This window comes from Miniopterus natalensis, chromosome 3 (genome assembly GCF_054644295.1).
Source record: "Miniopterus natalensis isolate mMinNat1 chromosome 3, mMinNat1.hap1, whole genome shotgun sequence".
In the NCBI taxonomy this organism is placed as follows: domain Eukaryota; kingdom Metazoa; phylum Chordata; class Mammalia; order Chiroptera; family Miniopteridae; genus Miniopterus; species Miniopterus natalensis.
The window spans coordinates 91,258,880-91,317,277 of record NC_142083.1 but is presented as its reverse complement, the minus strand read 5'-3'; the positions used below and the strand labels follow the sequence as shown (position 1 = coordinate 91,317,277).

General features: G+C 49.7%; 1 protein-coding gene across 1 annotated transcript; it reads left to right on the top strand.

Moving 5' to 3' along the window:
- The first annotated feature begins 15,079 nt into the window (after window positions 1-15,079).
- Window positions 15,080-58,173, top strand: SEC14L5 (SEC14 like lipid binding 5). Its single transcript, XM_087815125.1, has 15 exons — window positions 15,080-15,142; window positions 28,573-28,722; window positions 29,082-29,213; window positions 31,565-31,693; window positions 32,344-32,536; window positions 37,430-37,542; window positions 39,002-39,191; window positions 41,320-41,408; window positions 41,497-41,567; window positions 43,243-43,414; window positions 46,119-46,253; window positions 47,207-47,341; window positions 47,727-47,954; window positions 49,000-49,160; window positions 58,068-58,173. Exons 1-15 carry the CDS (start codon window positions 15,080-15,082, stop codon window positions 58,171-58,173), a joined length of 2,067 nt encoding a protein of 688 aa, XP_087671251.1.
- The last annotated feature ends 225 nt before the right edge of the window (window positions 58,174-58,398 follow it).

Here is a 58,398-nt window from a genome sequence, read left to right as displayed (position 1 = left end):
AAAAGGGGGATCTGGAGCGCGCCTGCGGGAGTTCAGATCCTGCGGCCGGCTCCTTGGCAAGGCTTCTTAGCGCTCCCAGCCTCAATTTCCTTAGATGTCAAACAGTGATAACCACCCCCATCCCGAAGGGTTATGAAAAGATTCTTGTAGATAATTCACACAAAGCACTTGGCACAGCGTCTGGCGCAAACGCGCAGGAAGCTTTGCCATCATGATCATCCTGCCATCGAGGGTGGACAAAAACTCCTTTGAAACTCGATAACTCCAGGCCCTGGCAGGACAGACTACTTCATGGCTGGTTATAAAAGCGGCTGGATTCTGGTTCAGAATAGCCACATTGCACAATTCTGCCAGCATGCGCCCGGCTACACTGGGTGCAGGGAAGGCTGCGGCTGGACAGACAGTTAACCCAGTCCAGCGGTGAGCCTGAAGGAGGCTGGACAGCTGGGAGGGTTCAGTCTCACTCTGGAGGGCACTGGGGGCTCTGACCCCAGCTAGGAAGGAGGAGCACACGACCTCCAGAGGAGATTCCAGAAGGCAGCAAGGTAATCATAGCCAAAGGGCTATTAGGGCTTCAAAATGAGGTAGGCAGGGGAGGGAGGCAGGAACCCACACTGGGCATCCAGGGTCCTCAGACCAGTCCCTTCCCCACCGGTTTTTTATTGATAAAATAAGGAGGGTGGTGGGGAAGTGGATTCCCAAGGGCTTACCCTGCCCCAGGCCCAGCAGCCTTTGAGAACACTTAGTGTCCTTTGGGCCTTCTCTTGTTTCTGCCGCCAAAGCACTGAGGTTTCAGTTACAGAGGCTCTAGGAAACCTTATTCTTTTTATTTAATTTAATTTATTGATTTTAGAAAGAGGAAGGGGGGGGAGAAAGAAATACTGATTTGTTGTTCCACTTATTTATGCATTCATTAGTTGATTGTTGTATGCGCCCTGACCTGGGACTGAACCCCCAAACCTCAGCACTGGGGGTGACACTCTAACCAACTGAATTACCCAGCCAGGGCCAGAAAGCTTATTCTAAGGGGGCATCTGTGGGTGGGCTTAAGGGGGCCTGTGAATCCCCCTACACTTGCTTTCAAAATGTGTGTCCACATGTATATTTTTCTGGGGGAGGGTCTATCACTCTCAATAGGTTCATTTATTCACTCATTCAACAGACTAACACTCTCCCCGCCTTGGCTGCCTGGCTCTGCTACATTGATGAGACAGGGGAGAAACAAGCAAAAAATAAACCAGCAAAGGGCCTTTCTCTTGGGGTAGGAGAGAAGATATATACATAGTAATAATTTTTTTTTAGTTGACGGACCTTAAATTAACTTTTCAGAGGGCCTGGGAATCTTAAAATGATAAAGGGCTCTGCAAGATGCAATGGCTCTGAAGGTGTACATCAGGATCCTGAGGGCCGTCAGATGCAGATTTCAGGGCTTTGATCCCCTAAGCTCCTGACAGGGGAGCGTGGGGAGGGGCCCAGGAATCTGAACTTTTGGCAAGTCCCCCTGTGTGAACATAGGAACCAGGGATCTTTCCTGCAGCCCCCATCTGTTCAGGTGGGGAGCCCTTCACAGAACTTCCCCCCAAATCTAATCCTGTCATTTCCCCTGTGAACTCGGCTCTGCCTGGCTGCAATCTCAGGCACCCCCGCCCCCCAAGATGGGGAGTTCCCCACTGGGCAGCTAAGGGCTTGAGCAATTCCTTCCGTCCTGCAGTGAACTCCTTCCAGGGTCTGAGGTTAGTACAGGGTCTGGAGGGCACCAAAAAACTCGCCTCCAGCCAGCCGATGGTGTGATGGTGTGGAGCAGGTGTCAGGGAGGAGTCGAAGCTTCAGAATACAGATGGGGGCCCACCTGAGACCTGCAGAAGCCTCAGCTCGGCACAGAGCTTGGTCATCCAAGACCCCTTCCCCACACCCCAAGTGGGCCACAGACAGGAGCTCAGGAGGGAATCTTGTTAGTCCCCCTGTTTTTGCCCATGTCACAACTCTGCCTAGAAACTCTTTCCTTACTCACTCTCCCATTACCTTTCCCTACAGGGGGCTCTCACGTGGGGGTCTCCAGATGTTCAGGGCAGCACTGTTGCTGGGGAGGAAGCCAACAGATGGCCATTGGGAGGGGGTGGCTAAGTAACCCAGGATGCATCCACGCCAGGAAAGACCCTGGCCCTGGAGGAGGGGAGAAGCCATTCGGAGTACTGCTGAGACAGGCATAGAATCAGGTACCAGAAGCAAAGTGCAAGGGAGAGGGAGGGAGGGAATGAATATACATGTGTATGTACGTGCACAGAAAACTTCTGGAAGGATCCATAGAAACTTAGCCATGAGTTGCCACAAGAGGGACAAGAGAGAAATCTAGCTTTTCGATTATTTTTTAATTTTTTTGATTTTTTTTTTAATCCTTACCTGAGGATATTTTTTCCATTGCTTTTCAGAGAGAGAGGAAGAGAGAGAGAGAGAGAGAGAGAGAGAAACATTGATGTGAGAGAGAGAGACATTGACTGGTTGCTTCCCACACATGCCCTGACCAGGGCCAGGGATCGAGTCTGCAATCGAGGTATGTGCCCTTGGCTGGAATCAAACCCAGGACCCTTCAGTCTGAGGGCTGACTCTCTAACCACTGAGCCAAACTGGCCATGGCTTTTTTATTATTAATTTTTTTTTTAGGTATGTGTTTGCATTGCTTTTTCAATGTCTTTTTCCAGTTACTTTTTAAAAACTTGTTTAAAAATTACCAAAGTCTGTCATTCCCTCTTCCCGGAGTCTTCCCTCTACCCCCTCCGCTGCCCCTCAACTTCTTGCCCCACCACACTCTATGGTTCCAACCTCCTTCCTTGCTGGAAGAGGTCTGGGAGATACTGGTGGATGAAGATTATGGAAGATACAAAATTTAGGGAAAGAGAACCCATGCTGAGGAAGGCAGCCACTCTATTCCTGCTCAGTTGCTGAGTGTAAGGGCCAAGACAAAGACACAAACAAGTACCAAGCCCACCAGGATGAGTCTGGAAAGAAGAGCCCTGTCAGGGCTCCAGAGACGGGGAGGAGGGGGAGCAGCCTGGGGAGACCGGGGTGGAGTCCTTGCTCGGTCCCTTTCAGCTGTGTGAACATGGGCAAGTCATTTTCCCTCTCTGAGCCTCTGTCTTCCTCATCTGTGAAATGAGCACAACTGTAGCAACCCCCTCATAGGGTGAGCTCCCCTATATTAAGTGCTTAGCATGCCCCCGGGCAGTTAGCGAGGGATCCCCAAATGGAGGGGTGGTTATATCTTTAGCTGGAGGCTCGATGCTTGTGGGGCTGAGGGGTACAAGCAATTATAAGAACTCCAAACTGTGTCCAAACTCTGGACTTCTCCCAACTTCCAAATCTCCTTTCCCACAGCTCCTAGTAAAGTAAAAGCCCACTTAGGGGAGGGAACCAGACTAGGGACCTCCAGTTGAGCAGGCTTGTAGCTCAGCTGCTGAGTAACAGCCATGACACTGATGATATTAATGCTATTTCTCATTTATTGAAGGTGATTCTGTGCCCAAGCAACAGGGCGTGTGCCTGACATCCCTAAGGACCACCCCCCGTTACCCTGGGGCCAAGCAGACCAGCTCTCCCCAGCTGGGAGGAAGCTCTTCTCTTATGTCCCAGTGAAGGGAACTGAGGTGCTGAGAGGTCTGTGCCTGATGCGCTGGTCCCCAGGTCAGCCTGCTCAAGTGCTGGAGCTCCTGGACCCCCTACCCCCTCCACCCCCCAGGCTCCTGCTGACTCAGCTGGCCCCGGCCCAGGAGCTTCAGGAGAATTAGCAGGTTTAGGGAGAAATTTGAGCCCTGCCTCACCATCGCTCCTCCCTCATTCTCTAAAAGCTGGTCTCTGAGCTGGTGCAGCTGTTTGTGTGTGCACATGTGTACACACGTGTGCACCCCACCAGTCTCGGGCAGGCGGATGGGGTGGGAGCTGCATTCTGGCCTCCTCTGGGCAGATGGGATTTGTTTGGTTTTCTCTTATGCCAAGTGACTCATCCCTCTGCCATGTGGGATGGGGGTTCGGGGAGGGTGTTTGCTTTCCTGGCATTTGTTTGATGGTTAACCCCACAGAGATGGCAACCTGCAGGGCCATCGGGTTCCCTGGCAACCAGGCCATCCTCTGCCCCCGAGCCCTGTCCCCTCTCTGTAGCTGGGCCAGGCTGCTGGCTCCCAGGAGGCCACCACTTTCCTGGAAGGTCAGGAAACACTGTCCTTGTTTGCTGTCGTTTCCCCAGCAGCTAGAGAGCTGCTTGCTCACTCACTGGCTGGCTTGAGGTGTTTCTGTGAACCAGTTTGAAACAAGAAGGGCAGCATTCCCCCAGCCCCAGAGAGAGGGGAGTGTGTAGTACCAAGCAGCCTGCTCCTCCCAGGCAGGGCCCGGCCCACCCTCCTGTGGAAAGCCAGTTTCCCATCTCCAACTGTACAGCCTCCCCCCCCAGGAGCATCTACAAATGCAGATTCCAGGGTCCCCCCCCCTTGAGGTCCCCCCCCCCTGAGGTGGGTCTAGGTAGGGACCAGGAATCTGAGTATTAGCAAACACCTACCCCACCCCCACGCTAAAGCAGGTGGTTTCTGGGCCACGCTGAGAAGCGCAGCTGTGAACACAGAGAGATGCCGCACAAGCTCAGGCCTGATCTACACCCCTCAGGGAAGAGCCCACAGGCTGTAGCTTGAAGCCAACCTGGGTTTGGATCCTGGCTCCCTATGCATCAAGCTGTGTTGACCTGGGATAGGTGACTTAACCTCTCTGAACCTTGGTTTCCCTATCTGTAAAATGGCATTGAGCCTCCTCTCTTCCCCTCTCTTCTCCACCTACCAAAGGGACAGGAGGGGGCTGGCTTAGCTTCACCCTGTGTTTTGTAACACATATTTACTTTTCTAGCAGAACAATGCAAGGGATGGAAAATCATGCTGGCCCTCTAGCCAACATGGGCTGACTCACACTCAGTCCTGGGGGCCTGGTGAGCTCCCTGCAGCCCAGGCTGGGGCCAGAGGAAAGGCTGGGCCCTGGCAACAGGGGCAGGAGAGGGTCTGTGATGAGTCACCCTTCTGCCTGACCCTGAGTCATTTCCCAAGAATGTACCTAGGGCCCACCCTCTGGGGGGCCCCTGCCAGGCAACCACACCCTGCTGCCCCCCCAGAGAGTCACTGTCCCTATGACTTCCTGCCAGCCCTCCCCAGATGCAGGTGTGCACCTGTTGGCTGTGTCCATGATCAAAATATTGAAACAGCTCCCCACTAGTGGTTAAATAGCAGCCGCTTTGAGCCTTGGGTGCCCCCGGCCACCCTGGCCCTTCCTGCAGGACCCAGGTCCTGATTAATCAGCTCAGCAGGGGGCCTCTCCAACCCTGCCTCACCCACAGGCTGGCACCCACTCCGACCCATCAGGCCATCTTGCAGATCCAAGCCTCATCATGAACCCTGGACCACTTTCCAGCACAACCCGTCCCACATCTCTGGACACCTCATTTCAAGCCTCACCCTGGGCCTCTCAGACCACTCTGGGAGGGCCTCCCAGCAAGAGGTCACGCTGTCAGGGCAAAGAGTGGATGGAGCTGGGTGGGGCCAGACTGGCTCTGCCAGGCCTGGGATCCCCGCAGGACAGGCTGCCCAACCCAACTCCAAAACTCCCATCCTCCCTCAACACCTAAGCCTACTTCCTCCCCGAGCCTACTTCCTCCCACCCCGCCTGCCTCACAGGGCCCTGCCAGGATTCAAGTCTGCCAGACCGGTAGGGCTGCATTTCTGGGAAGAGTGTCCTGGATGCGACAGCCCCTGGGGATGGCCCAGGTCAGGAGGTTAGGATCCCATTCCTTTGTGAGGTCGGGGGGCCTGAGTGATGGACAGACCAAGTCACAAGGGGCAAAACACAAAATCAAATCAGGTTTTAACTTTAAGCCAGCCTGGGTTTGAATCCTGGCTCTGCCATGCATCCAACTCTATGAGCTTAGGCAGGTGGCTTACCCTCTCTAAAACTCAGTTTCTCCTTCTGTAACATGAAGAGCCGAGGAGCGTAGATGTCAGGCCCCAGCTCCTGTTTCCCAGCTGTGTCACCCCGGGGAAACATCTCCATCTCTCTGAACCTCGGTTTCTCCATCTGCAAAATGGGGATACTGGTACCAGCTCCAATAGGGTCTTGAAAGGACTCAGTGAAGTCAGACACGCAATAATGACTTCAACCACTTTTGTTGAACATTTACTATGTGCCAGGCCCTGTGCTAAGTGCTTGTCTTGGGGGTTGGTACTGTTTCCCAGCTGTATTGAGGTCTGAAGGACATACAACAACGTGCCCTTAATTAAAGTGTAACATCTGGTAAGTTTTCACGTAGCACCCAACAGTGAAACTATCACCACAGTGGAGATGAAGAACTGGCCCTCTTCCTCTCCCCATTTTTCAGACATGGAAAGAAACCAAAGCTCCAAGACATTACATGCCTGCTCAAGGTGGTCAGGAGAAGACTCCGGATTTAAACCCTATAGTCTGAGCCAGCCCTTGTCCCTACCGTCACCGCCATTCAGCAGGGTGCTTAGCACAGAGAGTAAATGAAGGAACAAGAGGGTCAGTGTACGGTGGTGGTTGCAGGGAAGGTCCCCAGAGGAGAACCAACCAAGGGTTAGTAGCTCCTGAGTCAGCACCCTGGCAGAAGAGAAAGGGTTCGTTCATTCATTCATTAAATATTTATTGAGCACCTGCTATGTGGCAAGTCAAGCTCAATAGACACAGGTTCCTGTCCCCGGAGAGTGTGCTGCAGAGGACCAGGACTGGTGTAAGGATGGGGGGATAGTATTAGTTTGAGGTCACCTGCGGATAGAAGATGGCACCTGTCCTGTGTCCCCAAGGACAGGGCATACCAGGCAGACAAAGTCATGGAGCAGGGTCCCAGGGACGCTGTGGGGGAAACCTCAGGTCACAGGCTGAGGGTGGTCAGAGCTCTGGCGAGGAAGGAGGGACCCTCGTCCTCCTCCCTCCTGCACATCGCTGACATTTCCACGGGAGTCAGGGGAGGCTCTCCGCCTCTTGTCCTCACAGTGCCTCCCACACATGTACTTACCCGTTTATGAAGCACCTACTGTATGCCTAGCCCTGGGGATACAGCAGCTAACAAGATACAGCCCATATACTCCCAGTCTGGGAAGGGAGAGGGAGAAAAATGCAAGCAGACAACCACATTTTTAAGAAATGAAATAACCTAAGTGTCCATCAATGGGGGAGTGGCTGATACATGATGAAACCGCCACAGTCTGGAGGGTAGACAGGGGTCAGGAATGTGATGGGCGTACAGGCCTCACAAGGAAGGACGCCTGGGTATAGCAAGGGAAAAAAGGAAGCGGGCCACCACTGGGTTTTGTATTTTTGCCATTGGTAATTTAAAATAGAGCTGCCCCCATATCTCAGTGACTTTGCCCTCCTGCTGCCAGCCTCGGGCTGGGTCTGCCTGGGCCCTCTGTCCACTCTATCTGCTGAGGTCAAACATTCCTGCCCAGAACCCGGGTAGCCAACCCCCATGGGCTGACTTCCCAGGCCACTCTCTGGTCACAGGCTCAGGTTTAATCCCTCTCTGGGGCCCATGCCTTCACAACTGATGAGTCAACACAAGCCAGTTCTCAATACACACCCCCTCTTCCTGGTCTGGGGTCCCTCCTCCACTCCTGCCCAGCCCAGTCTATCCTGTTCCCCAGAAAGCACCCAACTCTACTGGTCTGGGCGACTCCTATCCAAGGGAACTTCCTGCAGTGATGGAAATAATCCACATATATCTGGGAGGCATTAGCTATATACAGCTATTGAGCACTTGAAATGTGGCTAGTGCAACTGAATTTTTAATTTTACTGTTTATATTATATTTGCTATTATTTATATAAATATATGATATGTTCATATTCATTTAATTAATTTAAACAACCACATGTGGCTGGTTGCTATGGCACTGGGAGGATGCAGAGAGTGAGCCTGGGTCCAGGCATGAAGAAATGGACATCCTGGGACCCTGGCCTCAGCCCCAGGTAGAGTCAGCTTAGGGGGTTGTTTGGACAGCTGGGGCGTCAGGGGCTGACTGGGGGAAGGGGGTTCCTTGGGGTCTGCTCTATTGATGGGGCTGAGCTTAGCTTTGGGTGCCCGTGGCCACCCCTCCACCTGCCTAGCCCTTGGTCTGACCCCAGCTTGATGGGCAGCGTCATGATCTGAGCTGACCTCTTACTGTTAGAGTGCCCAGCCCCAGCACTATGTCTAACCCCCTTCATTCTCTCCCTCTCCTTCTGGTGGGTCCCACCTCTGTTCCCCACTCCAAGCAGCTTCCAGAGAGCCTGACCTAGGATGGGGGGGTTGGTGTCACATCTAATCTGCTAAAAGGCAACGATAACACATCCCCTTCCGACCAGGTAGACTCAGGGCCTACAGCTGCCCTGGCCCAGTTCCCCAATGAACTTGGGTACGAAGACTTTGCTTTTGAAATAACCCCAGGACATGAAGAAGAGCTTTGGGGGGGGGGGGCGTGAGGGGGGGTAGGAGGCTAATCAGCTCAGGGTGCAGTGGCAGCTAGGCCCCCAGTGGGTTGATGGTGGCCTCCAAAAGATAAATGCAAGTCCTAACGCCCTGCAGCCTGGGAATGTGACCATATTTGGGAAAAAGGCCTCTGCAGATGTAATTAAGTTAAGGATCTCAAGATGAGAAAATCCTGGATTTAGGGTGGGCCCTGCATCCAATGGCAGGTGTCCTTATAAGAGGAAGGGCAGAGGGAGATTTGAGACAGAGACACTTGGGGCAGAGGGTAAGGCCGGGCGACCCCTGCCTGAAGCAGAGGTTGGAGGGATGCAAACTGAGGATGGAGGAAGAGGCCACTGCCAGGGAACGACTGCAGCGCCCGTGGTCATGCTGAACCCTGGATTGTACCCTGTAAACGAGTGGGCTGCCTGGTGTAAGAATTACGTTTCAATAAAGCAGAGCTGTCGCTTTCCTGCACTGCACCATCTCCAATGCCAGCCCCTCGACAAAGTCCCGCGGGACACGGTCCCTCCCTCCAAGCTGGCACTACTTACCCTCCCTTCTTTTAAAAACGTTTCCAATGTGAATTTTTTAATTGATTGGTTTTTGAGAAAGAGAGAGAGGGAAAGAGAGAGGCTGAGACAGAGAAACATGAACTTGTTCCCTTATTTATGCATCATGGGGTGATTCCTGTATGTGCCCTGACCGGGGATTGGATCTGCAAACTTGGCGCGTCGGGATGACGCCCTAACCACCTGAGCTACCCGGCCAGGGCTGATTTTTTAAAATATTATTGTGGTAAGACATACAACGTAAACCTTACCGCTTTAAGTGCACAGTTTAGTGGCGTTTAGCACTTCACATAGTTGTGAAACCATCACCATCAGCCACCTCCACAACTCTCTTATCTTGCAAAACTGAAACTCTGTGTCCATTAAATATTAACTCCCCGTTTCCCCTTTCTTCCTGCTCCTGGCAACCACCATTCTACTTTCTGTCTCTATGAATTTGACAGCTCCAGGAACCTCATATAAACGAAACCATACAATAATTGCCCTTTTGTGTTTGGCTTCTTTCACTTAGCATAATGCCCTCAAGGCTCATCTGTGTTGTAGCATCTGTCAGAATTTCCTTCCTTTTTAAGGCTGAATAATTTCCACGTTACCCTCATTTTAGAGGAGGAGACATCGTGGCCACATACACTGCAGAGAGACCCTGGAAGGTGGCAGGGTCAGAACGCACACCCAGGCCAGCCTGACTCCAGCACCCCCCACTCACCACCCTGCAACGCAGCCCCTTCCCAAGCACCACAGGACTCCCCTGGGCCACCCTACCCTTGTTCCTGCCCCCTTCCTTCCTCATGGGGAGCACCTAGGGCCTAGAGGGCCTTTTATTCACCTTTGGACCCTGATGACACAAGCGGCTCCAGGTGGAGTCCAGAGCAGTGAAGCAGCATTTGTGGAAGTGACTGGGCTTGGAGGTGGGTTGGGGGTCAAAATGGGTGGGGCCTGGCTGTGCAGCACCCTGGGTCAGGCTCCCCCAGGCCCTGCCTCTTGCTCAGTCAAAGCCACCTAATGACCAGGACCTCTGCACTGAGTGACCTGGGCTACGGCCTGCACAGCTGCACACAGCTGCCCTGCCAATGACCCTTAAGATCCTCCAGGTTCCCAAATCCGAGAGGCCCCTGAGCTGCACTCTGAGAAGGGGAAGAAGGAATGTAGGGGCAGTCACGGGACAAATGAGATTGGCGCAGGAAGCAGGCTGGGGGTTCCCGGGGGCTGGGGGAGGGAGGAAGGAATGACTGCTTAATGGAACCCAGTTTTCTTCTGGGGCCATGAAAGTGTTCTGGAAGTAGATAGTGGTGCTGGTTGCACAGCCTTGTAAATGTATTAAAAGCCACTTAATTGTGGCTTTTAACTCAAAAATGGTTAAATGGTAACTTTTATGTTATGTGTATTTTACCACAATAAAAAAAAAGCGCGCAACTCTCTTCAGCTTCGGCACTATCCCAGGGCCCTTATGTATTCTAGTGGCCCAGATCTAGGACCACTTGTGCCTCACAAGGGTCTGGACTCTGGACCCTCTCACTCCATTCCCCACACACCCCTTCATCCGCCTACTCTTGGTGTCACAGTGAGCTACACAACCGAGAACATTTCCCTGCAGGACACCTTCCAGGGACTTCTATGTTAGGATTGGGCCCAGTGTTTATTCAAATAAATGCATCACTGCCCTGGCCAGGTGGCTCAGTTGGTTGGGCATCATCACGTACACCAAAAGGTTGTGGGTTCGATTCCCAGTCAGGGCACATACCTAGGTTGTAGGTTTGATCCCTGGTTGGGGTGCGTATGGGAGGCAACCGACAGGTGTTTCTCTCTCTTATCAATGTTCTCTCTCTCTCTCTCTCCCTCCCTCCCTCCTTCTAAGGATGTCCTCAGGATTGAAAAATAAAAAAATAAAAGTAATAGATTTAACGGTATATAAAAATGCATCCCAATTGGTTGACTTTTCTGCAGCAGTGGCCTATCAGCAGGGGAGGTATTCAAAGACATAGGGTGGTTCCTGGACTCTTCAAAACACAGCTCACCAAAAGGCAGCCTTGGCTAGGTCATTCCCAGAGGGCAACTGGGAAGCAGCAAGTAGGAAGAAGCTGGAGGTCCTGCCCCTGGGACTGACTTCATGCCATCCTCTGGCACCTCTGCAGTCAAGGCCAGGATGCCTGGCTATCTTTTCAGCCCGGGCTGGGAAGTCACATCTTCTGTACTTCAGCTCCAGCCCTCAGGGAAGAAGGCTTTGCACAACCAGAGTCCTCGGTTTGAGTTCTTTACTAGCTGTTTGACCTTCAGCACATTACTCAACCTCTCTGTACCTTCATTTCCTTGTCTTTAAAATGAAGATTAAAATAGTTGTGACCTGAAAAAAGTTTACAAAAAAATTTAGGCGATAGTCATATAACATAAAATTAAACATTTTGATGTGTACAGTTTGGTGACGTTTAGTGCATTCACAGTGCTGTGCAAACAGCACCTCTGTGAAGTTCCAAAACATTTTCAATGTGTGAATGTAAAGCCTTAGAATAATGCCTGGTACAGCAAGTGCCAATGAGTGCTCAATAAATGGCAGAAATGATTAGCAGAGCAATGGTCAGAACATGTAACAAGTGGCAGGTAGTGGGATTAAGTTGCTTCTCTTGGGCTGCAGGAGGGGGAGTCGGTTCTCACTCTCCTCTAGGCCCCATTTTCCACGTTGAGCTCTCTGTACCCACCCACTGTCGAACCCCTTCTCCCACCCAGGGTCTTGCCCTCACTGTTTGGGTGGCAGGCGCTGATGGAGCCAGGAAACCTGGAGCCTCTACCACAGTCTCAGGGCCTCTCCTCTGCTCTTTTTGGCCCACTCCCTGCATCTCCCACATCCGCTGCTGCTCCCCCAAGCTGTCACCTTCTGTGGTAAGGGAGACACGTGTGGGTTGGGGCGGCTGGGAAAATTCAGCCTGGGTGGAAGAGAATGAATGGGAGTGGAAGCATCCCCACATCTGGGAGGCGCTCTCATGAGCAGACCGCCCTCACTCAAGAGAGCACCAGCTCCTTCCCCAGGGCAGGCATTTACTCTGAACATCCTGGGATCTCCCGCATCCAGCAGATCCCCAGGAACCTGCAGATTAACGTGCACCCTGCTGAAGGGGGCCTTAGGAGCTGCAAAGTTTGGGACAAACTACTGTCGCATCATCTTTCTAGATGTAAACATCCCGTTCTGTGGTTACTTTGTGCCAATTTAAAGCCTTTCGGGCTGTAACAATAGCTAAGTGTTAATCTCACTATGCACATGCACTGACTCCCAGGCAAAGCGTGCCGAGTGTCCTTGATGAGCCCAGGGTACAGCAAAACCTCCCTGGACCCATCTCCCCCAATTCCCCAGCACGCGGAGCCGCAGGAGCCATGGACTGTCCTTTGCTGCCACCTTGTGGCAAGCATGGGAACTTTGCGCTTCATTTCCTTCCTTGATCACCTTAATCAAGAAAACACTGAATATCTACTGTGTGCCAGGTTCCCCGTAAGATCCTGCGGACCTAAGTCAGACAGAGAAAGACAAGTACCATATAATTCCACTTACGTGTGGAATCTAAAGAACAAATTAAATGAACAAACAAAACAGAAACAAACTCATAAAGAGAACAAACTGAAGGTTGCGAGGTAGGAGAGGGGTTCCCCGGGCTGGGTGAAAACGGTGAAAGGATTAAGAAGTACAAATTAGTAGTCACGGGAACATAAAGTACAGCATAGGGAATATAGTGAATAATATTGTAATAACTATGTATGGTGCCAGGTGGGTACTAGAATTATCAGGGGAATCAATTAGTAAATTATATAATTGTCTAACCACTATGCTGTACACCTGAAACTAATACAAAATAATATTGAATGTCAACTGTAATCATCATAATAATAATAAAGTTTCTACGGACCTCGGGGGCAGATAACAAGACAGACATGGTGGCCGATTTTGCGAAGCTCACAGCTTCCCAGAAGGGACGGTCAGTAACCCACAAATAAATAAAACTGAGTAAATAAGATGATTACAGAGTGTGATACAAGGTAGGAGGAAAACAGGGGCTGAGTATCACAGGCTGAAAAGACACGTTTGATAAACCGAGTGTTTGCCTCCCTGCACACCCCCTCCCTGCCCAGGACTGTGGGCCATGCAAGGGCATGTGCATCTGTCTGACTCCCCCTCGTGAATGGGTGAAGTCACCCAGGGCTGGCACATAGTAGGTGCTCAGTAAATGTCTAATGAATACACAATGACAAGCCTGTCCAGAGCCAGCTTCTTGGCTCCTCCAGGCCAAACAGGTGAGAGAAAAGAGGGGCGTATGGAAGAGAGGCTGGGTCCCCAGGGGCCCTGGAATGGCTGTAAGGGTTTGGGTGAAGATGTTGGACAACTGTCACCCTTCCACGGAGGCCCCAGTCCGGCCTGTTTTAAATTGTACCCTCACTCCGCTTGCTTCTCGAAGCCCTTCCTTGCTTATTTTTTTCTCTTTGGCACTTTTTCACCGTATCACATGCTATATATTTGCCTTATTTGTTTAATGTCTGTCTCCCGAAATGTAAACTCCACAAGGGCAAGGGTTTTTGTCTATATTGTTCACTGATGGCTCCCTAGGGCCTGGAAGTGCCCGACACTTAGTAGGTGCTCTGCGAACGAATGATGCATGGGCAGGACTTGGGGGCACGGCCTTGAAGGCTCTGGGGCGAGGCCAGTACGAGGGGCGGGGCTCAGAGCCCCGGGGGCAGGTTGAAGGAGTTCCAGAGGAGGCCAAGTGTGCATGGTGCCGGGGACGGAAGCCTCGGCGGGTGAGGGTCCGCCTAGCGGCAGAGCTGGACCGGGGCGGGGCCTTGGGGCGGGGTCTTCCTGGGGCTGCGCCGTCCCCGAGGTCGCTTGCTTTAGGGAGGGACCAGTAGGCGGGGGTTGGGGGGCCTTGGCCAATCTGGAGGAAGAGCCGGATTGGGGGCGTGGTCAAGCAAGAAACATAAAACGAAAGGCGTGGCTAAGACGGGGGAGGGGCCAGGCAGCGGCGGGACCAATCAGGGAGCCCGGCGCTTTGGGGCGGGGCGGTGGGCGGAGCCATCCCTGGGTGGGGCCAGTGCGGAGGCGGGGCCGGGCCGGGATCTCGCTGTCCCGGGTCCTGGAGCGCTCCGGCTCCGCAGGTCTCACTCCCGGACCCGCGGGCGCCTCCCCGGCCGGCCAGGCCCCAGGGTGCGCAGAGCCGGACGCTCCAGGCTCCGCGACGGTGGTCGGGCTTCGCCCCAGGCACTGCGCTCGGGCCGGGCGGCTTCGGGATCCCTGGCGGGCTGAGCTCCGCGCTGCCCCGGGGCTGCGTCCCCGGAGACTCCAGGACAAGGGTAAGCCGGCCCGTGCGTGCATGCGTGTGTGCATGCTCGTGTGTAAGTGTGCATGTGCTCATCCGTGCGTGTGTGTGTGTGTGTGTGTACACACATCTGTGTGCATGAGAGGAATTGTGTGTTTGTGGGAAAGTTACGAGCGTGTGCAAAGGTGGTCCCGTGTGGGAGGAGAGTCGTGTGTGTGTGTGTGTGTGTGTGACACAGTGCGTGTGAAATTTGGTAAAGACTGTGTGTGTGTCAAGGTATCTTGGAGGAAATGGGAGGGAAGGTACAGTGACTCTTGTGGCGAGCTCTGGGGTGTGTGGGTGTTGAATTGTGGGAGTGTAAGAATTGCGAATGTGTGTGTTTCCATGTGAGTGGCGGTGAGGGGTGCTACTGGGGGCCTCCATGTGAAGCAGTAGGGACCAAGGAAAGTTTGGGGGTACTGATTGCTCTTGGAGGGTGAGTGTGGTCTGGGGCAGTGGGTAATGGACCAGGAAGGTGTTGGGGCCTGGCCAAGAGTAACTGGGTCCTTTGCTTTGAGGGCTGGGGAGATTTGTGAGTGGGACCAGAGGGGGTGGCCCTGCCCCTTGCATGGGGGAGCAGTGGGTAGGGCTCTTGCTTCATGTGGAGGGAGCCACTACCTTACCTGCCGCCTGTCTCCTAGGCCCCGTGCTCATTCCTACCCGAGTGGCTTCTGTTGGTGCTTCCCCGAGAACATGGTGCAGAAGTACCAGTCTCCTGTCCGCATCTACAAGTACCCATTTGAGCTGGTCATGGCGGTGAGTGACTCCTGATTCTCCGGACCCTCTATGACGGCTGGGGGGATACAGGAGGTCAGCTATGATGGGAAGGAAAGGGAACCCCTCAGTCTCTGGATCAGAAGGAATTATTGAGCTACTCGGTTAACCTGCTGGGTCCAGCTTCTAGCCAGTGACCCCTCAGCCTGGCCGTCCTACCTTTCACGATGACTTCTGGAATCCGTGCCCACTGACAAGACATAAGGTCTTCTTTCTTTTCCGTGCCGAAGCTTACATGCTCTCTTGTCTCAGGATCCTCTGACAGAAAACAAGGCCATCAGGGGCTAAGCGGCTGCTGTCATTTTATGTAATGATAACAATAGTAATAATATTACTATTACACTAATGATGATGATGATGGCAGCCCTTCACTGAGGGTGTACAGGAAGTGCAAAGGATATATGTACCGACTTACATTTAATTCCCAATAGCTCTCGTTAGTCTCATTTTACCTCCACTAACCAAGCTTGGACAGGTGACAGGATGGCTCCAAGTTCTGTGGCTAGGGAGAGGTAAAGCTGGGGCTCAGATCTACCCAGGGAGGACTCCAGAGCCATGATTTTAACCACAACACGGCCCAGGGTCCTCCTTCTGTCCGCACACCCTCTGTGTGTGTCCTGCCTGATTTTATTCTATGTGTTTATAGTCACTTAAAGGATTGGAAAACACCCCCCGAGTTTCCATACATATTGTGCTGTTACGTGTAGATGGTTCTAGGTCAGGAAAGAAGCAGGGGGCGTACTGACTAGCTGGGTGACCTTGGGCAAGTTACTTAGCCTCTCTGAGCCTCCACTCCCCATCTCTAAAATGCGAATTACATAGTTTCTAAATCTGGGCATCCTGCTGAGGATGCAATGAGTCAATATATGTAAAGATTCCCTGCAATGTCTGGCATAGATCAAAAGCTATTATTGTTTTTTGTTAGTGTTATTGTTGTCTGTGGCTGTGTGACTTTTCTTCATTTGTAATGGGGGTGGGACACCAGCAGGTGAGGAAGAGGCCTGGGGATGTGCAGCCAGAAGCCCTGGGTCCCTGTGGCTGCTCCTCAGTGCTCTGGCTGTGTGTCTTCGGGAAGCCATTGAATTTCTCTGGGCCTTGGTTTCTTCCTTTGTGAAATGGGGATGGTTATGTGCACCTCATGAGGTTGTCATGAGGGTTAAAGGTGTTTAGTGTGTGTGTGTGTGTGTCCGACCCAGTGCAGGGCCTGGTCCATACTAGCAGACAATAGATGGCAGCTAAATATAAACAATTGCCCTCTAAGTCTCCAGGCAGCTCACATATTCTAAGACCCTAGGACTCATTTGTTCATTCATTCATTTACTCAATAGAAAAGAGACACTGTCCCCACCCTTCTGGGACAATGCAGGGGCCCATGGTTCTCTGCCATAAAGTGGAGACAAATAACAATAGGATGGAAAACTAATAATTTTTTTTATTGCGTGGACTTAATAAATGTAAAGTTAATTTAGCATGTTTAGGATTCTCAAAAATATTTACATGTCTCTAGCACTAAAGACTGTATTAGCAGGACTAGTGTCACCTTTTCTGGACTATGTTAAGCATATTTTGCAGGCTTCATGGCCCATAAATGAAGGCAGGTCTCAGTTTACTCCCTAGCTGTTAACAGTCTCTAGGTGTCGACGTATAGATGCTTGTACAGTAGGAAACAAAGGTTTTCAGGTATTTGTTATCTATATCTGCTTTAATTTAATTTATGTGTATTTTTAAATACCATGTGGCCTTATCTTCCATACAGTCTTTGTCAGTGGAAGGGCTCCAAACCGCTGTAACATCCCTGACAAAGCCACTTTGCCGACTGTTTACAAAACATCATTGTCCCCAAAATAGCTGCATAACTCAACATAACTTGCTCGCTGTGTGGGCACAGAAGGGGTTTTCTGCACTTAATGTCCGTCTTTGTTTCTCAGCTAAACACTTGCCCTCAGTTTGGGTCAGATGCCAGGGAAGTTTTGGATGAACTCAGCTGTTTCTACCACATCCGAGTGACCACATGAACTAGCCTTTTGGTTTTTCTGTTTAACAAAAGTGACTTGAGAATCAAAGCCTCCCTCCCTTCTTCCAAAGGCCCCCAGTGATGACACAAAAGACTAAAATTGGGCTTGTGGAACTGGTTATAAAATAGCACTGAGGTAGCCCTGGCCTGTGTGGCTCAGTTGGTTGGAGTGACCTAGGTTGTGGGTTTGATCCCAGGTCCAGGAAGGCAACCAACCGAACGATGTTTCTCTCTCTGAATCTCTCTCTCTCTCTCTCTCTCTCTCCCTTTTTCTAAAATCAATAAATGTGTCTTCGGGAGAGGATTTAAAAAAATAGCACTGAGGCAACCTGCCAAGACCCAGCTTAAATTTTTAAAATTTTAATTTAATTAAGTTAATTTTTTGAAGTCTATGAATATATAGTTTACTATTTTATTAAATTTATTGGGGTCACAATGGTTAATACGAACATATAGGTTTCAGGTGTGGGTTTCTGTGTTACAAGATCTGTATATTGCTCTGTGTGCTCACCACCCAAAGTCTTCCCCCGTCACCATATTAAAAAAAAGTAAAAAAATATATTTTTCTCTTTGATTTCAAAAATTTAACTAACTGAGCGAACAGGTGTTTCTTTCCTTGGGCCAAATCCCTTGCCATGAATTCTGTTTCTGAGGGGTGGGATTCCAGGGGAATTTTATTTTCTTTTTTCTTGACAGCACTCTGTATTGTTAGGTTCAAAACAATAAGCTTGGATTCTATTGGAAAGCAGAGGAAGGTAATTATGACAACAAAGGCAACTGTCTTATCCAAGGTTGGAGAGGGCCCTTGCTCCCTTTGAATGTGGGTACCAGAAGTGTGGGTCTTTGTGGAGATCCCTGTGTATAGGACACAAAGGCCTTGTCTTGGACTGTGGATTGTGGTCACATAAGTCCTGAAGGCCACTCTGGTCAGCCTGCAGCCTGTCGTGAATGGATTCTGGGTTACCTGGGCTCTCTGCCCAAATGGCTCTCCACCAGCTGGGTCCCTGCTCCAGTTTCTCACCTGGAGAATGGAGATGATAAAGGCCTAGCTCCTCAGAGAGTTGAAGTGACGATTCAGTGAAGAAATGTGGGTGCCCGGACAAGGCCTGGCACATTGTTAATGCTCATGAAATATTATTTAGATTTATTATTATTATTATTTGTTTGAGCTATAGCTTTAGTGAGCTATAACTCACATGCCATACCATTCACCTACCTAAAGGGTAAAAGCCCGTGGCTTTTAGTATATTCATGGGGTAGTGCAATCATCACCACTGTCAGTTTTAGAACATTGTCATCACCCCAAAAAGAAACCTGTACTTTTTAGTCACTGTCCCCTAATCTCCCCCATTCTGCCCAGCCCTAGATAACCACAAATCTACCTTCTGTCTCTATAAATTTGCCTATTTTGGACATTTTATATAAATGGAATCATAAAATGGGTGGCCTTTTGTGTCTGGCATGATATTTTCAAGGTTCATCCACATTGTGGCATGATTCAGAACTTGATTCCTTTTTATGGCTGAGTAATATTCCATTGTATGGATGGACACATTTGTTCATTCATCAGCTGAGGGACTTTAGATTGTTTCCAGTTTGGGGCTTGCTATGAACATTTATGTTCAAGTTTTTGTGTGGACCGATTTCCTCCAAAGAAATCCCTGGTGTGAATGGTGGTGGCTACTTGGTGGGTTTAGGAAAATTCTATTTTAAATTTTATTTAACAGACACATACACAGTACTTCCTAGGTCCCAGGCACTCTTCTGAGCCCCTTCAAATATTAATTCATGTACTTCTCATAACCACCCTATGAGATCAGTTCGGTGGGTAGTCCCATGCTACAGAGGAAACTGAGGCACAGAAAGGATGAATGAATTACCCAAAGCCACAAAGGGAACACCGGGCAGGTGGGGATTTAACTGCAGGCAGTCAGCTCCAGAATTTATATTCCCATGAGCTCTGCTATTTCTGAGGGGTCTGAAGTTATGGGGGTGCTGTCTGGGCCAAGTAAGTGTCCAAATTTCCCCTTCTATAAGGATATCAGTCATATTGGATTTATAAGGAATGACCTCATTTTATCTTGATTACCTCTGTTAAAGACTCTATTTCCAAGTAAGGTCACATTCTGAGGTTCTTGGGGGACCTCTTTTGTGGGGATACAATTCAGCCCATAACTCTCAGTAAATGGCATCATCGGTAAATGGCAGAGGTTTGAACTTAGGGAATCTGACCCCGGAGCCTGAGCTCACAGCAATACATTCTGGACTCTGACTTGATGTTCAGTCAGCATCTGTGCACCAGCGACCTCTGCGGCTTCAGGAATGACCTGGCCGCCTTCTTCCCTGCCCAGGGGTCCCTGTGGGGCTCCAAACCCCTATGGCTTCAAGTCATCTCAGAGTCTGCAAACCTGAAGATGGAAGGTGGCATGGAGTAGAGTTTCCTAAGCAATAAGCTTTTCATTCGGAGGAAGGGTTATGGGGGTGAGGGCTGTTGTCAGCAATTAAGTGTTAAAATATTTAAAGACCTGGCTTTTTGTATTGATAAGCTGCTTGTAATTTAGCAAATGGGATATTAATAAGGAGCAGCCTCTGAAGGTAAACCCTTGCAGTCCAGGCCAAGGGCAGGCACAGTTGAAACTGTTGTTATGGACGTAGTTTTAATAAAGCAGCAGGGTCCTTATTTAAATGAGTTTAAATTAGTTCCCCAGAGCCTGTCATCTGATCCGTTGCTAACAGATTAAGAGAAGCAATATTTTCCACACTGGTTTGCTTACAGGGCTCTGAGGTGCTCTGATTTGGGCTGGGAGAACAGAGGCAATCCACTGCCCAGAAAGGTGATCTTTTGATATCAGGGGGCCCTGAAATAAACTAGGGTCTCATTTATTAGTTTACATATGCATTAGATTATGTGCATATGCATGTATACATCCCACAAATACTGAGTTTCCACGGTATGCCAAGCACTGGGCTAGATGCAGGGGCTATGAAAGAGTTGGTTCCTTGTACTTTTTGGAGTGCATCATTATGATGTTAATTTTATGTGGAGTTTGCTTGTTTACTTGTTTATATGGGCCTTTTTTATTACAGTAAGTTTCAGGAAGGTGGGGACCATGTCTGTCTTCTAGTTCTGTCTGGACCTGGTTTTCCTGACATGATCCCTTTTTGCCCACACAGAGCTTGCACTGTGGGGTGTGTGGGGGGGGGGGAGGGGAGGGGAGAGGCGAGGCAAACGCCAGGAAGGATGATTTGTAAAGGGGAAAGAACAAGCCTCCAGCCGAGGGCCCGAAGGCAGCAGGTAGAGCCTAGCTGAGGGGAGGAGGTCCCCGGGGGCAGAACTGGTTTTTCCAAAGAAAAGCACGTGGTGAGCTCAGGCCCCAGTGAGAGTCAGAAAGTGACCGGCGGGGCAATTTATCCTTCCAGGACTTTGGGAGTTTGGAAGGTTTTAAGCAGGGGAGTGACATGATCTGATTTGGGGTTTAGGAGGGTCGCCTGGCTGCCAAAAAGTGGTTCCATGGGGGTTTCTATCCCAGAGCCTGGAGGACAGAGGTGATGGGGATCAGGCGCATTCCTGAGACGCTTGGAAACTCCTAAAATAGCCTTGCCCTCCCATCAAGATCCGACACGCCGCTAAATGTGGGGACTCGCAGGGCTGGCCTGGCGGCCACCTCATCCCTCCAGGAACCATCGGGGTACCGGCTGATCTTGGGAGTCCGTGGGCAGGGAGAGTGTTTAGAGGAGGGCTCCCCTCCCCGCTCCCCGGCCCTGGGTGGGGGCCACAGCAGGATTATGTGCAGTTGCTGGGCTGGGCAACAGGCCGCGCTCCCCCGTGCCGGAGACGCCAGGCATTCTGCCGGCCTGGCCTCATGAGGAGACGGTCCCCGCCAGGCAAGGGGGGCGCACAGCAGCAGAAACAAACAGGCGCTAGGCCCCTAGGCCGCGCTAACTGCCCCTGCCGCAGCCCTGGGACTGGGGGCCTGTGGAAAACAGGCAAAACTGGTCACCTGCGCCTTGTTCAGGAGGATTCACTGGCTGATAGCTGCAGATGCGCGGCTGTCAGGACCGGAGGGGAGCTACTCAGCTTTTATTTATTCACCTGCGCATGAAGCACCTTCCAGAACAGCCCTGCACGGGCGGGCAATAAACAGCGACACACAGGCACAGGTCACCCTCTGGGCTGTGTGCCTGCTGCAGTGCACCGGCGGGGCCGACAGGGGCCCACTCATGCTGGGAGGGGGCCTGTACTGCTCCATCTGCTCTCCTAGGCATATGTGTGAGGGGAGTTCCAGCTCCCCGCTCTCTTCCCCAGTTCCCCAGCACCTGCTCCTTCCTTCCTTCCTTCCTTCCTTCCTTCCTTCCTTCCTTCCTTCCTTCCTTCCTTCCTTCCTTCCTTCCTTCCTTCCTTCCTTCCTTCCTTCCTTCCTCCCTTCCTCCCTTCCTCCCTTCCTCCCTCCCTCCCCCCTTCCTTCCTTCCTTCCTTCCTTCCTTCCTTCCTTCCTTCCTTCCTTCCTTCCTTCCTTCCTTCCTTCCTTCCTTCCTTTCTTCCTTCCTTCCTTCCTTCCTTCCTTCCTTCCCCCTCTCTCTTTACCTCCCTCCTTACCTCCCTCCTCCCTCCTTACCTCCCTTCCTTCCTCCGTCCCTTCCTTCCTTCCAGGCATCCATCCACAAATATTGGCTGGGTGTCTCGTGTCCCAGGTTGTACAAGGGCCCTGGGAAATACAGTGGTGCAGAAAACAGACATAGAGACAGAGGCGTTGACTATAAACAAATAAACACAGGCATGATATCCTAACCCAAATCATGACCCATGCTTCCGGTAGGGCTATAAACCACCTAGGAGATGGTTTACTCCCTTTAGCAAAAATTGTGGTAATATATATGTAACACAAAATTTCCTACTTTAACCATTTTTAAGTTCAGCGGCATTTAAGTACATTCACAATGCTGTGCAACCATCACCACTATCCATCTCCACAAAATTTTCATTTCCCAAAATGAAATTCTGCACCCATTAAACACTAACTCCCTGTTCCTCCCTCCCCCCAACCCCGGTAACCACCATTCTACTCTCTGTCTCTATAAATCTGACTACTCTAGGTACCTCATGTAAGTGGAATCATACAGTATTTGTTCTTTTGCGTTTGGGTTCTTTCACTTAGCATCATGTTTGAGGTTCATCCATGTTGCAGCATGGACCAGAACGTCTTTCCTTTTAACGGCTGCATAATATTCCATTGTAGGGATAGGCTACATTTTGTTTATTCATTCACCCATCAAAGGACATTTGGTTTGTTTTTACTTGTTGGCTATGGTGGAAAATGCTGCTGTGAACACAGGTGCACAAATAGCTATTCCAGTAGCTGTTGATTTATAGCCTTAAAATATCTATTCTGTACTAAGTGCCTTACACCTATTATCTCCCTTCTGTCTTCATAGCAACCCCTGTGAAGTACCTTCCTCCTCATTATCTTTTCTTCTGAGGAAACTGAGTCTCAGAGAGGTTAAGTCAAGGTCACCCAGCTGGCAAGTGGCAGAGGTGGCATCTAAACCCTGTGCTTTGTCTCGGCTGCTCCACCACGCCCCACACTTGCCCCCTCACCAAGTCTGGGTGCCCTGGGTGTCCTTCTGACCCTTTGCCTGTGTCCCTTCTATCTCCTGAGCTGGCTCTGCCTAGAACAGTGGTAGGTTTTTCAGCTACAGGGCCATCTGGGTACAGCTGTTTGTATACACTGCATATGGCAGTGATTTCGGGGGGCTTTCAGAACGATGTCACCGTGGTTCTGCCATGCCCACTTCCCTTCATCGGTTGGGATGACACTGCTGCCATCGGACGTCTGATGGCTCATTCACCAAGCTCTGATTAAGCAACTTGGCCAAGAGTTGGGGGATCCAGACAATGAAATATTACTCAGCCATGAAAAAGAATGAAACACTCTCATACCTGCTACAACATGGATGGACCTTGAAAACATAATGCTCAGTGAAAGAAGCCAGTGACTAAAGGCCACATGTCATATAATTCCAATTATAGGAAATGTCCAGAGAAAGCAAATCCATAGAGATAGAAAGTAAATTAGTGTTTCCTAGGGCTGGTGTGTGGGGGTTTGGGGAATGACTGCCAATGGGTATGGAGTTTCTTTTTAGGGTGATCAAATGTTCTGAAATTAGATAGTAGTGATTATTGCATAACTTTGTGAATGTACTAAAATCCACTGTACTGTACACTTGAAAAGGGTGCATTTTCTGTTATGAGAATGACTTCTCAATGAAAAAAGAGGAGTTGGGGGAGCTAGAAGATTGCTACCTGTCTGCCCCGGGGTCTCTTAGGCCTGCAGGGGAGAGCTCGAGGGTGCACAAGGAAGGCCTTTGAGGTGGCACATGGGGGTCAGTGCCCCGAATCCGGCCTGCACGAAGAGGAGAGGTGGCGTTTTGGGCCAGACTATCTTCATGTGGTTTGGGTATTCTGTCCACGTTTTGGTGGAAGGTTCGAGCTTCTGGTTCCAGCTTCCTTTGAATTTGCATGAGGAAAGGCAGGAAGGAAGGAGGGAGGAGGAGGGAGCAGCTGTCAAGTGATTAGCAGAAATAGCTTTCCTGTACTTTATAGAATCTCGCTCTTTTTAAAAATTTAAATTTATTTAACAAATGCTTATGTAGAACCAACCACGCTCCAGACTCTGTTCTCAGCACTTCACCAAAACAGCCTCCTTTCTTTGCCTGGACAACTCAGCAAGGTAGACACGTTTCTCAAGCTCCTTTTAACACATGAACAAATTAAGGAACTGAGAGCTTGGTGACTTGACCGTGTGGCCATGGAGCTGCACAAAGGCCGAGCAGAGATTTGAACCCAAGCCCTGGAGCCCATGCCTTAACCACTGTGCTATACTGTCACTCACTCATTCGTCATGGAAATGCCCACTGAGTGTCAACTATGAGCTGGGCGTTTTTCAAAGCACCAGGGATTCAGAGGTGAATAAACCTACTGCTGGGGGTCTGATGACCTCTTACTTCAGCAGCTGTGACCCACAAAGGAAGGAAAGGGTACAGGTGAGGGCTCATTGGGAGGGTCTGTAATTACTCCATTTTTCAGATGGGCTCGAAGGGTAGAGAGGCCATGCTGTGCTCCAGGTTACCCAGCTTAGCTAGGAGTCCAGGGCTACCTAACTCCAGTCCCCCATCTCCACATGCTACCTGGATTTTTGCAGGATGGGGGCATATGGGAGACAGTCAATGGAAGTTTCCATCAGCCTCTGCCTGCCCCAGCCGGAGCCCTCAGGGGCGAATTCTGGGCCTTGGACCAGCTTCCTTTCTGAGCCAGCAGGCTTGGGTGTCCCTTCCCAAACGCCTGGCAGAAGGGCTGTAACACAATCCTTCTGCTGCCCTGTGTCCCTTAGGGGGCCAAACCATGTGTTTGTCCATCAAGGAGAAGCTCGAGCCTGATTGTGGGGACAGCATTCAGCATCTGAGGCTCTTAGGCAGGGACAAAACTAGCTGAGTGAAGTGGTTTGCAACATACGTTGGGTCCTGTGAACTCTTTGATCCTGTGAGACTCTGTGATATACCAAAGGCAAAGACCCCTTGATTTGTGGGTTTAGGCCTGCAGGACTCAGCATCTCCAGACCACCCACACTTGTGATGTAGCCAATGTCCCCCTAGAGGCAGGACAGGGTGGCTCAGAGCTGGGCTCCAATCCTACCACTTCAGTGGCCATGTAATGTCTTCTCAAGCCTCAACTTGCTCACCTGTAAAATGGGGAGACAAGACCCTGGCCCAGTAGTTGAGTTGGTTGGAGCTTCATCCTGCTACACCAAGGCTGCAGGTTCAATCCCCAGCCAGGGCACATTTAAGAATCAACCAATGGATGCATAAATAAGTGGAACAACAAATTGATGTTTCTCTCTCTCTCTTCCTTCCTCTCTCTCTCTAGAATTATTTTATAAAATAAAATTAAATGAGGCAACACTAGTTCCCATTTCATCAGAGCATCATGAGGATGAAACAATGCAGTTAGCATTTTGTAACTGTCAGTAACAACAGTGTTAGACACTAGACCGCATACACCAGGGAATCTCCAGCGAGAGTCCTCTGACCCTGGAGAACTGGCACTGGGTGGACTCCTTAGTTTGGAGCCCTTGCTTTCCAGATGGAGCCTGATCTCTGGGCCCCCTCCCAGCGCCTGGGTGGCTCTGTCGTTGGAGCAGCCACTGTTTACTTGAAAAAGGCAGTGCCTTCCCTTGCACAGGCAGGGTAAGTTGTGTCCGAGCGCCTGTCCGAGGCTGATCAGCCCCCATGCCCCCACACTGTTATCTGGGGGCTCCAGACGGGGCTCTTCTGATGAGAGCTTTGTTATGACAGGAAGTTAGCCAGTGAAGCTTAGTGCCCTAAGTGGGCTGCATGCGCTGAGCCAGTGCCTGTCATTCCCCTCTGACACCTTTTTTGGGGCTGTTTGGGACTTCAGTAAGACGTTTATTTCTTTCTCTGCTTGTTGGCATTTCTTTATGAGTCCCAAGTGTGTGCCAAGAATTGAGATGGATGCAGATGCAAGGTCAGTGCTGCTGAAAAGCAGGCAGCCCAGGCCTTTGGCATGCCACATGCAAGCGAGGAAGTATATATGGTTAAAAGGTGGCATAAGTGCTATCGAGTAAATGATCAGGCTAAAGGACAGAGAACAGGGGAGGAGGCAGCCTTGTAGGGGGAGGTGGGGGAGGATGTTCCGGGAAGAGGGGCCAGCAGAGACAGGCAAGTCCCTAAAACCTGGCATCTCTTTAGCCCCAACCCTGGTCTCCTATGGTCTGGGAGCTCCAGTGACTCTTCCCCCCTCCTTCACTGTCAAGTGAACTGATCAGTGTCCCAAGCAGAGGAAACAACTAGTGCAAAGGCCCTGGGCAGGAACAAGCTTGGTGGGTGGATTTCCTATTTCCTGTGGCTGACATAGCAAAGCACCACAAATTGGGGGCTTAAACAACAGACACTTTTTATCTCACAGTCTGGAGGCTAGAAGTCTGAGATCAAGGTCTCGGCAGAGTTGGTTCTTTCAGAGGGCTGTGTGGGCCAAGCTGTTCCAGGCCTCTCTCCTGGCTTCTGGAGCTGCCGGTAGTCCCTGGTGTTTCTTGGCTTGTAGAGGAATCACCCTGATCAGTGCCTTCATCTTCATATGACGTCCCTGTGTGTGTGTCTGTGTCTAATGTCCCCTTTTATAAGGACATCAGTCATGTTGGGTCAGGGCCCCCCTACTCCAGTATGACCTCATCTTAACCAATTATATCTGCAACCACCCTGTTTCCAAATAAGGTGACATTCAGAGGTCCTTCAACACATGAGTTTTATTGGAGGTGTGCGTGTGTGTGGGGGGGACACAATTCAACTCCTAACAACGTGTTTTAGAAACAGCGAGGTTGACGTGGCTAGGGCAGAGTGAAGGAGACTGGGGTGGGAGGTGGGCTGGTGGGACATATCTCCCAGGGCCTCCACAGTGGAAGTGCAGAAGCTCAGGGGCAGTGAGGCCACTGCCTGACAAGAGATGAAGGACTGACAGTGGAGAAAGAAATTGTGACCACACAGCCCCACGGGACAGCCTGGCTTTGTTTCCGAGCTGCCTGGGAGAACAAGCCCTGCTGCTGAGCAAGGGGTTCCTGAGGGAGTGAAAGCTGAGCCAGTCTGAGATTCAAATCCAGGTTCACCATTTTCACTGTGTGACCTTGGATAAGTTACTTAGCCCCTCTGGGCCCCAGTTTCCTCATTGTCAAATGAGGGTGCCATGCGGAGGATTAAATGGAAGACCACACACAGCTGGAAGAGCAGTCAAGGCTTTATGAGTGCCAACTACTGTGAGACACAATCTGGTGACGTCCTCACATTACAGATGAGGAAATGGAGTCTCAGAGAGGGCAAGTGACTTGCCCAAGGTCACCCAGTGAGAAAGTAGCAGAGATTCAAACTGAACCTGACCAATTTGGAAACATATACCCCTTTCCCTCCGTATACTCTCAAAACATGTCAGCATCCACCTGCCCATTACAGAGGTGGGCGAGCTGGCTGCTCTGGCTCCCTTCTGCATTTAATGCCAACAGAGTGCTCTGGAAGGGCTGGGAAGATGCTGTGTTCCATTCTTGCAAACCTTTACTGTGCCACCATTTGAGTCCTGTCGTCTGGAGATGGAAACTGCTGGGTGCTTGTGATGTGCCAGGCTCTTCATGAGATATTCAGTCTGGCTTTGTCTTCCGGGAGACAAGCTTGGTACACACCCATTTTCCAGAAGATAAAACAGACTTAGAGAAAGCAAGGGACTTGCCTCTCTGGAGGAGTAGAACTCCACCCAACTCTCATCCACTTTACTGAGGCTCGGTCCTCAGTGGGGAAATGCCTTCCTTTGAAAGAGGGTTTGGAGACCTTCCTTGCCAGCCCGCAGAGCCCAGACTCCTGGGAGCCCCATGGTGCACTTTTCCCTGGGGACCAGTGTTCCCTATTCTAACCCTGGTGTGTTTGTACAAAGCAACCAGCTTTGACAGATGGCAGGAGGCAGCCCTATCCTTCTGACCCTGGCGGACGACGCAGGACACGCTGGGCTGGCCTTGTGCGGCTGGGATAACACCAAGGGCACCAGGCACGGTTTCATTTCTTCCTTCCCCCTCCCCCGCCTCTGCCAGTCTGAGCTGGGTGGGTGCCCCTTTCTACTGGGAGGGATGGGGGTGGAAGTGCCTGTCCTCAGATGCCGGCGCTATATTTGGAGCTGCTTTGATTCTGATTTCAGGGCATGTGGGCTGCGACAGGCCCCAGGAGCGCCCGCTTGAGTGCCGCGCGCCCCCCAGTGGCTCTGACTCCGGTGCTCCCTGACCTGGCACACTCTCGCCTGCCAATCCAGATGCCTTTTCTTTCTGTTAGTTGCCCACCTGCTCTGGCCAGAGCTTCCAGGGTGTAGAACAGCATCGGCCACAGCAGACAGCCTTGCCTTGTTCCTGCTCTGCTGCCCGGAGAAGTGTTCAGTCTGTCACCCTTGAGCCTCAGGTTCGCTGTGGTTTTCGGTAGATGCCCTTTATCAGGCTGAGGAAGTTCCCTTCTCTCCCGGCTTGTTTTTACCATGAAGACGTGTTGGATTTTGTTCTTTTCCCCCTGAAAGATGCTTTCTTTTAACATGTCCCAGGCGAGTCCACTCTTTCTTCTGAGGGCAGAAGCTCAAATGTAAAGCCAAAAAGTGACCCGCCAGCCAAGTCCCTGCGCCGGCAAGTGATGGTCTTGCTGGTAAAACAGCAGCGGCCGCTGCGCTCCCCAGGGGCCAGGAATGTTCTCGCTCTCCACCCCCCGCTGTTAAATGAGACGCGAGAGGACAGCAAGGCCAGGGCAGGGGCCGGGCTGTGCCGGGGACCTCGCCGGCCGGCCCCTCGCACTCGCGCCCCTCTACCCCCAGGCCTACGAGAAGCGCTTCCCCACCTGCCCGCAGATCCCCGTCTTCCTGGGCAGCGAGGTCCTGGGCGAGTCCCGCAGCGCCGACGGCGCGGTGCACGTGGTGGAGCGGAGCTGCCGGCTGCGCGTGGAGGCCCCGCGGCTGCTGCGGAAGGTGGGAGGCCAGGCCCCGGGAGCAGGGCAGGAGACCCCACGGGGTGGCGGGGGGCAGCAGGGAGGGGTACGGGGCGCCAGGGGCGGCGGCCAGGGTGTGTACGTTGCTACCCCAAGGGGAGTTAAGCGGTGGGGTCTGGGTCCCCAGGGACAAGGGCTGGGCTGGGGTGGGGTGGGGTGGGGTGCGGGGGGGGGCTATGACTGAACAGGGGGTTCGGGGAGATGGAGTTGGAGATCCCCAGCCAGGCGGTGGGCAGGCATGGGGCGGGGGTCCCGGGGTCTCAGGGTGACGGGACCAGCCCTCGGGGTTCGTGCCCCCCACCCCTCACCCCTGCACCCCCGCGGCCCCTTCCCTTGCAGATCGCCGGTGTGGAGCACGTGGTCTTCGTGCAGAGGAACGTCCTGAACTGGAGGGAGAGGACCCTCCGCATAGAAGCCCGCAACGAGACCTTCGCCAGCCGCGTGGTGGTCCACGAGAGCTGCAGCTACACGGTGCGCGGGGGGGGGGGGGGGGGGGGGGGGGGGGGGGGGCACCGCGCCCCGCCCCGAGCTCCCGCGTGGGGCCGCTCCCTCCCTGCCTCCCTCCCAGGGCCTCTCGGATAACACGGATAACACGCAGGCTGCGCCTCGCATCTGCACTTCAGACACACAGTTGATACTTCTAAGTTTAAGAAGTCTCCACTATTGCTTGAGACACGCTAAAATATTATTCGTTGTTGATCTTCAATTCAAATGCGACTGGGCGTCCCACATTTTATTGGCTAAACCTGGGGACTTGCCTCCCTCCTCCAGTCTTCTCTTTCCTTTCCTGCCCTCATGAAACTGGGCCTCATTTCTCCACCTGTAAAACGGGGTTAAGGATGGTCCTGCCGCATGGGTGGTGTCAGGGTTGGAGGAAATAAAATACCCAAGCCCCTTAGACCAGTGCCTGGCATATACTACGTCCTGTATGTGTGTTACCTTTTAATGTAATTAAGGGTAATTATTATTACTCTCCAGTACATACTGATTGAGCACCTACTATGTGTCAGGCACCCTGACAAGTGCTGGGCATCCGGGGGTGGGACAGTTGGCCTGACCATTGCCCTCATGGAGCTTCCATTCCAGTGGGAGGCACAGGCCAGGGGAAAAAAAATCCGTATAGACTTATAATTTTGTCACACATGCGAAGAAGGGATCAAGCAGATAGAATTACGGAAAATAAGAGGAGGGCACTGTCTTTGTAACAGTGTTCCTGGGGCTTCCCTGAGGTGGTGCCATTAAAGCTGGGAGCTGAAGGGTGGGAGGACTGGGAAATGCGTTCGGGGGGAGGGAACAGCAGGGGTGAAGACCCTTTGGTGGGTGAGGGAGGTCAGAATGAGGGCTGCAGGGGTCCTGCTAGCCTCAGGGCTGGAATGAGGCCTCCGGGGCATTTGGAACCCAGCTCTGCCACTTTCTTGCTGAGCGGCCTTGGGCAAGTTGCTTCCCCTTTCCTGGGCCACCCTTCCATGTTGTGAGAAGGGACCTCAGCAGAACCTGTCTCATCAGGTGCTAGGGGAGCAAATGAGATAATGTGGCTGTGCTAGATCCCAAATGTACTTGTGTGGCAAGTGTGGCACATTATAGGCATTTCTGATGTGTCCTCGTCCAGCTTCCCCCACCCCAGGGACACCTGGCTTCATTCATCTGTCCCATGAAGCATTCATATATAGCAGGTGTCCAGTAAATGTGGATTGCTTTTTCTTTGCACACCTCCAGCTTTTTGGGGGGTGTCCTGAAAACTAGGCCTAGGATGTTCAGATGTTTATATCTGGGAAGGTGTGGGTGGGAGTTTTTATAAATCCCATTTAGTATAGCAGTTCTCAGAGCAAGTTCTGCCACCAGCTGAATCAGCATTCACCGAGGCTGCATGTGAAATGCAGACTCCTGGGCCCTGCCATGGACCTGTTCCACCCAGGCACCTGCGTATTTAACAGACTCCTTGGTAACGCTTCTGCCCATGGAAGTTTGAGAGGCACTAAGCCTGGCTCTGCATGGTAGCTCTGTCCATGAAGTTTGTCTTTGCTTACATATATAAATATTTATTTATTATATGTAAATGCATAACACATTTAAATATATATCTAAAATGTACATTTGTGTATAATTCACCTATATATAATGATGTATTATAATAAATACGTTACATATATATCATTCCATAAATATAATTTTTAAGGAACAGGAATGTGGATATCAGATCCACTTTCTTCTGGCCCCTTCTGAGAAGGTTCTTTGTTCTCTAATACTTGATTTATTTACTTATTTATTTTTATTGTTTTAGAGAGAGAGAAAGGGAGAGGGGGAGAGAGGGAGAGAAATATCCATGTGAGAGAAACATTGATCATTTGACTCCCACACCCCAACTAGGGAGCGAACCTGCAGCCTGGGCATGTGCCCTGACTGGAAATTGAACTAGAGACCCTTTGGTGCATGGAACATTGCTGCAACCAACTGAGCCGCACTGGCCAGAGCTTTATTGATTTTGTTTTTTAAGAGAGGAAGGGGGATGGAGGGAGGGAGAGAGAGAGGGCGGTTAAAGAGAGAAACATCGATTTGTCGTTCCACTTATTTATACATTCGTTGGTTGATTTTTGTATGTGCCCCGATGGGGGATCGAACCCGCAACCTTGGTGTATCAGGATGACACCTAACCAACTGAGCTTCCTGGCCAGGGCCTGTTCTCTAACACTTCAGACTTTGTGTTGCACCCTGGGTGGGGCCCTTGTTACTGCTGACCCCCTACGGTGTTGCCAGTTGTGACAGTGCTGTCCACAGTGCTGACACACCCTGAGACTGTGTCATTGCCCCTGCCTTGCTTTCAGGTCCACCCTGAGAATGAAGAATGGACTTGCTTTGAGCAATCTGCCTCGCTCGACATCCGGTCCTTCTTTGGCTTTGAAAGTGCCTTGGAGAAGATTGCCATGAAGCAGTACACAGCCAACGTCAACAGGGTAAGAGAGGGGCTCCATGGGTCACAGGGAGGAAAATGCACAGACCTCAAGGGCTTCCAATCCTGGTTCAGACCCCACTCTGTCACCTGGCAACTCATGTGACATCAGGCAAGATCCTCAACCTTCCTCATCCGTAAAATGGGTATTCTAACAATGGCCATATTACAGAAGATGATGGATGGACAGGCCCATAATGGGGGCATCATAATCACTGTCCTGATTGCTCCCAGGCTTGTGTGTGAACTCTGAGGACAAGGAAGGGACATTGTGCAGTGCTTTTTCCTGGTTAAAATGATCCCTGCTTAGGTTAAAGATCTCAGACCTCTCACAGAGTAGAGGCCTTTCAGTGTAATGAAACAGATGAAATCACTTAAATAATATATTTTGTCCAATGTGTTATCAATATAAAACTTACTTGGGAGCTATTTTACATTCTTCGTTTGGTACCCAAGTCTTGCAAATCCGGTTGATATTTAATATTCACAGAACATTTCCATTTGGCCCGGCCGCATTGCAACTGCTCAATAGCCATGTGCCAGGGCTGGAGTCAGGGCCAAGTGGAGGTGACTCCCAGGCTGGCGCCGTTGCCCCACTGTCCTGCCCCCCTGTGGGCCCTCTGCTGATGCGTCTTGGTTCTCTCTGGCTTCCAGGGGAAGGAGGTTATCGAGCATTACCTGACCGAGCTCATCTCTCAGGGCATCTCTCACATTCCCCGGTGGACGCCCGCCCCAGTCCCAGAGGAGGGCGCTGGCTCCCAGGCTGGGCCCGGAGATCCCGGCTTGCTGGAGGCCCTTGGGCCCGGGAGCACCCAGGGCCCCGCTCCGGAGGTGGTTGGTACCGACGGTAGGTGACTGTGGCTGAGGCCTGAAGTCTTGGGAAGTCTGCATGGGGTTTGCTCACTCTGTGGGGGGAGAAATGCCGTGGATCCCCTCGGGGACAGGTCTATTTTACATCCAGGTCTGGGGCCTGGAATGACTCGGCCTCCTCCCTCTCACGGCTACTCTGCGCTCTCTCTTTTCCAGACCAAGAGCCAAACTGGTTTATTTCTAGATCTGAATTGTCCTGACCTGGTGCCTCAGGGTTCCCCTTTTCTCTGGTTTAATCACTGTTTTAGGTTATATGGGTAATGCATGATCATGGTGGGGAAAAAATTCAAATTGCTCGGGTGTCAAGTAAGTAGTAAGACCCCTTTGCTCTCCTTGGAGGCAATAATAGTTTTGTGTTTGTGAAACTATCTAGGCATCTATACGTACATGATATGTACATACATACATACCTACATACATACATGTATAACCTATGTTGAACAAAAGAGAGCATATTATACAAAATAATTGATACTTTGGTTTATTTTTTTCACTTACTACTGTTTTTTGAACAGCTTTCTGCATCAGTGCATATGTCTTAGCACTTTGCAGTATTTCATGGTGTGGTTATACCAGGACTTATTTATTAATGAACATTTATTGATTATTTATTTATTTAAATCTTCACCCGAGGATACTTTTTCCATTGATTTTTAGAGACAGTGGAAGGGGAGGAGGAGGGGAAGAGAGAGAAACATCGACGTGAGAGAGACACATCCATTGGTTGCCTCCTGCACTTGCCCTGACGGGCTGGGGCAGGATCGAGCCTACAACTGAGGTGCATGCCCTTGATCCCTTTGGTCCGTGGGCCAACACTCTAACTGCTGAGCCAAACCGGCCAGGGCTATTGATTATTTCTAATTAGTTTATTTAGCTAGTCCTCTACTGAAGAATATTTAGGCTGTTTCTTTTTTTTTAAAAAAAACAAATAATGTGATATCTTTGTTTTTAAAAAATATTTGCATGAGTATATACATAGCATATAATTTAAAAAGTTGAATTGATGAGTCAAGGTTACATGCAACTAAAATTTCGGTTGATTTACCCCTTAAACCTGCAAAGAGGTTGTACTATGCAGTGTTCCACCAAAAGTGTATAGCTGTTTCTATTCCTGACTTCACCTTGGCTCCCCACAAGACTGTCATTTAACACTTTAAACTTCTGAAAGGCAGAGTGTCCACTCTCAATTAATGATCACTTCTTTCCTATGAGTGAGGTCAAGTATTATTTTTTCATATTTAGTCACTCTAACATTTTTGTGAATCTTTGTTCTTTGTCCATTTTCCTAATTGCTTATTAATTCTTATTACTTTGTGAGAGCTCTTTGCATATTAAGGCTATTAGCCCTTTTTCATATTTCAGACTTTTATTGACATGGAAAATGTTCACAATATGATGTTAAAGGAAAAAAACCCTAGGGTACAAAATGGCACATACCCCTGAATTCAGTTTTAACCATGTGTACTTGTGCTCTCAGCACTTCAGTGTCTCCTTAGGGGACATTGAAGTATACGGCTTGCCTGACTTAGAGAAGCACCATCTAACCAAAAACACATCTGAGCCTGTGCTTAGGAAGGACACAATTCATCTGTTTAACAAATATTTATTCTGCACCAACTGTGTGCACTAGCTGGCTGCTATTATATATATTTTTAAATTATCAAAAAAAATTATTTTTACAACACTGCTGTTCTTCTGCCCCTTCCTGTGCATACACTCTGCAGGTCATGCCCTGTGCCCACCCTGTTTTGCAGAGGCCTTTCCTTCCTTCTCCGTCTGTGCTGTGCACCAGCAGGGCTGGAACTCAGGATGGCTGGTGGAAGGCACAGTCATGCCTCCCCCCCGCTCTGGATCACTGAGCCTTTGTGTTCAGGTGAAAGGGGCCTTCACAGCTGCCTGGAGGCTGGAGGAATGCTGGTATCTCCTACCTCCTTTGTGTTTTCTCCCTCAGCTCTTCTTTGCCCCACCTAGACCCCTCCAACATCTCTGCTTCTGATCTCAGTGGGTGTTTTGGGGTCTGGACAGTCGCCCCCAACAGCATCCCTCCTGCCTCTGGTTACCCAGATGTCTTCTAGAGCAGATGGTGTGACCCCAGCCCTGGGCTTTGTTTTGGAAGGAACCACTGGGTCCTGCTGCTGAGTGTGCAGACATTCCATTTGTTTTTTGCACATAAAAAGGAGCTATGCCCATGGTGCTGCTCTTTGTAGAGTGTCTCCACCCACTGCTGAGAGGCTAACACACTGAGAGCCTCACCACGGGGTAGCATCTGCCACCCCAATGGTTAAGAGTAGGCCACAGGCCCTCAGGTTGGGCCCAGCCTCTAAATGCCGGCACATGCTGAACCCGAACAGCCCAATTGTGTGGGACAGGATTGAACACTGGAATTGATCTGTGCAGCTATGGGCTGCATTTTGGGGTCAGGGATTTGTCTACCAAAAGCCTCACACCCCACAATGGGCCTGGGGAGGTGGGAAGGCAAAGGAAACTGGTATATATCAACAGCCTGTTATGCTGGGCACACTACATGCATTTACTCATTTGCGTTTACTTGACCTCTCTCATGCTCAGTTTTGTCTTCTCTGAAGTGCAAGCAATGGTGACGCCCACCTCACACGGGTATTGGGAGAACTCGCTGGGATGATGGATGTCATATTGTCAATAATCTTTACTCCAATATTGAATGAGCAGAAGGAGAAATTAAGAAAACAATCTCATTTAGAATTGCATCAAAAAGCATAAAATACTTAGGAATAAATTTAACCAAAGAGGTGAAAGTTCTGTTATTTATAAGAAAACTGTAAGACACTGAAGAAAGAAACTGAAGATACAGATAAATGGAAAGATACACCTTGCTCATGGATTGGAAAGATTAATATTGTTAAAATGTCCTTACTACCTAAAGCAATATACAGATTACTATGCAATCCCTATTAAAATATCAATGGCACTCTTCTCAGAATTAGAACTAATCCTAAAATTTATATGGAACCACAAAAAGAACTCAAATAGCCAAATAAATTTTGAGAAAGAATAAAGTGGGAGGTATCATGGTCCCTGATATCAAACTATACTGTAAAGCTACAATAGTTAAAACAGTATGACACTTTCATAAAAACAGGCACATAGATCACTGGAATAGAAAAAAGTGCCCAGAAATACCCTCACTTATGTGGTCAATTAATCTGCAACAAAGGAGGGAAAGATATACAATGGGGTAAAGACGGCCTCTTCAATAAGTGATGCTGGGAAAACTGTACAGATACACGCAAAAAATGAAATTGGACCACTTTCTTACACCATATAAAAAAATTAACTAAAAATGGATAAATAACTTAAATGTGAGACTTGAGACCATAAAACTAGAAGAAAACATAAGCAGTAAACTCTTTGACATCACTCATTTTTTTTTTTTAAATATATCTTTAGTTATTTCAGAGAGAGGAAGGGAGAGGGAGAGAGAGATAGAAACATTACTCATGAGAGATTTGTCACTGATCGGCTGCTTCCTGCACTCCCCTGACTGGGGATCGAGCTGGCAACCTGGGCATGTGCCCTGACCGGGAATTGAACCCCCGTCGCCTGGATTCTAGGTTGATGCTCAACTGCTGAGCCATACTGGGCCGGGCTGACATCACTCTTAGTAATACATTTTGGATGTATCTCCTTGGGCAAAGGAAACAAAAGAAAAAGTAAACAAATGGGACTACATCAAACTAAAAAGTTTTTGCACAGCAAAGGAAACCATCAACAAAACAAAACCATCAACAAGATGGTTCTCCCATAGATATAGAATGGGAGAACATATTCACAAATGACACATCTGATAAGGGATAATATCCAAAATATATAAGGAATGCATACAACTTAACATACAGATGGCCAATAGATATGTGAAAAGTTGCTCAACATCACTAATCACCAGGGAAATGCAAATTAAAACCACAATGAGGTATCCCTTACACCTGTCAGAGTGGCTACCATCAAGAAATCACCAAACCACAAGTGTTAGCGAGGATGCGGAGAAAGGGGAGCCCTTGTACACTGTTGGTGGGAATGCAGACTGGTGCAGCTACTGTGAAAAACAGTATGGAGGTTCCTCAAAAAATTAAAAATAGAGCCACCATATGATCCAGCAATTCTGCTTCTGGGTATTTATCTGAAGAAACCCCCCCCACTCATTCGAAAAGATATATGCACCCCCATATTCATTGCAGCATTACTAGTAATAGCCAGTATATGGAAGCAACCTAAGTGCTATTGATAGACAAATAGATAAAAATGTGCTACATATATACAATGGAATATTATACAGCAATAAAAAGAATGAAATCTTGCCATTTGTGACAACATGGACAGTCCTAGAAGGTATTATGCTAAGTGAAATAAGTCCGACAGGGAAAGACAAATGTGATTTCACTTAGATGTGGAATCTAAAACAAAACAAAACAAAATGAGTAAATGAAACAAAATAGAAACAGACCCATAGATATAGAGAATAAGCTGATGTTTGCCAGAGGGGAGGGGGTGGGGGTGATGGAAAAAAATATTCAGAGGGTGAGATAGCTCCAGAAGGTGGGGATTATTTCCAAAGGTCAAAGGGGACTTATCACTCGCCATTGTGAGAAACAGGGTTGTCCCAGCATGATTTTCCAGAACCACCCTGGAAATGGATTGGAAAGACTAGAGGATCTGGAGCCCATGTGGCTGTCATTTACCGTGTGGCTTGGAACTACATTTCAGATCCATGGTTGCCAGTAAGGTATGGGTTTTAGAAAGGCCAGTAAGGTATGGGTTCCAGAAAGGGCAGACAAGGTGGTGAAGAGATGCAACATCTCTCTCTTGTCCTGAAGCCCCCCTTCTTCTCTTGCAGGGGACAAGCTGGACGCAGACTACATTGAGAGGTGCCTGGGCCATCTGACGCCCATGCAGGAGAGCTGCCTGATTCAGCTTCGGCGCTGGCTGCAGGAGACACACAAAGGCAAGGTGGGTGCAGGCCTGGGCCTGCCAGAGCAGACGCATGTTCGGTTACAGCTGCCCAGCCTAGGCGCTGGGAGGAAGGGCCAGGGAAGTCAGTCTGCATCATTAGCAATGCTGGATACTTAGGCTTTGCCTTCTTTTCATTACACATGGTCTCGTGTCTGTAATGCGTGCTGCGCATTGTCACTGACTTGGCGCTGTTGACACTGGTGGGGGCGGCTGTCCTGTTCACTGCAGGCTGTTGAGCAACATCCCTGACCTCCACCCACTAGATGCCACGAATACTTCACCCCAGGTTGTGGCAACCAATAATGGCTCCAGACATCACCAAATGTCTCCTGTGGGGCACAGTCACCTCCAATTGGCAACCACTGCTGTCACAAAACCATGTATGCTGTTCTTCTTAAAAGAGATTTAATAACTTGCAAGGGTTGATTTTTGACTGCATGTGGATTTTGTCTTTAGACTCTGAACCCTATCGCATGAAAGTCCGCCATGCATTTGGGTCCCAAGCATGGACCTGACCTTCAACTCTGTTGAATAAGAACTTCCTGCTTAGTCATGAGTTGCTGGCCCTTCCTCCCCACTTTGGGGGGCAGACAATGGAGTTAGTGTTGGGCTGTGATGTAACCTGTCTGGCCCTGTTTCCTCATCTGTAAAATGGGGAGGACTTAGTATTCACCTCCTGGAGTAAATGAAAGGTAATCCACGCAATGTGCTTAGAGCCATGTCTGGTTTAAAACATGTAAGGGGTGCTTTTTAGTATGTTTTTTTTTTTTTTAATGATTTCAGAAAGAGGGAGGGAGGGGTGGAGAGAGATAGAAACATCAATAATTGATTGGTTGCTTCCTGCATGCCCCCTACTGGGGATCGAGCCCACAACCTGGGCATGTGCCCTGACAGGGAATCGAACCAAGATCCCCTGGTTTCTGGGTCGACCATTAACCGCTGAGCCACACCCGCAAGGCTGGCTTTCCCTTGATTGTTGGTGTTTGCCCTGGGAAGGAAGGAGAGCTGGTGAGGCCTTAGCTTGTCACCTCACTCTTAGACTCTGGGTTATGTGTGGCAGGAATGCAGCTTGAAGAAGGCAAAAAAAGGGGGGGTATGATTTATTGGCTCATATGACAAACTGTTAAGAGGGTGTATTCATTTCCTGGGGCTGCTGAATTAAAATGCCATAGATTGGGTGGCTTAAAACAACAGAAATTTATTCTTTCCCAGTTCTGGAGGCCAGGTGTCAGAGATCAAGGTGAGAGCAGGGCCAGTTCCTTCTGCAAGCTCTGGGGGAGGATCTGTTCTATGTCTCTCTCCTGGCTTCTGGTAGCTTCTAGCGATCCTTGGCTTTGGATGCATATGGTCCTTTCCCCAGCTCAGTGTTTCTAGATGAAACAGGAGGTTAATTTTCCATAAGTCTGTCTCCTGGGTGAGGGAGTACCATTCTCTGGGTTACTCTTTCTTCTCTCAGATTCCCAAAGATCAGCACATCCTTCGGTTCCTGCGGGCTCGTGACTTCCACCTGGACAAGGCCCGGGAAATGCTGTGCCAGTCCCTGAGCTGGAGAAAGCAGCACCAGGTGGACCTCCTCCTTCAGACCTGGCAGCCCCCTGCCCTCCTGGAGGAGTTCTATGCGGGGGGCTGGCACTACCAGGACATAGGTGCGTTCCCTGACCTACAGGCGGATAGTGCCCACGTTGGTCCCTGCCGAATGCACTGTGGCCACCACTTTTCATGCTTAGATTTCCTTTGACTCTGCTGGGCATCTGGAGATGACAGCCCAGCCATGAAGAAGGCAGAGCTGGGCTTGAGGCAAATAGTGTCCTGGGGCTGCCATAGCAAATGGCCTCAAACTGGTGGCTTAAAACAGCAGAAATTTATCTTCCAGCTCTGGAGGCTGGAAGTCTGAAATCAAGGTGTCCGCAGGCCGTGACCCCTCTGCAGGCAGTAGGGGAGAATCTTTTTGGATCTCTTAGAATTTCTGGCGGCCCAGGTGTTGCTTGGCTTAGCAGCGTCACTCTAGTCTCTGCCTCTGCCTTCACATGGCTTTCCTCTCTGTGCATCCTCTGTGTCTCCTCTTCTTATCGAGACCCCTGGTCATTGGATGTAGGGCCCACACTGATCCAGTGTGATCTCATCTGGATCCTTAACTAATTACACCTGCAAAGACCCTGGTTCCAAATAAGGCCACATTCTGAGATTATGAGTGGATGTGAATCTTGGGGGGTGGGAGGATGTTATTCAACCCACTATACATATATTTGGATTTTTAAAATTAAACTGCCATTGAAGCCAATATCTATTATGATTTTCAATGTTCTTTATATAAAAATTCACGTACAGTTGACCTTTGAACAATGCGGGGGTTAGAGGTGCCAACCCTCTCATGCAGTCGAAAATCCACGTGTAACTTTTGACTCCCCCAAAACTTAACTACATCCATCCTTTGGTATCTGCAGAGGATTGGCCCCAGGACCCTCTGGGGATACCAGAATTCACAGATGCTCAAGTCCCTCACGTAAATTGTGTAGAACAGTGCATACAGTTGGCCCTCTGCATCCGCCGATTCCCAGTGGCAGACCATTGATCTGTTGTTTGAATTCATGGATGTAATATGCAGGGATATGGAGGGCTGACTGTATATTTATTGAAAAAAAATTCACTTATAAATGGACCCTTGCAGTTCGAACCTTGCTGTTCAATGGTCCGCAGTATGTTGATTAGAGCAAATGGTTGACTCTCGGGAAGAACTGGCTGGGACACTGTCTTTCAATATACAGCGGTCCTCACTAGTCATGTTCTGCATAGCTGTGAATTTGTCTACCCACTAACGTTTATTTATAGCCCTCAATCAATACTCAGGAAGCTTTTGTGGTCATTCCCGGACATGTACAGAGCGGCAAAAAAATCTGAGCCGCCCAACCTGCACGTCCCTGGCTGAGGTCGAGCGAGGCTTCTTTGCGCTTCCTGCCCCAGCTCCTGTACTGTTAACAAGCATCCCCTTTGCAGTCTACTTAGTGCCACGTTTTTGCATTTTTGTGCTTCTGGTTGTGATTTTGCAGTTTACAGTGGCCCCCAAGCACAGTGCAGAGGTGCTGTCTTGTGTTTCTAAGTGCAAGACAGCTGCGATGTGCCTTCCAAAGCAAATGTGCGTGTTGGATCAGCTTCGTTCAGACGTGCACTACAGTGCTGCTGGCCGTGAGTCCAATGCCACTGAATCAACAGTGTGTGCTAAATGAGGTGTCCTTAGGTAGAAACACAGAAAACAAGGTTACGTATTGATCTGTTGAGCAAAATGTTCTGACTAGAGGCTGGTAGGAACCTAAGCCTGTGTTTTCCTAGAAGCAGTGGGTCTGTATTTGTATATAATTCCATATTTTTCCTTTTGGCTTCAGCGGACAGAAAGCTAATAGCCAACTTTTATCTATTCTCTCCATGCTCCTTCATTATAGTTCATCTCCTTTTTTTAAAAAAAAGTTTTTAAACTAAAGTTTTAATGTTAGAACAGTTTTGGGTTTTCAGAATAGTTGCTAAGATCACACAGAGGGTTCCCATATGCCCCTCACCGGTTCCTTTCCGGTGTAAACCCGTGTTTTTAACACTTGCGCTATTCCTTTCGCCGTAATCGGTATGGGCCCCGCGTGGGAACCGGCAGGGAGTTAGTAACTGAGGGTGGCTGGGCCTCGGTGGCCACAGCCTGGCGCCTTCTCGGGAGGGTAAGTTCGCATCCCGGCTTTGACCTGCCCTCTCACCAGCCTTCCCTAAACTGCGTCCCCTCTCCTTGCACAGATGGCCGCCCCCTGTACGTCCTGCGCCTGGGCCACATGGACACCAAGGGCTTGATGAAGGCCGTGGGGGAGGAGGCGCTGCTGCAGCATGTGAGTGGGGGCCCCTTCCCTGGAGCCCCGGGGCTGCCTGCGGTGAGCTGCCAGGCGCATGTCTTCCAGCACGTTCTCTGCCTTCCAGGTTCTTTCTGTCAACGAGGAAGGACAGAAGAGGTGTGAAGGGAACACCAGGCAGTTTGGCCGTCCCATCAGGCAAGAGCCCCGCCAGGGACACATTCCCAGAACAGTAAAAACAGCCCAGGTTCACAAGCATGGCTCTTCACAGAAGTGGCCTCACCTGGTTCTCACAATGACCCCGTGAGGCAGGGACCGGATCGTCCCTGTTCTTTACGGAGGGGAAACTGAGGCTCAGAGTAGTGATGCTCTCCCAAGGGCTAAGTGGGTAAGTGGCAGAGGTGGGGTTTGAACCTGTTCCTGTCTGGTCAGGCTCATGCCATACATCCTCTTGGCCTTTGCTTTTTGGGACCACTTCCCACCCCAAGTTCCACCTTGACTGTGTCTCCCAGGTTTGCAGACTCACAGCTGTTCTGACACATCTGGTAACCCACTGTTCCTCTCCGACTCCCCCGACTTCCATGCCCGAACTGTTTCCCACACCAATACTCACAGTGGTGTCGCCCATGAAGACCCTGAACCTCTCCCTTCTGTAAACTGGGACTAGTATCACTGGATCTGAGGTTTCCTTATTACGGGATGATGCAGCCCTGCCCAGTGTGGCTCAGTTGGTTAGGTGTCGTCTCATGCACCAAGAGGTCACCAGCTGGATTCCTTGTTGGTCAGGGCATGTGCCGGGGTTGCGGGCTCAGTACCCACTGGGGGGTGTGCAGGAGGCAACCGATCAATGTTTCTCTCTCATCGATGTTTCTCTCTCTCTCCCTCTCTTTCTCAAATCAATAAAAAACATATATTTAAAAAGAGTTAATGCAAACATGCATGTATCTAGAGCTTCCCATGTAGCAGGTACTTTTCTCAGCACCTTGACTCAGCACCCTGGAAGGGCTCAACATTCTTATCACAGCCTAGGAAGGAAGAACAGACAGGACCTGCTGCTAAGCTTTTATCCCAAATTATCCTGACCTTTGTGAAAATTACGTTCTTTTGCTGTTTGGTGCTTTCCTAAGGAGATATATACTGGGATGAGGTGGGGAATCAGTCAATTAGGGGTCCTGGCCAGAGGCAGAATTCATCTCAGGTGGCTCAGGTGACGGTGTCACAGGGTGTGACGGAGGTACGGCAGGGTGAAGGGAAGGAAGCTGGGATAGAGGGGCTCCCAGGGACGAGCACAGCACTCAAATGGTCATTTCCCTAATGAATTAGTACTTATGAAATGGAGGCACAGAGAGGTTAAGTAACTTGGTCAAGGCCACACAGCAGGTGGCAAAGCTGGGATTTGAACCTGGGAGTGTGCGCTCTTAGCATTACACTGTTTCATCATCAGCGTCTTTTCAACAATCAGTAGTAATAACTAGCTTTTCCTGAGTGGGTGCTATGTGCCTGTCCTTGCAGAGATCTTTACATATATCATCTCATTTAACCCTAACAACAGTTGCTTAAGCTGAGGACTGTTACTGTCATTGCCACTGTCCTGATGTCAGGAGGAAGTTGCCCGTGTCACACAGCTCAAGGGTGAAGGTGACACTTGAATTCAGGTGCTCAGCCTCAGAGTCCACGCTCTGAGCCTCTTTGCTACAGGGCCATGGTGGCAGGATCCAAGAGTGGCCTATGGCTCCTGCCCCTTTGCTCCCAGCCCTGCCTCACTGAGCCTCTCTGTCCGTCCCTGTCAGCCCCTGGGTCCCTGCAAGGGGGTGTTGGGGGCCCTGAGAGGCGGCAGAACAAGGTGGAGTGAGGGGGACCGTGTCTACCACAGCTCCTGGACCTGCCTGGTGGACCTGGAAGGGCTCAACATGCGGCACCTGTGGCGGCCGGGGGTGAAGGCCCTCCTGCGGATGATCGAGGTGGTCGAGGACAACTACCCGGAGACGCTGGGCCGGCTGCTCATCGTGCGCGCCCCCCGAGTCTTCCCTGTGCTCTGGACGCTGGTAAGAGCAGGGCCTGAGATGGGAGGGGGCCCTCTGTGGGCGGCCCTGCCTGCTTGTCCTGTGCCATTTCTTCTAAGTCATATACCATAAAGTTCACCCCTTTAAAGCGCACAATTCAGTGATTTTTAGTGCATTCACAGTTGTGCAACCATCACCACCACCTAATTCTAGAACATTTTCATTACCCTGAAAGGAAACCATTAGCAGTCGCGCCCCCCCCCCCCACACACACCCCCTCAGCTCCTGGCAACCGTGAACCTACTTTGTGTCTCTATGGATTTACATATTCTAGATATTTCATATAAATGGAATCAAACAGCATGAGGTTTCTTGAGTCTGATTTCTCTTTCTTAGCATAATGATGTCAGGCTCATCCGCAGTGTAGCATATCCCAGTACTTCATTTCTTCTTGTGTCTGAATAACAGTCCACTGTATGGATAGAGCACATTTTATGTATCCGTTTTTCTTGCTTTGTGGCCGCCAGAGTCACACTCAGAATTCCCCAGGCTTGCCGGGACTCCTGCGGGCTGATTCCGAGGGGTGCTGGGACCCTGTGCTATAGGGATGTTAAAACATTTTGCCCACCATCCACTGTAAGAAATGCACTTTATGTTGCAGCCCGGCACATGCATGCACGTACACACACACACACACACACACACACAGTAAACTAGACACAACTAAATTGATTTCACAAGTTGACAGGTTGTCACTTGCAGTTTAGAATCACTGCACTGAGGCCTCTCCCAATTCTACAGACTCAGAGTTAGCATTTTACCCAGTGCCAGGGTGTGCGTGTATGTGTGTGTGTCTGTGTGTCTGTGTGTTCAGTGCCCACAAAAGCCTGAGAAGTGCTGCTGTAAGTAGAGGTTTGATCAGGATAGAGATTCAAGAGTTGAAAATTAAATGGACTCAATGTTTTACTAAGCACCTATTATGTGTCAGGCACATCCCCAGGCCCTGGAGATTCGGAGTACACAAGCCAGCCACTGTGCCCTGCCACCAACTTTCATGGGGCGGGGAGAGAAATCAGATAACCCTACACAAGTAAATGCTTTGTGGTTCCCTGTGATGAGGGCAAGAGGACATTCAGTCTTTTTGGAGAGACTAAGCCAGGCAGGGGTTCATGCAGGGGGATAATTCAGATTGGGGAACTGAGGAAGGTCCCACTGAGAAGACAACCTGTAGCTGAGACCTGAGGAAGAAGCAGGAGTCATGCAGGGAAGGGCAGAGGGAAAGGTATGGCAGGCAACCTGCACAGCATGGGCAAAGGCCCAGAGGCAGGACTGTGCTTTAGAGGAAAGGAAAAGCCAGTCCAGGGGACTGGAGCAAAAATGCTGGCTGCCCTGAGGAGGCTGGGAAGACAGATGCTCAGGGACCAGTGCCTGCCTGGTCTAGGCTGTGGCAATGGTGGGACCTTGTACTGGGGCATTAGGGAGCCTTAGAGGATTGTCAGCAGGAGAAGATGTGAGCAGACTTCTGGGGCAGAAATTTCTCTGGCTTCTGTGACTAAGTAAGAGCCAGGCTGAGGAGCAGGATCGGTGGGAGGGACAGGTAGGATCTGCTACTAAAGCTTTTTATCCCGAAATATCATGATCTTTATAAAAATTATGGTCCTTTTGCTGTTTAGAGTTTTCCTAAGCGGGTATATGTTGGGTAGGGGTGGAAGCCAGTCAGTTGGGGTCCTGGCTAGAAGGTGCGAATGGGGCGGTGGTGGTGGGATGACACAAAGGAACTCTTCACAGGGGTGGGGCGGGATGGAGAGGCCCCTAGAGACTAGTCACCGCAGTAAGCCCTGACCAGCCCAGGGCTGGAGGGACACAAGGAGGGGACAGCCTTGCTACCAGAGCCCATGAGAGCTGGAAAAGGGTGAGGGTGGGGGCTGTGGCTTCCAGGGCACTGAGGTGGGAGAAGAGGTACCCACCTGCCATCTCCTGCTGCTGCCCCTCTCCATTGGCCACACAGATGGAGCAGGGGACTGCCTCCCGGGTGGGGGCTGAAGCAGAGTGACCACACAGGTGGGATCCCAGTCCCCAGTTGGTCTTTTGCTTGTAACATTCCTTGCTGAATTGGCCTGTGCCCTGCCAGGCTACATGCCTCCCTCCCTCCCTCCCTCCCTCCCTCCCTCCCTCCCTCCCTCCCTCCCTCCCTCCCTCCCTCCCTCCCTTCGTCTCCACCTATTTATTGAATTAGACACCACACCAGCACTGAGGATGTTGTGAAAAACCTGACAGACATGCAGCTCAGAGCTCAGTGCTGAAATTCCATCTGGAATAAACAAAACGTGGCCATCCATAGAGTGGAATAGTATTCAGCCATAAAAAGGAGGCATGGATAATGCTCCACGCAGATGTACCACGAAAACATCATGCTAAATGAAAGAAGCCAGACACAAAAGGCCTCACACCCTATCCATTTATACAAAATGTGCAGAACGGGCAAAACTACAGAGACAGAAAGCAGACTGGTGGTTTCCAGGGGCTGGGGGGAGAGGGGGAGGGGGAGTGACTGCTAATGGGTGTGGGGTGTCCTTTTGGGGAGATGAAAATGTCTTGGAATTAGATAGAGGTGACAGTCGCACAACATAAGGAATGAGCTAAAAGCCACTAAATTGTTTCCTTTAAGGTGGTTAATTCTGTGGTATGCGAATTATACCTCAATAAAGAAACAACTTTCCATCTTGCCTCGTCCCCCCCATTTCAGATCAGCCCCTTCATCAATGAGAACACCAGGCAGAAGTTCCTCATCTACAGTGGCAGCAACTACCAGGGGCCTGGAGGCCTCGTGGACTACCTGGATAGAGAACTGATCCCCGACTTCCTCGGGGGAGAGTGCATGGTGAGGCTGCTGGCGCCCGGGCGGGGGAGGGGCAGGCTGTGGCCCCGAGGACCCCGGGGTGCTGGGCAGGGCTTGTTTTAGAAGCTGCCCCAAAACACGGTGGCTCCTCTCTGAAGGAGGGCAGCCTTGGTTCTCTCAAACACAGTGAGCGAGACGGAGTGTCCCGAAGCCCAGCGACCAGGCCAGTCAAAGGCTTACCCACCCTGTATTCCCCATCCAAGTCTAGGCTGCTAGGATGCGGTCAGAGTTTACCTTTTACACCCTCTGCTACAGGGAGATGTGACTCAAATGTCCCAGAGGCCTGGACCCCAGAGCCGTATACCCAAAGGGTTTTTCCCCAACTCGTAACCACAGAGCATGGGATGACTGGGCAACTGCTTCCAGGGGAGGTGGCCCTAGCCCTATCCTTTTATTGCCCCCCCATGGGGTGAGATGATAGGCAGGGGTGACCCTGGTCACAGCTGTCTTATCTCATCTGGCTGTGGGAGGGCAGGCCCCTCTGCCTTCTCTAGCAGAAATACCAACTAGCACACTGGCATGATTTTGGGGTAAAATAACAGATTTCATAAGAATTTTGCCAAGCTCACCTGTTTTTTCCATTTGTTGCACTATGTCTACATGACTTATATTTAGCAAATGGGCCTGCAAGACCAGTGTAGTGGCAAGGAGCATGCGCCTAAGAGCCTGATAACAAGGGCTCAACCACTTTCTGCCGCATGAGCTCTGCTGCCTTCCTTCTCTGAGCCTCGGCTTTCTCCTCTGTGAAATGGGAAGAATAATGGTCTCACTGTGTTGCTGTGGTTCAGGTGTTAAATGGGGTCAAGGAAGCTCAGTGCCCAGCTCACTAAGAGACTGCTGCTATAAGTGTGGTTTCAGGGATCACAGAGCACCCTTCTGTGGGCCAGCCAGGCCTGACTGGGCCCTGACCTGCCACCTTTGTCTTTGTCCCCCAGTGTAATGTCCCTGAAGGAGGGCTGGTCCCCAAGTCCCTCTATCTGACAGAAGAGGAACAGGAGCACGCAGATCAGCTGCACCAGTGGAGAGAGACCTACCAGTCGGCCAGCGTGTTCCGCGGGACCCCCCATGAGGTGCTGGGCCCCCTGCAAGGGAGGGCCCACAGGGCTGGAGTGTCGGTATAGGTCAGGGTCCCCCAGAGCAGAGCCTGAAACGAGGGTTCTCATGCTAGCGATTTGCTGAGGGCAAGCTCTCAGCAGAAACCTGTAAGGAGAGGTGTGGGCAGGAAGGATGTGGGCAGGAATCTAAGCTAGGAGGCTATTTTAGCCACAGTCCATCCCAGCCGGGCCTGCGGGGAGCGCTGGGCATGCAGAGCCCGACAGACTGGCCCTGCCAGCCTCATGTACCCTCCTCTCTGTCAGTCAGTGGCTGTAAGTCAGCCCCCAAGGCAGGTGGGCCCTCCCAGTCATTTCAGATAGAGAGGGGGTCCCTGCTCAGACCTTGCCTGTCCCCATGCAGGTTGTGGTAGAGATTCAGGAGGCGGAGTCAGTCATCACCTGGGACTTCGACATCCTGCGAGGGGACGTGGTGTTCAGCCTGTACTACGCCAAGCAGGCACCCAAGCCGGGCCCCTGTGAGCCCGGGCCCAGGACCAGCGGGCAGCTGATGGACAGAAGGGGGGCCCTGGGCTCAGACTACAGCTGCGTGGAGGCCCCCCTCGTCTGCCGGGAAGGGGAGAGCATCCAGGTTCGAATTCCTTGGTTCATTTATTCATTCATCATGCAGGACTGAGTGTCCACTGTGTGCAAGGGTTCTGGGGGCACAGCAGTGGACAAACAGTCCTCGGCCTTAGGGACCTGTGGGACAGTGGGAGAAAAAGACATCCTAGCAGATCTAGGACCTGGACCTCAGGACCCCAGCCTCAGAATCCCCTGGGATTGTGCCAAAGACTCAGGTTTCCAGGCCCCAGCCTGGGGGCTGACTCAGAACCCCTGGATGTGGGGTCTGTGCCCCTCCCCCTTCCCTGGTTATTGCTAATGCACAGGTTCCAGAACAGGCCCAGCACAGAAACGAGGTTTGCAAACAGAACTCGGACCTGGCCCCAAACATGAGCCACTCCTGCTGACCTCATGTCCTCCATGAGGCCAGTGCTTGCAGGTCGAACATCACAGGCCCCCAAACACACACTCACCCCCCCACATACACACACTCACTCACATAGACACACACACATATATGCATACACACACACATGCACTTACACATGCTCAGACATGCTCACATGCTCACATACACACACACACACACATGCACTGGCAAGCACTGCAGATGTTACTGAAGGTTTCATGGGGAGTCTAGCACACCAGCACCCTCTGGGGTCCCACTGAACACCTCAGTCCTTCCCTGAAGTTGCTCTTCTTACAACAGCTAACCACCACCTTTATTGTTTTCTCTTGGTTCTCAACAAGCTCCAACCACCTGTGAGCTCCCCTTCCCAAATCCCTCTCCAGACTCCTCAGTGTGCAAAGCCCACTCAACAGAATAAAAGTCCAACAAAATCCAGGCAGTTAAGCAAAACACACCTCTGCTGCCCTGCAGCCGCACCCCCAGGCCTTGCCCCCTCCCCAGATTCAGAGGGAGACTCTCAGCTGCCAGGGATATGGGGGTAACAGTGCAAGGGGAGCAAGGATGGCTTTGGGAGGCTCTTAGAGGAAGGACTTGCTCGTGGGCTGGTTGAGAAGGGGGCTTAGTTCCTGGGAGGACCAGAGCCTCAGAGTGGCTGCTGTTTCAGGGCTCCCATGTGACCCGGTGGCCAGGCATCTACCTGCTCCAGTGGCAAATGCATGGCCCCCCTGGCAATGTAGTGGAGGACGTCCTGACGGCTCTGCACAGCCCTGGCCCCAGGTGCAAACTCCTGTACTACTATGAGGTGCTGGCGTCTGAGGACTTCAGGTACAAGGGGCTAGGAGACAGGGCCTGGGCAGAAAGGGCCCCCAACTCCCCTCCAGGCCAGGCTGGGGCATTGCATTCACCTCTCCTACTTGCCTCTCAGCTTCTCCAGGGGTGGGACACTGGTACTGTTAAACATTTCCAGTGGTTCAGCACCTGAGTGTGAGAAATTGTTCACGATGTCCAAATTCTGCTTCGGCTGCAGAACCTTCCTCTCAAATGAAACTCTGGACAGAAGCCCAACATACCAGATTGATTGGTTGTGGGAGCCTAAGGTCCTGCTATTTGGACCTCTTCTCATGTCTAGAATTCCATAAAGCAGGGTTTGAACTATTCTAGAACAGTCTAGAATAGTGCCTCGCAGATAACTCTTCCCGAGTGATGCTTTCAGAGAGACAGGGAGTCCTGGTTGCGGTGTGACCTTGGAGGAGTCACTTCACCTCTCTCAGCCTCAGGACCACTGGAGCCCCAAGGTTGCAGATTGCCGTGAGATAAAATGGTTGGAGGAAGCCTGCCCTTCACCTGGGCCTTCAGTGAGCACTCAATAGCAGAAGTAAAGTAGAGGGCGAGGAGGTGGAGCAGGCAGCTTCTTTAAGGCCTCGTGTTTTATCTTTTAAAAGTGAATGTGATTTTGCATTGTTTCATGAAGTACCTGTTAGTTTCTGTCTAAAAATAATGCTTTAGACTCGGGTCCAAGATGATGGCGTAGGAGGACGCTGAACTCGCCACCTCCCACAAACACATTGGAAAATCACCTACATTTAGAGCAATTCCTCCTGAGAGACAACTGAGGGCTGATTGAACAACTTCTGCACAACAGAGAAGAAGAGAGATCATTTAGAGGTTTGGGAAACACGAGAGCTCCCTGGCATCTGGGGGAACTCTTTCAGATTCGAGGTGCTGGTGAGCACTATTGTTTACATTGCCCCTCCACCTAGCACTGGTGGGAGTTCTATCCAGGTGTTCTAGCCGACCTGCAAGGCAAGGGTGCTGCAGTGCTTTTCTGGCCACCCTGCTCTGGAGCTCCTTCCAGGAGCACCAACAGGGTGCTGTGGCACACGTACACAACCAGATCTACATGGCATTGCCACACACACAGCAGCCACCCTGCCTGGAGCCAGCTCAGGCAGGACCAACAGGATGTTGTGGTGTGCATGCACTGGGCTGCACAGCCTAGACCCCGCTCCGGGCACAGGCAACTGGAACAGCCATGCACCACCATGCACACATGTGTGCACTGGGTGCCCCATCTGTGGAGCTTGCTCTAGTAGTTCCCACAGGGTGCTTGGGTGCCCAGCCTGGGCCCTGCTCCTGCCATTGACAACTGAAACAGCAGAGTGCCACCCTCTCTGGCGCTTGCTCTGGTGGGACCAACAGGGCACAGCAGCACAGGCATGGGGCTGCCCCACTTGGACCCCATTCCAGCTGCAGACAGCCAGACCAACAGGAAGGCACCACACATGCATGAGCACAACAGGCCATCCTGCCCAACCTGCTCCTCCCAGTTAGTCAGCTAGCACTACAGGCACCGCATACACCTGCCCCAACTCTAACCCACCCAGTACACAGCCTACACAGAGGTCACTTATATACAAGGTCACTTTTTCAAGATTGGGAGAGATTGCTATCTCATCTAATTCATAGGAACAAACACAAAAATTCAAACAAAACGAGAAAATAGAGGAATATGTCACAAATGAAAGAACAAGGAAAAAAAACACAGAAAAAAACATAATCAAGCAGAGATAAGTAATTTGCCTGATAATTCAAAGAAATAGTCATAAAGATGCTCCCCAAACTGGAGAGTAGAATAGAGGAACTCAGAGAGAAGTTCAACAAAGAGATAGAAAATATAATAAAGAACCAATCAGAGCTGAAGAATACAATAACTGAAATTTAAAATCCATTGGAATGAATCAGCAGCAGATTAGATAATACGGAAAAATGATCTAGTGACCTAGAAGATAGAATAGAAATAACCCAATCAGAATGGCAAAAAGAAAAAGAATAAGAGAAATGAAGATGATGTGAGGACCTCTGGGACAACACCCAACACATTAAAATTCACATTATAGGGAATCCCAGTAGGATGAGAGAGAGCAGGAAAGGGGCAGAAAGTTTATTTGAGGAAATAATGGCTGAAAACTTTCCTAATCTGGGGAAGGAAGCAGACATCTAGGTCCAGGAAGCACAGAGAATTCCAAACAAGATGAACTCAAGGATGCCCACACCAAAGACATATTGTAATTAAAATGGCAAAAGTTAAAAGACAATCTTTTTTAAAATTTTTAAATTAATTTATTTATAAATATATCTTTATTGATTTCAGAGAGGAAAGGAGAGGGAGAGAGAGAGATAGAAACATCAATGATGAAAGTCATTGATTGGCTGCCTCCTGCATGCTCCCGACTGGGGATTGAGCCCGCAACCGGGGCATGTGCCCTGACCGGGAATTGAACCCCGATCACCTGGATCCTAGGTCGACTCTCATCTGCTGAGCCACGCCTGGCCAGGCTAAAAGACAGTCTTGAAGGCAGCGAGAGATAAACAACTATTCACATAAAAGGGAAACCCCACAAGGCCATCAGCTGATTTCTCGGCAGAAACTTTACAGGCAAAAAGGAAGTGGCAGCACATATCTAAAATGCAGAAATAAAGAAACCTACCACTTAGAATACTCTAGCTGGCAAGGTTATCATTCAGAATTAAGAAGAGATAGAGTTTCCTAGACAAAAACTAAAGGAGTTCATCTCCACTAAACCGTGTTTACAAGAAATGTTTATGTCTTTTTTCAGCAGAAAAGGCCATTACCAGACATAAGAAAATACATGAAAGAAAAAAAATCTCACAGGTAACAGTAGATTTATAATAAACAAAGCAAATCAGCCACTTAAAAAGTTAGTATGAATGTTAAAAGAAAAAAGTAGCAAAATTAACTATAACTACAATGAATGGTTGGAAACACACAAAACAAAATGATCTCAAATCTGATGTCAAAAACAAAGTGTAAAGCAAGAAGTAAAAATGTATTTACAGACTGATATAGGTGGATATATATGAACCTCATGGAAACCACAAACCAAAAACCTATTAAAAATACACAAAAAATTAAGAGAAATTAAACAAAACACTAAAGAAAACCAGCCAACCAAAAGGTAAGAAATCAAGAGAAGAAGACAGGAACAAAGAATAACTACAAAAACAACCAAAAAACATTGAACAAAATGGCAACAAATATGTATTCATCAATAATTACTTGGGTTGCGGGTGTGATCCCCAGTTGGGGCACATGTGGAAGGCAATCAATCGATGTTTTGATGTTTCGGTGTTTCTCTTTCACATCGATGTTTCTCTCTCTTCTCTCTCGCTCTCTTTCCTCTCTGTCTCTCTGTCTTTCTCTCTTTAACCATGTCCTCGGGTATGGGTTAAAAACAAACAAACAAAACAAAACAGGGCCCATCTGTATGCTGCCTACAAGTGACTCACTTCTGATCAAAAGACACACAAACTGAAAGTGAAGGGATAGAAAAAGACAATACATACAAACATAAACGAAAAGAAAACTGGGGTAGTAATGCTCATATAAGATAAAATAGACTTAAAAACTAAGACTAAAAAGAGACAAAGAAGGACATTTTGTAACGATAAAGGGGTCAATCAAAAGAGAGGCTATAACAATCGTAAGTATTTACTCCTCCAGCATATAAAGCAAACATTAACAGACATAAAGGGAGAAATTCGCAGTAATACAATAATAGTAGGGGGCTTTAATACCCCGCATACATCAATAGATAATTCATGCAGAAAATCAATAAGGAAACAATGGCCTTAAACATCACATTAGACCAGGTTGACTTAATCATTATAGAACATTTTATCCAAAAACACTCCAGAAAACACATTCTTTTCAAGTGCAAATGGAACATTCTGCAAGACTGATCATATATTAGGCCACAGAATAAGTCTCAATAAATTCAGGAAGATTAAAATCATATTAAGCATCTTTTCTGACCACAATGGTATGAAACTAGAACTTAACTACAAGAAGAAAACTGGAAAAAAACACAAACATGTGGAGATGACACAACATGCTTCTGAACAACCAATGGGTTGAAGAGGAAGTAGAACAGGAAATAAAAAAAGTACCTAGACACAAATGAAATTGAAACCCCAGCTTTCCAAAACCTATGGCATGCATCACAAGTAGTTCTAAGAGAGAAGTTCATAGCTATACAGGCCTACATAAAAAAACAACAACAAGAAAAACCCCAAGTAAGCAGACTAACTTTGCACCCAAGGGAACTAGAAAAAGAACAAACAAAACCCAAAGTAAGTAGAAGGAAGGATGTAATAAGGATCAGAGTAGAAATAAAGTAGAGACAAAAATTAAAAAATAATGGGTAAGATCAAAGAAAATAAGAGCTGTTTCTTTGAAGATATATACAAAATTGACAAAACTTTAACCAGATTCATCAAGAAAAAGAGACAGAGCGCCCAAATAAATAAAATCAGAAAGGAAAGACGAGAAATTACTACCAACCCCACAGAAATACAAAGGATCATTCAGGAGGAAAAACGAGATGGCGGCGTAGGTAACAGCTGCCCCCGCCGCCTCCCGCAACCACATCAAAATTACAACTAAAATACAGAACCACCATCACTCAGAGCCTCTTGAAATCTGGCTGAACAGAAGCCCCACAGCCAGGGAGCTGAAGAAGCACTGAGAGGGTAGGAGGGGCGGGGACGCAGGCGGATCGGGGCTGAATCCCGGAGACGCGGCCGCGGGCCCACACCCGGTGCCGCGGGTTAAACGGGGGAGGGACATCTCGGTGGGGGAGGTTTCCCGGAGGAGGGAGGGGTCCCAGCCCCACAGCAGGCCCCAGCCCAGGGCTCCAGGGCCGGGAAGAGACACCCCCACAACTCCGGGCTGTGAAACCAGCGGGGACTGTCCCTGAGGGTCAGGGAGGCTGCGGGAGCCCCCGCAGCTCCTCTCAAAGGGCCCGAGCACGGACTCACTCGGACGCTCCCTCAGAGCCCAGCGCCGGGCAGCAGCCTGAAAGGACCTGGGACACGGGGAGGAACTAACCTGCCTGAGACCCGGGCGACAGGCGGAGGGGCGGCTTCCTTCCATGCAGAAGCGCTGGCAGAGGCCATGGCTCCTTTGGCGAGTCCTCCCCACACAGAGCCCGCAGGCAGGCGCCATATTTGAATCGCCAGCACCTGACGCACACCTTTGGCCCCGCCCTGTGATTCCCGGAGGCCCCGCCCCTCCCCACCTGCAGCTCATCCAGGCCATTTCCAGGGGCTTTTCTGTGCAAGTGGCCTCTCGAGCCTCATGCTTAGGACTTTCCTAAAATCTCTCAACCAAGCAGCAGCTGCCCCATACGGCTTGATAAGCGGCCCCAGGCCTGGCACTAGCGGCAGCTGCACTGGCTCATAGCTTGGCCTCTCCTGGACACCTCCAAGCCCAGCACAAGGAGCAGCCAACTACGGTTTGCTGTGTAGCTCATGCTGGGTGGCCCTGGGCAAGGCACTGGCACAGGCTGACTTTGCACCTCCTGGGAGGCCACAGAGACAGTGCACCTGGTGGTCAGACTCGACCACGTTGGATTACAACCCTACCACATCCAAGAGTGACACTCAAGGGGAGCACCTGGTGAACACCAAAGCTCCACTGAAGTAAATCCTGCTCCATAGGGGTGTCCCAAGAACAGCAGCTCTTTGGCTGTAGTTGCAGCTAGTCCTCACAGCTGATTGGCCTGGGGGTCAATTCCTCCCAGGGATGCCAGCAGCAACCAAGGCTCAACTACAACAGGACAGTGCACACAGTCCACACAGGGGAGCACCTAGAAGGCCCAGCTCAGGTGGCTGGGGAGGCTGGGCCACTGGACCCTACAGAACACCTACTACACAAAGCCACTCTACAAATTCCAGGACACATAGCAGCTCTACCTAATACCTAGAAACAAACACCTGGAAGCAGCCAAAATGTGGAGGCAAAGAAACATGTCACAAAGGAAAGAACAGAAGAAATCTCTAGAAGAGGAACTAAATGAAATAGATCCAAGCAAGCTAACAGATACAGAGTTCAGAATTTTGTTTATAAGGATGTTTAAGCAAATGGTTAGGGAAATAACTGAGAAAATTGATAACATAATAAAGTACCAATTTGATATGAAGGCTACAGGAACTGAAATGAAGAATAATTTACAGGGAATCAACAGTAGAGTAGAGGACGCTGAGAATCAAATGAGCAATTTGGAACATGAGGAAACAAAAAACACCCAACCAGAAGAGCAAAAAGAAATAAGAATCCAGAAATATGAAGATAGTATAAGGAGCCTCTGGGACAACTTCAAGAGGCCCAACATTTGTATTATTGGGGTGCCAGAAGAGGCAGAAAGAGACCAAGGAATTGAAAACCTATTTGAAAAAATAATTACAGAAAACTTCCCCTACCTGGGGAAAGAAATCGACTTTCAAGTCCAGGAAGCACAGAGGGTCCCAAAGAAGAGGAATTCAAAGAGGCCCACAGCAATACCCATCATAATTAAAATGCCAAAGGTTAAAGACAAAGAGAGAATCTTAAAAGCACCAAGAGAAAAGCAATTAGTTACCTACAAGGGAGCACCCATACTACTGTCAGCTGATTTCTCAACAGAAACCTTGCAGGCCAGAAGGGAGTGGCAAGAAATATTCTAAGTGATGAAAAACATGGAACTACCACCAAGACTGCTCTATCCAGCAAAGCTATCATTTAGAATTGAAAGTCAAATAAAGAGCTTCACAGATAAGGAAAAGCTAAAGGAGTTCATCACCACCAGACCAGCACTATAGGAAATGTTGAAGGGTCTTCTTTAAGAAGAAGCTAATGAACAAAAGAATATGATGAACTAAATAGATCCAGAGACATTGACACATGCAACAGACGATCATATTTCAGAGGAAAGAGGGAAGGGGGGTGGAGGGTGAGAAGAGATTAACCAAAGAAGTTATATGCATATAAGCATAACCCATGGACACAGTTAATAACGGGGGTGAAGGCCTGGGGAGGGGGTGGGAGCAAAGTGGAGGGGGTCAGTTGCGGGGGAAAATGGTATACCTGTAATACTCTCAACAATAAAGATAAATTTAAAAAGTAAAAAAAAAAAAAGTAAAAAAAAAAGAATCAAGCAATAAATGCATGAATGAGTGGATCAAAAAAAAAAAAAAAAAGGATCATTCAAGGATATTACAAACAATTAAATGCCAACAAATTGGACAGCTTAAAAGAAATGGATAAATTTCTAGAAACATACAACCTTTTAAGACTTAACCAGGAAGAAACAGAAAATCTGAATAGTCCAATTACTAGCAACAAAATTTTAGCAGTAATCAAAACGATTCTCAACAAACAAAAGTTCAGGACCAGATAGCTTTACAGGTGAATTGTATCAAACATTTAAAGAAGAAATAATTCCTATCCTTCTCAAACTGTTTCAAAAAAATTGAAGAGGAAGGAACACTTCCAAGCTCATTCTACAAGGACAGAATTACCTTGATTCCAAAACCAGACAAGGATACTACAGAGAGAGAGAGAGAGGGAGAGAGAGAATTACAAGAAAATATTCCTGATGAACATCGATGCACAAATTCTTAACAAAATATTAGCAACCCAAATTCAACAATACATTAAAAGGATCATATACCATGATCAAGTGAGATTTATCCCAGGGAATCAAGGATGGTTCAATATCCTCAAACCAATCAACCTGATATACCACATTAATAAAACCAAGGATAAAAATCATATGATCACCTCAATAGATGCAGAAAAGCATTTGTGAAAATTCAACATCTATTTATGATACAAACTTTTAACAAAGTGAGTATAGAAGGATTATACCCCAACATAATAAAGACTATATATGACAAATCCACAGCTAACCTCATATTCAATGGTGAAAAGCAGAAAGCCTTTCCTCTAATATCAGAGATAAGACAAGGATGCCCACTCTCACCACTTTTATTCAATATAGTATCGTAAGTCCTAGTCATAGCAATCAGACAAGACAGAGCAGGGGGCCTGGCACAGGGTGAGTGAGGTGAGAGGGAAGTGTCTGGGAGGTGATATTGGAGTTGAGATCTAGGTGGTGTGCCCACAAATCACCTGGAGGGCTTGTCAAAATGCAGCCCAAGAGTGTATGCTTGAACAATCTCCAGAAAACAGTGCTGCTGATTCCTGGACCACACTTTGAATAGTCAGGCCCTAAAGCTGCACTGTCCAACCCAATTATTAGCCACAGGTAGCACTTTTAAACTTGGCTATTAGAGTGGAATGAAATTAAAAAAAAAATTCAGTTCCTCAGTCTCAATAGCCACATTTGAAGTGCCCAGTAGCCCCATGTGGCCAAAGGTTGCTGTGATGGACAGAACAGATATGTATCCATCATCACAGAACACTCTGGATGGTTCTACTCTGAAGCTTGGAGTGGGAGTTAACTAGACAGAGTGGGCAGGAGAGAAAGGCTTCTGGCAGGAGGCACAGACATGCAAATATCCGAAGACAAGAGAGGTGGGTGTCAGAGGAGCTGAAAGGAGGTGGGAGGTGAGGCTGGAGATGGGGCTGGGGACTCCCTAGGAGTGGGATGCCCTCTGGGCTATGCTGAGTCCCTGGTTCAGGGAAACCCCTGAATGGTTTGTGGCAGGTTGGGCTCTGCTTGGCCATAGGGGGTGCAGGGAAATGGGTGGATCTTCATTTCTCATCTTGGCCTCACTCGCTTTCCCTCTGCGCCTGGGGTGTTTACCAGCCTGTGGAAAGAGCCCTGGGGCCTCATTTGCAGCATCACCGGCTTTTCCTCTGTTGTGTGTGAGCCCCAGGGCTGTGTCTCCATCAGAACGCGATATTTATGATATGCCTTTCTTCCCTAGGGGCTCCATGTCCAGCCTGGAATCCTGCACCAGCCGTTTCTCCCACCTCAGCGCCGCCACCTCCTCCTCCGGCCAGTCCCACAGCAGCTCCCTGGTCTCCAGATAGCCAGGCCTGAGCCCTGCAGGGCAGCCCACTCGCCTACCGTGTCCTCAAGTGTCTACAGCCAGAAGCCAGCTTGCTGCATCACCTGGGACCATGTGGGCCACAGCCCAGGTCTGGACGCTGCTGAAGTCAGGGTGTCTGGAGCTGACAGCAATGATCCAGCTCGTGGCCTGAGTGTGGTGGGACCCTCTAAGTCAGGACCATCTCCTTTGTGCTTGGTGTAAGGAA

Bases quoted from the DNA above. Each gene is read 5' to 3' on its own strand.
- SEC14L5 (XM_087815125.1), top strand. From the start codon at position 15,080: ATGGTGCAGAAGTACCAGTCTCCTGTCCGCATCTACAAGTACCCATTT. The intron at 47,342-47,726 runs GTGCTGGGCCCC...GTCCCCATGCAG, and splicing joins TCCGCGGGACCCCCCATGAG to GTTGTGGTAGAGATTCAGGA. The intron at 47,955-48,999 runs GTTCGAATTCCT...CTGCTGTTTCAG, and splicing joins GGGAAGGGGAGAGCATCCAG to GGCTCCCATGTGACCCGGTG.